Source organism: Rutidosis leptorrhynchoides, chromosome 2 (assembly GCF_046630445.1).
Source record: "Rutidosis leptorrhynchoides isolate AG116_Rl617_1_P2 chromosome 2, CSIRO_AGI_Rlap_v1, whole genome shotgun sequence".
NCBI classification, from domain to species: Eukaryota; Viridiplantae; Streptophyta; class Magnoliopsida; order Asterales; family Asteraceae; genus Rutidosis; species Rutidosis leptorrhynchoides.
Genome location: NC_092334.1, coordinates 59,581,682 through 59,653,770, shown reverse-complemented (window position 1 = coordinate 59,653,770; position 72,089 = coordinate 59,581,682). Strand labels below are relative to the sequence as shown.

The 72,089-nt window shown below is 36.8% G+C and overlaps 1 protein-coding gene across 1 annotated transcript; it reads left to right on the top strand.

Moving 5' to 3' along the window:
- Positions 1–30,393: 30,393 nt before the first annotated feature.
- LOC139887907 (uncharacterized) lies at positions 30,394–56,587 on the top strand. Its single transcript, XM_071870955.1, has 2 exons — positions 30,394–30,682; positions 56,040–56,587. Exons 1-2 carry the CDS (start codon positions 30,394–30,396, stop codon positions 56,585–56,587), a joined length of 837 nt encoding a protein of 278 aa, XP_071727056.1.
- Positions 56,588–72,089: the final 15,502 nt, after the last annotated feature.

Below are 72,089 nucleotides of genomic sequence, written 5' to 3'. Positions count from 1 at the left end.
ACACTTTTAATATATTTTGATGTTTTAAGTTTATTAAGTCAGCTGTCCTCGTTAGTAACCTACAACTAGTTGTCCACAGTTAGATGTACAGAAATAAATCGATAAATATTATCTTGAATCAATCCACGACCCAGTGTATACGTATCTCAGTATTGATCACAACTCAAACTATATATATTTTGGAATCAACCTCAACCCTGTATAGCTAACTCCAACATTCACATATAGAGTGTCTATGGTTGTTCCGAAATATATATAGATGTGTCGACATGATAGGTCGAAACATTGTATACGTGTATATGGTATCTCAAGATTACATAATATACAATACAAGTTGATTAAGTTATGGTTGGAATAGATTTGTTACCAATTTTCACGTAGCTAAAATGAGAAAAATTATCCAATCTTGTTTTACCCATAACTTCTTCATTTTAAATCCGTTTTGAGTGAATCAAATTGCTTTGGTTTCATATTGAACTATATTTTATGAATATAAATAGAAAAAGTATAGTTTTATAGTCAGAAAAATAAGTTACAAGTCGTTTTTGTAAAGGTAGTCATTTCAGTCGAAAGAACGACGTCTAGATGACCATTTTAGAAAATATACTTCCACTTTGAGTTTAACCATAATTTTTGGATATAGTTTCATGTTCATAATAAAAATTATTTTTCCAGAATAACAACTTTTAAATCAAAGTTTATCATAGTTTCTAATTAACTAACCCAAAACAGCCCGCGGTGTTACTACGACGGCGTAAATCCGATTTTACGGTGTTTTTCGTGTTTCCAGGTTTTAAATCATTAATTTAGCATATCATATAGATATAGAACATGTGTTTAGTTGATTTTAAAAGTCAAGTTAGAAGGATTAACTTTTATTTGCGAACAAGTTTAGAATTAACTAAACTATGTTCTACTGATTACAAGTTTAAACCTTCGAATAAGATAGCTTTATATGTATGAATCGAATGATGTTATGAACATCATTACTACCTCAATTTCCTTGGATAAACCTACTAGAAATGAGAAAAATAGATCTAGCTTCAAAGGATCCTTGGATGGCTTGAAAGTTCTTGAAGCAGAATCATGACACGAAAACAATTTCAAGTAAGATTTCCACTCGAAATAAGATTGTTATAGTTATAGAAATTGAATTAAAGTTTGAATATGATTATTACCTTGTATTAGAAAGATAACCTACTGTAAGTAACAAAGGTTTCTTAATCTTGGATGATTACTTGGAATGGATTTAGAAAACTTGGAAGTAAACTTGCAATCTTGGAAGTATTCTTGATTTTATGAAACTAGAACTTTTGGAATTTATGAAGAACACTTAGAACTTGAAGATAGAACTTGAGAGAGATCAATTAGATGAATAAAATTGAAGAATGAAAGTGTTTGTAGGTGTTTTTGGTCGTTGGTGTATGGATTAGATATAAAGGATATGTAATTTTGTTTTCATGTAAATAAGTCATGAATGATTACTCATATTTTTGTAATTTTTTGAGATATTTCATGCTAGTTGCCAAATGATGGTTCCCACATGTGTTAGGTGACTCACATGGGCTGCTAAGATCTGATTATTGGAGTGTATATACCAATAGTACATACATCTAAAAGCTGTGTATTGTACGAGTACGAATACGGGTGCATACGAGTAGAATTGTTGATGAAACTGAATGAGGATGTAATTGTAAGCATTTTTGTTAAGTAAAATTATTTTGATAAGTGTCTTGAAGTCTTTCAAAAGTGTATGAATACATATTAAAACACTACATGTATATACATTTTAACTGAGTCGTTAAGTCATCGTTAGTCGTTACATGTAAATGTTGTTTTGAAACCTTTAGGTTAACGATCTTGTTGAATGTTGTTAACCCATTGTTTATTATAACAAATGAGATGTTAAATTGTTATATTATCATGATATTATGATATATAATATATCTTAGTATGATATATATAAAGTTAAATGTCGTTACAACGATAATCGTTACATATATGTCTCGTTTCGAAATCATTAAGTTAGTAGTCTTATTTTTACATATGTATTTCATTGTTAATACACTTAATAATATATTTACTTATCATTTAACATAATTAACCAAGTGTATCAATATCTTAATATGATTCATATGTACCTAGTAAGACGTTGTTATAACGATAATCGTTATATATATCGTTTTCGAGTTTCTTAAATTAATAGTCTCATTTTTATGTATATAACTCATTGTTAAAATATCTAATGAGATACATACTTATAATAAAATCATGTTAACTATATATATAACCATATATATGTCATCGTATAGTTTTTACAAGTTTTAACGTTCGTGAATCACCGGTCAACTTGGGTGGTCAATTGTCTATATGAAACCTATTTCAATTAATTAAGTCTTAACAAGTTTCATTGCTTAACATGTTGGAAACACTTAATCATGTAAATAACAATTTCATTTAATATATATATAAACATGGAAAAGTTCGGGTCACTACAACATCCGCATAGGTTCGTACAATACATGAGTAAAACATGAAACTACAAATGAGATTACATAATGAAATCTACTACAATGCCCTATGGTGACGGTGGGTAAAGGATGTCCATTACGTGGGACATCTGGTCCTCGAGCTCATTTACCCGAGCACGGAGGATCTCCACTTCCCTCGTCAGTTCCTCGACGGAGGGAGATGGTGGTGCAGGCAGTGCAGTCGGTACAGGTGGTGTAGGTGGTGCAGACGGTCCAGCGCCAGAAGTAGATGGTGCATAACGGTAAGCCTTACGCACGAATAGATCGGCAGGATACTGCACAACCCGCTTGCGGGCGGTGACCCTAGTCCTCAGTCCATGTGCGTTAATGGACGACCTACCTCCGTTAACCCCTGGAATAACGGTACCATCCAAACGATACCGCTTCTTTGGCGGGGTAGAGGGTGGCTGCACGGACGCCTCCTCAGGGTCCTCGTCAGAATCCTCATCACTGGAGTCATCATAGGATGAGTCGTCGGATGATGAGTCATCGAAAACAGCTGGAGGTGGCTCTGCTCGGTCGGTAGTCATAATCCGATATCTGAAAGGTGGGATCGACACGACACGCCCATCAGGAAGGCGTCTAGCCCAATGGTTATGCTCATTGCGGAACGGAACGTCCCCGTCTAGCCCAATGGTGTTGTGGCTCTGAGGGTCCTGGGATGAGTGGAGCTGGAATCTCCGGTGGATCCTCGTGTCCGTCTGAGATGATCACTGGGTCGGGTGCATGGTCACTGGCTCCAGAGGACGAAGCGCCAGAGTCACTGGAGTGTGTCGACGACGGGATCTGTGAATCAGCAACAATGGCAGGCGAGGTGGAGGGTGAGTCTGGGTCGCTCTCCAAAATGATAACGGGCGGGACATCCGACATCTGAACAGGGAAAAATAACTTTTTCCATGTCAGTAGGTCATAAAGCAAGCACGTATTAGGCCAAATAACTACGACAGTCTAAAGCAGTAAATAGCATGGCAATAATAGCAAATTGTACAGAAGTATCATGCAATCGAAAGCAGATAATAGCATGCAGTAATGAAAATCAAGTAGCAGTATACGTCATATAGCAGTAAAAGTAAATAGCAGCATGCAGTAAGTTTCGCGGAAACAAGTAAACTAGCAAGTTGTAGATTAGTCCTATTAGTGAATCCTACTCGGTCCGGTCTAGACTCACTAATGCAGCCTAATTCCCTACAACCAATGCTCTGATACCAAATGTGATGCCCCATACAAAACCATCGTGTACGATTCGTCAACAACAGGATCTTTACACGGTCGAATACTACATGCTATTTGAAAACCAGTTTTGCATTCATAAAAGATAGCGTTTACAAAAGATAATGTGACACAAAGGTCGTTACAAAGTCATTATTTGAAAATAACATAAACTACGAATGCAAAAGAAAAGTTCCATGATTGAGACATCTCTAAGTAATGCAGCGGAATTTTAGCACAGCAGGTCCTTAACAGCAAGTTTAACACCAAGACAGCAAGTCTAAACAGCGGAAGCAACAAATCTCTAAGCACCTGAGAAAACATACTTAAAAACGTCAACAATAATGTTGGTGAGCTATAGTTTAAGTTGTAACAGTAATGTAAGGTAGGCCACGAGATTTCAGTATTCCAAAACAGCGTTTCAAACAGTATGAAAAGTATATGTTTAACCGTGGGCACTTGGTAACTAACTTAACGTTTGTAACCCCCTAAAAGTACACTTGGCGAGTGCCTATGATTACGAAGTATTAAACACCCGTTAAATGCTAGCGCAACTAGCCCGAGTGTGGATGTCAAACCCTATGGATCCATATCTAAGATTCGCGTTCACCGGTTCAAAAACCAATGACTAAACATTATCGAGCTAAGGGAAAAGTTTATACCGTTGTATAACCCACACATATATAAAGTTTAAGTACTCGTGTCTAGTATGTAAAACGTAAAAAGCGCATGTATTCTCAGTCCCAAAATAGTTAAAGTAAAAAGGGATGCTATAACTCACAGTGATAAGAGCGGTAAAGTCGATAATGAAAGTATGCAAGTAGTAAGTCGGTCCGAAAGGTCGTCAACCTAAGTCAAAGGTTACTAGGTCAGTATGTTATCCTCATAAGTTCTAATAGTGCATAAAATAAGTTTAAGTGTCATCATCATCATCATTCATCATCATAAAAACTAAGTAAGTATGACAAGAATAGAGATCGAAACAATAGGCTGACTTCAGTCAGCTGTTACGACCTCTACGTAAATCAAAAAGATACGTAATCAGTGGCTATGACTCCGTATATGAGTCCCTTAGTTTCTGACCAATTTCCAGAACCAAACTCGTCTTCATTTGACGGTGGTGACGGTTTAAGTGCGAGTAGGTCAGAAATTTTAGCACAACGTTAATAGGGTGTAGTGACTTTCAGAAGGCCATAAATCCTAAACCGTAACTCGGATTAAGACGAGGTCTAAACGGAAAATCATCTAATCGAACCGAACTAACTGAAAATTAACTTTCCAGTAGCCCAAGTGGTCTGATCAGATCCCGAAAACAGTAAGAAAGGTGCTCCGGTGGGGTTCTTAGTGCTTGATGCTCATCACGGTTCTCATCCTTGATGCTTGTAGCTTCAAGTGTACAACTCGTTGATGGGTTAGCATCACCTTGAACAAGATTCTACCGTCAACACACAATATATTAAGACCAAGTAAGAACACAACTCATTTAAGAGTCTCAGATGGATGATGAACCAATGTTACATCATATCCTTAGTCTTAACACAATTACAAGTTACATTTACAACTAAAGCTACAAAATTTACTTCAATCAAGCAAGTATGAACATAATCTAAGTCAAATAAAGTGATGAAACCCTAAGCTAGAGAGCTTGGATCCCTTTTACACAAGTTATAAGGTCACAAAGCTAGAAAGCTTGAACCTTTAGTGTTCTTGAAGAACTTGAAGCATAAAGCTTAGATCTTTAAGTTATATGAAGACCATAAACACAAGTTTTGATCTTTATAACAAAATAATGAGATCATAAGTTAGGAAACTTAGATCCAACAAAAGATATGAAGATTCAAGCTAGAAAGCTTGCATCTTGGTTATTCTTGAAGATCTTGAAGCATAAAGCTTGGATCTTTAAGTTACATGAAGATTACAAACATAAATTTGAATCTTTATAACAAAATAACAAGATTAAAGTTGAAAGATATAGATCTACAAAGTAGGTGAAGATTCAAAGCTAGAAAGCTTGAATCTTCCATGTTCTTGAAGGATTCAAATCCATGTTTGAATCTACAAGATGTAATCAAGACAAAGCTAAAAAACTTGACCCATGATGATGATGATGATGAATTCGTGAGAGAGAGAGAAAGAAGAAGAAGAAAAATCAATACTTACACTTTTTAGAGAGAGAAAGAACTAGAGAAAGAATTAGAGAGTGAGTGTGTGTGAATTATAAATGAAAAGCAAGTGTAAAATGGATGAAATAAGGCTTGTATTTATAGGTGAATGAGGTGAGGGGAGGGGGGTGGTGGCCGTGATTTTTGGAGGGGGGACAAGGGAGACCAACTTTTGCTTTTTGGTTAATGGTTGTCTAAAGTTGGTGCTTATGTTAGGATCCCATGCAACATTAAGGATAATACTTGACAAAAAAATGCTAGCATGTTCCCTCTAATAAATGGGCATTTGTCTTACATATTATTGGGCCACTAGCTATTAATAATTGGGCTAATTAAATAGTCCACTAACTAGTGTAGGGTGGGCTAAGGCCCAACAAGGTAGAAAGTCCAACAAGACTAACTAGTAAGCATAAGTAAATTACTACGCGTAATTAAGCATCCAAAAACCCAAGTAATTATTATTATAAAATAATAATTAAGATTTCGTAGTCATAATATTCCGATTACGACAAAAGTTAAACGTGTACGCAGTACGCGGTTTGTTCGTAACGTCAAGTGACACTAACGGTCATAAAGGCTTCCGGTAAGTCAAGTATCCTACGTACTTAAAGGCACGTTTTAACACATAAATGAAAGTAATCCATGTGTATAAAGATTCCAGAGTATAAAGTAGCACAGTACACACAAATACGCAGTTTCGCAGAAACACAAGGCACAAAAACAAGTCGAAAAAGTCGGGTCGTTACATGTTTGAAGTAAACTTGGTCGATATATCTCTTTGAATTTCTAGATTTTGGAAATGAGAAAGGAAAGAGGGTGGAAAGGGTAACGTATTTGATAGTGAATTTGGGGGTGAGTATTTTCTTATTCATCAACCCTTTGGCGTGAGTTGGTCAGTTTAAATGCGTGGAGTGGAAACGAAACGGATGATTTTTGTCTTCTCTATTCAGTATGATTTCGGAAGGAGTATCGCACCTACACCACGTATGGTGCTTACTAACCATTGGCTTCGAAATGTATGTCAAGGTCAAGTTCTAACTCTAAATGCTAACATCGGCACTCTCAACGGAAAAGATAGTGAAGCACTAAAAATGAATGCTTATTGGGCCATTTTTGGGTGCCTCACAACAATTATATTGGGTCGATAATGCCTAGTCATGCAATGCTCTTTTTAGAGAATTGGTTCATCCTTAAGAAGATTTATGTCCTCATTTGTCTTAATTTTAGAACAAACACGCTTGATTTTCGAAAGTACTTTTTCAGAAAGTATCATTTAGTCAAAATTTTTGAAAAATTTACGTTGAGGACAAAGAATCTAAATAGTAGGTATACTCGAAAAGCTTAGTAAAATTTCAAATTAAGAACAATTTCCGAGCATCCCATAGCTAATTATGGTGTACTACACCGCTATCTCACACTTAGAGGAACATTATCCCTAATGTTCATTCTTAGATTTTAGGGAGCTAAAATCCCACACTTAGAGTTTGAACATGTCGGAAAATGTATCTAAGCTCAATATTGGGTTGGAATCTCACACTTAGTGATAAGCTTAGGGTAGGGTATAGTTTAAGGATATAACGAAGCAAAATAAACAAACGAAGAGAAAGAAATGAATTACTCCCCTTGGGTGCAGTTGTGAGCTGAGGATCTGAAGGTAGACGGAGTCGGAACCATCTTCTGCTGGATTCGAATCGGTCTTCTTGAAGTGTACTCGAGCTCATTAGGGCGTTCTCATCCTCCATACAACATCCACCAATAATTGAAATGAAATAATCAACGAGTTTCCTTGTCGTTTCATCATTATTCAAAGAGTCTCCACCATATGCATCAATAAATGTCTATTACTTGTAAAATGAAAAAGATTAAACGGAGACAGGTGATTAAGCTTTAGGCCATAGACTCACTGATTTGCGTTTTGATGAAAAAGTTATTTAAAAACTCGAGTGTTTCAAAATTAGGTCTTTGAAAATACAACAAATCAGTGTATGACTTAAAATCTTAATCCCACACTTAAAGTGTTGACTGCCTTTAATTTTAAGACTTTTGAAATAATGTAGCAAACAATGCATTTAAGCTCAAGACAAGTAGGAGAAGTGGATTCGTCCTAAGAAACGTTGAAAAATTTATTTTAAGTTTCACTTTTCACTTTATTCAATTAACCTAATTATCCTAATCTAACTACTACTAAATTTATAGAAAATAAACACGCGGGTTGCCTCCCGAGAAGCGCTTGTTTTTGTTCGAGTCACGAGCCTGAATCTAGCCTTATTTCTCAGGAAATCTAGGCGGATCTGTTGCATCCATCAGTAGACACAAGAGGTAATATTGGAACATACCGATGAGATTGAAGCGGACGTAGAATAAGGTATGTCCAATGAGAGGAGAAGGTGTTTTGAAGTGAATGCTTTGTTTAACTTGAGATAACAAAGCTATCAACTTCTTTTATCTCCTGGATTGGTGCGGGTTGGTCAAAGGGGTCCTCATCACTCCATGATGTGTATGTCATTATGTATTTGAGTGATGGTTTATAGGGTAGCCCTAACGCAAAACTCGTCTTTCTTCTTTGTGACTTCATGTTGGTCGTAATGTTGTACTCTAGACATGGAGGTGGGACGATGTCCATTGACGTCTCCAATGTGGTAGCAACATTAACAACTACTTCAATGCTAGAATCCTCCATCTCCTTCTTCTCATCCGGGCTCTCCATTTCAATTTCTTCATCCACCTCCTCGTCACTCCGGTCGGGAGCTTCAAGTATAATTGATTCAGAGAGTTCTTCTAGAACGAAATCCTCTCCGGTCATTAAAAGATCAAAATAAGGTGGGAGTGAAGATTGGGTTGGTGTGGAGTGGTTATTCTTCTTATCTTCTACTTCTATCTTCTTCTCTTCATTCTCGGAATAGAAGGTGACTTTCCTAGTGGAGATGGTATTTACTTCGGCGTTCCCATCAGAAGGACATACATAATCGTCGATCGTGAAAGTGTCCTCTTCTCCACGGGCTCTCAAGGTGATAGTCCGTGAATAAACGTCAATGATCGCCGTGGTTGTATTCATGAAAGGCCTTCCCAAGATGATAGGGGTTTTCATGTCTTCTTTATAGTCCATAACCACAAAGTCAGTCGGAAAGAGGAATTTGTCGACCTTAACCATGACGTTCTCAGCTATTCTCTTAGGATATCTAGTGGATTGGTCAGCTAGCTGGATGCTCATTTTGGTGGGGTTAATGTTTCCAATTTTGAGTCTCTAGAACAATGAGTAGGGCATGAGATTGATGCTGGCACCAAGGTCAGTGAGAGAATAGATAGTACCAGATTGGTAGATAGAACAAGGAAGGGTAAATCTTTCGGTGTCTCCTAGTTTTTCAGGAAGAGTATTTAAGATAATGGCTGAACAATCCGCGTTCAGCGGGACATTGGGTACTTCGGGTACATTACCCTTGGTTGACAGGAGTTTCCTAAAATACTTCTTGCTATGAGGATTTTTAGACACAGTGTCCAAAAATTTACCGTCATGCTTGAGAGATTTCATCTTGTTATGTCTTTGCTTGAGACGGTGTCACGACCCGGAAATTTCCGACCAAATTTAAACCCTAATCTTTATATGTTTCCGACACGATAAGCAAAATCTGTAATGTTGAGTCTAGAAATTTTGAAATTTATATTAATGTAACCAATTAACCCTTTGACTATTCCTGATGATTCACGAACCTCTAATTGTAAACCGAAATGTGAATATAAATAATTACTTATGTTCATAATTTTTATTAAAAATTGTAATATATATATATATATATATATATATATATATATATATATATATATATATATATATATATATATATATATATATATATATATATATATAATAAATATAGGATACGATATATGTATTAATACATTTTGAATCTAAAAATCTGTTTATATTTCAATCTATGCTGTAGATGATTGGTTTTTGTCTATTATCTAGTACCAATCAGTGTTGGATTACTTGAACAAAGATCCAAATTCTGTTAGCATAGTTTTCAACTTTTTATCTTTTCTGTCTTTATGTAGCTGTAAACGAATCTGATTTTTTTATTTTATTTAAAGGCTAACTAAAAAGCGATCAAATACATTTTGTAACTCAGTCTTTCCCAATTTCTTTTCTCTTTCATATTCAATTTCCAAGTATAGGATGAATTAAAACAGAAAATGAAGAGCTGAGCCACCACCGGAGCACCACCCTCACCACCGTTGTCCAACAAACTACCACAACACCACTTCACCTCCCACGACCACCAAGAACCATCCCAAACGCCACCTCTTTCTATCCCTCTCTCACTATTCATAGTAAACCCAACCATAAATCACCACCATCACCTTCGTAACCCTTTTTGCTCGAAAACTATCATCACCACCTTACTTGATCAACCATCGACATCACACTACCTTCGGTTAACACCTAAACCACCAAACCCACTTGCATCATTTTATATCTCATTCTTTTTGATAGGATCCCGTCACCACCTTGAATATCATCATAAACTCACCATCACCTTGAAACCCACCTCCATATACACATATAGGTTACCATCGAGACCCAACTATATATAATCACCACTAAAACGCTCATCATCACCAACGGTGACTACTACCTACTGTGAACCGTCAACCACCACCGGCCATAACCAAAACACCGTGAACTTCTCTTTCATCTCTCTCGTCCATCTTTTTCTCTTAATCATCATAACTGCAGCCATTAAAACTAGCTGCTATAATGTTTCTGTTTCGTGAGCATGAGGGGTGGTGAACGATACTTTTTGTTGGTGTTTTATTTGCCTATTGATGATGTATCAAAACTGCACTTCAATCGATGTACTATGAATGTGAGCCGATGTTTTTGTTGAGGATGTGAGTAATTGATTAAAGATATAAAAGGATACTAGTGGTCGACATATTACCCTACTTATATTGTAAAGTATCTGATATATACACCATCCTAGTGGACCGTTATATTATATATTCAACAATGAGCTGTAAAGATTATACTTGTTGTGTATATCGAGTTAAAATCCATTAATCGTAACAGATACTTAAACCCATCTGTTTTAATGAAAGGAAAAGTAATTGTTGGGCTTCTATTGGTTTATTATTGGATTACCATTTTGAGCTGCGATTTTATTTTTGGCTGGGCCGTAATTTTATTTTTTTGCTGTGGGACGAGATTCATTGTGTGTTAGTGATTGGGCTGCCATGGTATTAAACAGACCGAGAATGTTTGCTAAAGATGGCTAATAGTCGATTTCATTAGCTGATTATAATAATAATTAAGATGATGCAATTAAGATGAACTTGATGAAAATGTGATTAATGATTACGTGAGGAGAAGATGAGATCATAGTTCTGAGATTTCAATTAAAGATGCACGATGATGATATTAGGGACGACGATGATGATGATGAAGCAATTAGTGATAATTCGTTAGGATTAGTTTAAAATTAATGGAGACTGTTATGATTACGATACCTGATAATCATATAGTGTTGATTATGGGTGATGAAAATGAAAACCCTAGTAATTAGATGATGAAGAAGAAAGAGGAAAACAGTTAACAAGATAAATAAATTTTCGTATGGGTTAAATCAGGAAAAATGTATCAGCTTAGACGGTTGTGGGTGTTTGTGGTTAAGCGAGGGGTCTCGGGTTCAAGTCCCGTGTTGGGCAATTCTTTTTACAAAACTATGTAAAAGGTATAACTTCTTAATTCTAATTCTATTATTATTATTATTATTATTATTATTATTATTATTATTATTATTATTATTATTATTATTATTACTATTATTATTAGTACTAACCTTATTATTAATTTTTATCATTATTATTATTAAAAACATCAATTATAGTAAAAATTATTATTATTATTAAAATTATTAATTATTAACTTTATTAAAAGTATCATTTTAAAAATTAACATTTTCTTAATACTATTATATTATTACTACTATTATTATTATTATTCTTAACCTAGTATTATTACAATTATTGATTTAACAAATAAATGATCTTTATATTAAAATATAATTTAAATTTACATAACTTAACTATATTAATAATTACATAATATATAAAATGAAATATATAAATAATTAATAATATTTATACATTATTAAATTACGTCACTAATATTATTATGTAAGTTATTCGATTACAATTATGTTTATTAATAAATATATAAATGATATAGGTTCGTGAATCCAAGGCCAACCTTATACGTGTTGACTGATGTTATGTGTATTTTTACTACAAAATACAGTATGGTGAGTATATAGATCCCTTTTAAACTTTAAATATTTTTGGGCTGAGAATTCATGCGCTGTTTTTATAAATGATTTACGTTATGGACACAAGTGACTAAAATTACGTTCTACATGGGTTTGAATCAAAAATCCCCTAGCTTGGTAACTTTAACTATTGGTTTATGAACTGGTAGGCGCGAATCCTAAAGATAGATCTATCGGGTTTTACACCCCCACCCAGATGTTGTTCTAGTAAACTAGAAGAACGGGTGTTTAGTACTTCGAGGTTAACGGAACGCACTTGATTCGGTGCACATATTATTATAACTCAGGGGTACACACTCTTGTTAAGGCTAGTTACCGGGTGCCCACTGCTTGGAATGCTTTTCATACACTTGCGAGTGTATTATGTTTATAAACTTTAAATCTTGTGGTCCATAGTTATAACGCTGCTAACATTAAACCTATATATCTCACCAACTTTATGTTGACATTTTAAAGCATGTTATTCTCAGGTACGAATTAGGTCTTCCGCTGTGCATTTGCTCGTGTTAAGAACATTACTTGGAGTCGATCATCGCAATGGAACCAGATGTTGTTGATTTCGTCCAGGGGGATAAGGACGGGTCACTACAGATGGTATCAGAGCGGTGGTCTTAGCGAACCAGGCATTGCATTAGTGTGTCTGACTAGTAGTTGTTAGGATACATTAGTGAGTCTGGACTTTGACCGTGTCTGCATGACAAAAAGTTTTGCTTATCATTCCTAGTCGGAAACTATCTGCTTATCATCTTTAGGAATTGCTTGCTTAAGTCTAGACACGTCTTATTGCATTTATGGCATTGATAGTGTATAGACAAATTCATATCCTAGCGTATCTATTACGGTAAACTTTGCCTAATATTCTCCGTAAATTTCTCCGTGATTTAAGGAATCCTGGTACTATATATATTTATGCATATTATGCATTGAGTATACCATCCAACTCTCATTGCTCTCACTAAGCTTTTCATACCAAAAATCTTTCTGTGATCGCGTACGATGGCCTCCACGAATCGACAAAGTTCCTCTGACTCTGAAGATAGTGTGACGGGAGCGCATCAACCGATCAACTACCGAGATTTCTTTAGAAAGTGGGGATGGGTTCGCGAAATACTTACTCTATGGAGAAATGAAGAAGGTACTCCATATCATGAGCCGAATCTACCGCCTAATGTCGGAGTACTCGACCCGCTCACCGGCGAACCTGTTCGCAATACTGTTTATACCCTCGTTGCAAGAATTTTTCGTCTTGAGGTTACTATTAACGGAACTAGAGAAGATATCCAACCTCCATCTCACACTAATAACCGGCCAGGGTTAGTAGAAGAAGTTAACGAACTTCGTGCTCGAGTAGTAGTTTTGGAGAATATGGTGCAAAACTTAACAGCTCCAGCAACATCACTGGCACCAACATCAACACCAGTACTACCAACAACCCAAGTTTCAACATCACCTGCCTCAACATCTCATTCTGTACCTCGAGCCTAATCATCGTTGTACGTATACGTTCATTCCAGAATAAACATTTTTATTCAAATTTCATATTTGGATTTTGACCTATCAGAATCCAACAAGTGGCATAACGAAGAAAACATTGGACAAAAATAAAAAGTGTTAGAAACAAACGAATTAATTGATTGAAATTGTGATAGGATTTCACGCTAACTGATCCGGCTAACTGTTCCCAGCTAACTGATTAACATTTACATTATCGCAATTTACATTCTCGCACTTTTATTTATCGTCATTTAATTTCTGTTATTTACTTTTACGCACTTTAAATAACGGGACGCGTATGCAAGGTTTCGACTTATCATATCGACCCATCTATATATATATTTCGGAACAACCATAGACACTCTATATGTGAAGGTGGGAGTTGGCTATACAGGGTTGGAGTTGATTCCAAAATATATATATACTTTGAGTTGTGATCGACACCGAGACCGGTACACGGGTCACGATACGTATTATTTAATTCGAATATTATATATTAAATTATATATGAATCATTGAACCATCGGACTATTGGACTGCTAACTTTGGACAATTAAAATGAATTAAATTAAAATATTGATTATAACATATGAAACTAAATAATTCTTCAAGCTTGCCACTTGATTTCATCTTAAACCTCATTTGTATCTCGACAATTACAATGCGTGTTCAAATCTTTCATGATTCCTGAAAACCCCTCAATCGAGAGGATGAACCAACCGCGTTTCATCTATGGAAGAAAAGACTTATGCTCCTGTAAGACTCTCGGAGACTGAGTCAACGTTTAACACTCAGTAGTGTTAATTTCTTTAGTGTTATTATTACTCAAAATAACTTTGCAATCCCTTTTCAAATTAGCCAATTTTGTCACAGCTCCAACAAGTTAACCTCGACTTCTCAGAAAGGTTAGTTTCGATATTTATACACGTTATTCTTTCGCTGTCGTTACCGGAGAATCTTTTATATCCCATCATCAGCGTTTAACCGTCTAAAAACACAATTCTCCTGAAACCACCTCAGTTTAATAACCGATGACCCAGATCCGTTAACTTTGAGGATGCTGACGAAGCAGCATGTTGCAGATGGTCTTAATAGCTAAAAGTTGATGATAAAGAACGGAGTATTGGAAACACTCAATAGAAAATTTAGTATCACAAAGCGGATTATGCGAAACTATGAAGTAAGCCGTGGACAAATCACAAAGAATAAGTTTGACTTCAAGGAATTTAAAAGAATCAGTGCCTGCTGAAATCCTTAGTACATACCCTACTCCTTACTCTAAAACCTTTGCTAACACTATTCTTCATCATCATCATCCTTCGACATTAGAAGTTCCAAGATATTATCATATCTTTCATTATAAATATCCTCAATGTTTCTGAAGATATTTTTATAACTATTCTTATCGGAAATCATCTATCTTCTCGCGCTATCTGTATCACATCATAAAAGAAACCGTGTTAGTTTCTAAATTCTGAAACCTCCAAATTTAAAATATGAATGTTTTGAAGTAGTGTTAGGAACTAATACATGAATTAGTATAATATAATGAAACTTGATCAACTTCATTATATTACAGTAAGTTATGTTAAGTTTCTAATAGAATGTGATGATTCACAGTACCATCATCATGTGCCATGTTACACGGCTCTTACATTCTATCCAATCTCCAAACATATCAAGAACATATCATCTTGATAGTTTTATCTTTCTGGATATTCTGGTAATTTGACAAATCAAAATCGTGCCATTTCCATTTCTTTCTTAGAGCATTATCTATGTTCATTCCAAATCTCATACCTACGAATTTCGGACCATTGCTCGCTTGACTCAAGGACGGGAAGAAGGAAAACGAAGGGGGTAGTTTTTATAAGTGAAATATCCGACAAAGAAATCACAACAGATTTGCCGCATTAAATCAAAGAAGATCCCGTTTCCTAAATTGTCGAATAACAAAATCTTATTATATAAGATTTCTTTAAATTCCTTAAATTCTGGAAATAAATCCTAATCGCGTCATTGGTTAAAACAATTCCATATTCACTCATTTCATTCTTTTGTGATAGCATCGCTCATACGCTTCACATGATCGAATCGTTTTATTCATATCTTTCAAAAATGATAAAACTCCATTATCGCCTCATATTCGTCATAAAAACATTCCTATTATTGTCCATGACAACCTCTATCAAATTTCGGGGACGAAATTTTTTTTAACGAGTGGGTACTGTCACGACCCGGAAATTTCCGACCAAATTTAAACCCTAATCTTTATATGTTTCCGACACGATAAGCAAAATCTGTAATGTTGAGTCTAGAAATTTTGAAATTTATATTAATGTAACCAATTAACCCTTTGACTATTCCTGATGATTCACGAACCTCTAATTGTAAACCGAAATGTGAATATAAATAATTACTTATGTTCATAATTTTTATTAAAAATTGTAATATATATATATATATATATATATATATATATATATATATATATATATATATATATATATATATATATATATATATATATATATATATATAATAAATATAGGATACGATATATGTATTAATACATTTTGAATCTAAAAATCTGTTTATATTTCAATCTATGCTGTAGATGATTGGTTTTTGTCTATTATCTAGTACCAATCAGTGTTGGATTACTTGAACAAAGATCCAAATTCTGTTAGCATAGTTTTCAACTTTTTATCTTTTCTGTCTTTATGTAGCTGTAAACGAATCTGATTTTTTTTTTATTTAAAGGCTAACTAAAAAGCGATCAAATACATTTTGTAACTCAGTCTTTCCCAATTTCTTTTCTCTTTCATATTCAATTTCCAAGTATAGGATGAATTAAAACAGAAAATGAAGAGCTGAGCCACCACCGGAGCACCACCCTCACCACCGTTGTCCAACAAACTACCACAACACCACTTCACCTCCCACGACCACCAAGAACCATCCCAAACACCACCTCTTTCTATCCCTCTCTCACTATTCATAGTAAACCCAACCATAAATCACCACCATCACCTTCGTAACCCTTTTTGCTCGAAAACTATCATCACCACCTTACTTGATCAACCATCGACATCACACTACCTTCGGTTAACACCTAAACCACCAAACCCACTTGCATCATTTTATATCTCATTCTTTTTGATAGGATCCCGTCACCACCTTGAATATCATCATAAACTCACCATCACCTTGAAACCCACCTCCATATACACATATAGGTTACCATCGAGACCCAACTATATATAATCACCACTAAAACGCTCATCATCACCAACGGTGACTACTACCTACTGTGAACCGTCAACCACCACCGGCCATAACCAAAACACCGTGAACTTCTCTTTCATCTCTCTCGTCCATCTTTTTCTCTTAATCATCATAACTGCAGCCATTAAAACTAGCTGCTATAATGTTTCTGTTTCGTGAGCATGAGGGGTGGTGAACGATACTTTTTGTTGGTGTTTTATTTGCCTATTGATGATGTATCAAAACTGCACTTCAATCGATGTACTATGAATGTGAGCCGATGTTTTTGTTGAGGATGTGAGTAATTGATTAAAGATATAAAAGGATACTAGTGGTCGACATATTACCCTACTTATATTGTAAAGTATCTGATATATACACCATCCTAGTGGACCGTTATATTATATATTCAACAATGAGCTGTAAAGATTATACTTGTTGTGTATATCGAGTTAAAATCCATTAATCGTAACAGATACTTAAACCCATCTGTTTTAATGAAAGGAAAAGTAATTGTTGGGCTTCTATTGGTTTATTATTGGATTACCATTTTGAGCTGCGATTTTATTTTTGGCTGGGCCGTAATTTTATTTTTTTGCTGTGGGACGAGATTCATTGTGTGTTAGTGATTGGGCTGCCATGGTATTAAACAGACCGAGAATGTTTGCTAAAGATGGCTAATAGTCGATTTCATTAGCTGATTATAATAATAATTAAGATGATGCAATTAAGATGAACTTGATGAAAATGTGATTAATGATTACGTGAGGAGAAGATGAGATCATAGTTCTGAGATTTCAATTAAAGATGCACGATGATGATATTAGGGACGACGATGATGATGATGAAGCAATTAGTGATAATTCGTTAGGATTAGTTTAAAATTAATGGAGACTGTTATGATTACGATACCTGATAATCATATAGTGTTGATTATGGGTGATGAAAATGAAAACCCTAGTAATTAGATGATGAAGAAGAAAGAGGAAAACAGTTAACAAGATAAATAAATTTTCGTATGGGTTAAATCAGGAAAAATGTATCAGCTTAGACGGTTGTGGGTGTTTGTGGTTAAGCGAGGGGTCTCGGGTTCAAGTCCCGTGTTGGGCAATTCTTTTTACAAAACTATGTAAAAGGTATAACTTCTTAATTCTAATTCTATTATTATTATTATTATTATTATTATTATTATTATTATTATTATTATTATTATTATTATTATTATTACTATTATTATTAGTACTAACCTTATTATTAATTTTTATCATTATTATTATTAAAAACATCAATTATAGTAAAAATTATTATTATTATTAAAATTATTAATTATTAACTTTATTAAAAGTATCATTTTAAAAATTAACATTTTCTTAATACTATTATATTATTACTACTATTATTATTATTATTATTCTTAACCTAGTATTATTACAATTATTGATTTAACAAATAAATGATCTTTATATTAAAATATAATTTAAATTTACATAACTTAACTATATTAATAATTACATAATATATAAAATGAAATATATAAATAATTAATAATATTTATACATTATTAAATTACGTCACTAATATTATTATGTAAGTTATTCGATTACAATTATGTTTATTAATAAATATATAAATGATATAGGTTCGTGAATCCAAGGCCAACCTTATACGTGTTGACTGATGTTATGTGTATTTTTACTACAAAATACAGTATGGTGAGTATATAGATCCCTTTTAAACTTTAAATATTTTTGGGCTGAGAATTCATGCGCTGTTTTTATAAATGATTTACGTTATGGACACAAGTGATTAAAATTACGTTCTACATGGGTTTGAATCAAAAATCCCCTAGCTTGGTAACTTTAACTATTGGTTTATGAACTGGTAGGCGCGAATCCTAAAGATAGATCTATCGGGTTTTACACCCCCACCCAGATGTTGTTCTAGTAAACTAGAAGAACGGGTGTTTAGTACTTCGAGGTTAACGGAACGCACTTGATTCGGTGCACATATTATTATAACTCAGGGGTACACACTCTTGTTAAGGCTAGTTACCGGGTGCCCACTGCTTGGAATGCTTTTCATACACTTGCGAGTGTATTATGTTTATAAACTTTAAATCTTGTGGTCCATAGTTATAACGCTGCTAACATTAAACCTATATATCTCACCAACTTTATGTTGACATTTTAAAGCATGTTATTCTCAGGTACGAATTAGGTCTTCCGCTGTGCATTTGCTCGTGTTAAGAACATTACTTGGAGTCGATCATCGCAATGGAACCAGATGTTGTTGATTTCGTCCAGGGGGATAAGGACGGGTCACTACAGACGGCTCGGGAATGGAATGGGTGTTTTTCCATCGGGTTTAGGTGATGATTCAATGACTACTACCGAACGGGTATTAGTTAGTTTCTTCTCCTTAGAAGAAACTGAAGGACGGCTATGTGCCTCCTTTTAGTCATTTTTAGGATAACCTATAGAATCGAGACGTTGATTTAGCTGGCTTATTCGATTTTCAAGACTACTCAAGTGATTAGTTAGGACTAAGTCAGCTGCGTCTTGTCTTGCTGTGATCATGTGGATGATTCGCAGTAGGATATCATCTAGACTTGTCTCTGGTGGGGTAGTGGGTTTAGTGGGTGGGTTGTGTGGATGAGCTAGGATCTTATCGGAGTAGACAACAGAGTCCTCACATTCAGCCTCGTATACCTTGGCCGGATGTGGGTTAGTACAATTCTGGCATAACTGCACTTGAGACACATGATGCGGGAGTTTCTTTAGCTCTTCGACTTCTTTGGTGAGGTTTTCTATTTGTTCCGAGAGAAATTTGATGGTTTTATTTTCGATAGGATCGGAGGCGGAAAGCGGTGTTGCTGATGAAATATGCTCTTCCTTGTTCCAATCGTGATGGTGCATAGTCATCTCCTCGATCAACCTCCAGGCCTCGTTTGCGGTGAATTTCATGAAGTTACCTTGAGAAACAGCATCAAGAGTAGACTTGTTGTTCTGATTCAGACCTTTGTAGAAGGTCAAAATCTGATCAGATCTCTCAAGACGGTAAGGTCAAAATCTGATCAGATCTCTCAAGATGGTGGTTCGGGCATCTTCGAAGCAAGTGTTTGAATCTTTCCCATGCAGTGTAGAGTGATTCATCGCATACTTGTTGAAAGTTTACGATATCATTCCTAAGTCTGATTTATTTTGATAGGGTAAAGTACTTGATTAAGAAAGTTATTGCCATTTCCTCCCATGAGGTGATAAAGTTGGATTCTAACCCCTCGAACCAGATTTTTGCATGAAGAGTTAAGGAATAGGGGAACATATACAGTCGAACTACATCTTCTTCAACCCCATTTTGCTTATATGAGTTGGATAAGGAGAGGAATCTATCTAAGTGAGAGTTGGGATCGTCAATTGGTAAGCCATGGAATAGACAGTGGTTGTGAATGAGTTGTATGATGTTATGCTTAAGCACAAAAGACGCCCCGTTAACCTCTGGATAGAGTATCGGTCCTCCTCGTCCTTCTAACGAGGGTATGGTGATGTCAGCGAGAGTGATGCGTGCGGCCATCGTCGAATATCGGCAGGTAAGTGTGGATCTCGTCGGATTGGTACAATGTATGATATCGGATAGAAGAATGGATGTGTCGGAAGAATTCTTAGCGGTCTAAGTAGCTTAAACCATCCTAAAGGTTCACTAATAAGGAAGTCCATTTTAAACTTTTTAGTTAAACTAAATTAAGCTAATATTATCTAACCTAACTACGGTAAACTAGTAACTTCTGACAAAGCTAGCCTCAGTCAAAAGAGTCTCTTAAAAACTAACTAATCTAAATAGGCTCCAAATCGTACTACCGCTCCCCGGCAACGGCGCCAAAAATTTAACTACTCATATGATATGCCCAAATCGGACAGTTTATTTTTGCGGTGTCGTGAGGTCGCAAAACGTCAATTCAGGATATCAACAGAAGAAGTTGGTTGTTTAATTTATATATTGCTGGACCTAAATCTATTATTCCTTCCTATGGGTTAGCAAGGGCAAATATGACATAGGGTCCTTCCTTGAGTGGTCGAATTTGAAACGGAGCTTATCTAGATAATTTAGTAATTAAGATGGGTTTGTACACAATTCAGTATCCAAGACTAGTGGCCAGGTACACCTTGTGTGGAGAGGCAGGATCCTTTTGGTCCCAATAAATTGGCGAATGTTCGGAAAATCCAACAACCAAGTCCAACCGGTTTATTCTAGACACCACTTTTATCCGGAATATCAAATAGTGTAAAGGCAATAGTTGGGTTGATTTGATTTATAATTGTATTTAAAATATTAAAGTAATATAATTAAAATAAGCTAGCTAGCATGCAACAGCTAAGGACAGAGAAGACGTGGTTCACCATGATTTAAGATAATGTAGTGTCGAGATGATTGCGAGACACTCATTGGATAGATATACCTTGGTGTGAACACTAGATTCCCTACTAAGCGGTTTACCGACTAGCATGTCACGAGGAACCAGGCTTTGAAGATTCTGATCGGATGGACTGTGCTCAACTCCCGACACTTTATCCGATTTAACGATATAAGTAGCCCATCTTGGATGCCGTGCATACCTTGGGCGCACGAATAAAGTAGCATAGCCATATATATAGAATATCCAACCTTTCTTAACACCTTAGTGTATCACCCAAGTGAGTGGCTATAATTGTGTTTCAAATCCCTTTCTGTCAATGGTTTGGTAAAATCTAAGGGTTTGTAGACAAATTAGAATCTCTAATAGTTCTCAGTCATCCTTAAAGATTTATAAGCTTAGTTTGTATTGTAGTGCGTTAAATTCCCATTTATGACTTAAACCAGCCCTTATTTAAATCTATCCAATAAATCCCTTAGTTATCCACCATGTACTAGACTTATAGTGGTTCCATAGCTTCTAACCTTGACCATGCCCAAGTGGTCCTATAGTACATCGACATGAGTCTTATACTCTTGACCAATGTCTTGATCTGGTCCTATGGTAATTCCCCATATACTTTATAGTATTTCCGATGGGTTCATACCTTGACCAATGTATAAACACAGATAATTAATTACCTTATAATTGTCGACTTTATAAAAAGTTTTAATCACGTTTATTGGTGGAAGGACGATAATAACGAGCTTTAATATCATAGACAGAAAGCGAGTACGAAACGATAATCATCCCTAACTAACATTATTAAATCATGGCAAACAATCAAGCAATTACTCACACATCATGGCAACAAGCATTTCTAATATTAATAAATCACAAACATCTAACAAGAATATTATAATAAATTAATAAAAGAAAGGATAGATGTTACCGAATAATGTCGGCAGAATAACACTTGTATTTCTTCATAATATCCATAGCGTTACAATGCTCGATAGCTTCTACTACTAACTACATACTAATATCCTATTAATCACTAGAGAGCGACAATAGAGAGATAATTACATTTTCTAATCTCTGTACTTTTCTCTCTCTAGAATCTAGAGAGAGAAATTAGAGAGAGAACTAATCTCCTATAGATCACTAGAGAGCGACTATAGAGAGATATTTGAGAGAGATGTGAAGAATTAGTGTGTGTTGAAATGGTGAGATGAAGCCCCCATTTATAGAAAATGCTTGGTGGCAATTGAAAAACCCCTGGCAAGTGGTTTGGCAAGGGGTTTGCATAGGGGGTATGTCTAAACCCTTGGTAAGTAGGATTTTTGTTAGAAAATGTCTGGCAAACGGTTGGCAGGCTGTTTGGCAGGCCCTTTGCCAGGGCCGTTTGCAAGGGCAAGCCGTTTTGTATACTGGCAGGCCGTTTGGCCTGCCTGTTCCCTGGATCGTAATTTGATTTCTTGTCTTTCACTGTTTTCGCTCTAGAATCTTCGTTTTAGCTCCAATTTTCTTTATTCTTTTTACACCATCTTCGTAATTACTTTATCTACAACTTTAACCGAAAAAGCGATTATTTTTCCGATAAAGTTTTGAACTTTATGCTTTTGGGACTCAATATCGGGGATAAAAACGTGACTTTTTAGCCGATATCACTTAACAATAGGGCTGAAAGTTTCATCGCAATCGATACCAATCTGCTGACTACGCCCATTAGCAACAAGTCGAGCTTTATAGCGACTCAAAGTACCATCTGCGTTATACTTATGTCGAAAGATCCACATATAACGAACAATGTTCGCGTCTAATGGTCGGGGCACAAGAGTCCAAGTATGATTTTTAATCAAAGCATTATATTCTTCACGCATAGCACTTTGCCAGTTAGGATTAGAAAGAGCTTGAGGGTAGGAGTTGGGAATTAGGGAAATGGTAGAAACATTAAGATTCAGACGTTGGATAGGTCGCGTAACACCAACTTGAGAGCGGGTGATCATGGGATGAGTAGGTGCAGGAGGTGGGTTTGACTCTGAAGGTTGAGAAGTAGGTTGAGGAACAGGGGATGGTGTAGATTGTGCGGAAGGTGTAGTGGGGGGGGGGGGGGTTATGGGACGAGGAGGTGGCATTGGTGTGGGTTGTTCTGCTGGTTGGCCAGTAGTGGAGGTGGTTGAAGGAGTGGGTATAGAATCTAGGAAAGAATATGACGATGACTGAGTATGGGTCATAGAGCCATATGGAAAGATAGTTTCATCAAATGTGACATGTCGAGATATGATTATTTTGTTTGTTGCAAGGTCAAGACAACGGTATCTACGATGATTAGATGGATAACTGAGAAAGATGCAATGTGTAGATCGAGGGGCTAGTTTGTGGGTGGTGTTGAGATGAGGGTAACATAGACAACTGAAAACGCGAATAAAGGTGTAGTTTAGTTGGGATTTATATAAACGAGTGTGAGGAATCTCATGGTTAATGGCAGATGAGGGAAGGATGTTGAGGATGTGAGCGGCCATGTGAAGTGCCTCTACCCAAACGGTTGGGGGTAAGTGTGCCTGGAAAAGAAGAGTACGAATGAGGTTGTTAATAGTTCGAATCATGCGCTCGGATTTCCCATTTTGTTGAGATGTTTGAGGACAAGAGAAGCGAATGTGAATGTCGTTAGACTGAAACAACTGGTGGATGGAGTGATTGTCGAATTCACCACCAAGGTCACATTGAAAAGCTTTTATTTCGTGATTAAACTGGGTTTTAACAAAGGAGCGAAAAAGAACAAATTTAGCGTACGCGTCAGACTTTTTATGGAGAGGAAATACACAAAAGTAGTGAGAAAAATGATCCAAGAAAATGACATAATATTTGATACCACTTAGACTCGAAATTGGAGAAGTCCACAAATCTGAGTGGATAATGTCAAAACAAGAAGTGACTGTCGACATAGAAGGATAGAATGGAAGCCGGACATGCTTGCCAAGTTGACAAGCATGGCAAAGCGTGTGAGATTTCGTCTTGTTACAGGAAATAGAGTTACTAGATATAAGACATTGCAACACGTCCTTGCTAGGGTGACCAAGACGCTGATGCCAGATGTTGTGTGAGGTAAGGAGAGCTTGGGGGAGAGGTTGCGTGACCTGATACAGATCACCCGAGCTATCACAGCAGAGAAGAAGCCGACGAGTCACGTAATCCTTTACAGAAAAGCCAGATTCGTCAAAATCAATAGACACTTTATTATCTCATGTAAACTGACGGAAAGATATAAGATTCTTAATAATATTGGGTGTGACAAGGACATTATGTAAGTGTAGACTGTAGAGGTCGATGTAAGGTTGGCAACGTACTATGGTCGGTGTTGGTTACGGGAATAGGTGCCCCGTCACCAACAATGACTGACGGATATACGTAATGATCAAAAACTTTACTTAGATTATGTGCAGATGATGTCAGATGAGTAGATGCACCTGTATGCATATGCCAATTACCATTTCCAAAATCTTGTTGAGGTCTAGGTCCATTAGTAAGAAAAGTCTGTCTATAAGGTCCACGGCCTAAAATGCCATCGCCATGTGATCCACAATTAATTAAACCTGAAGGTTTAGCCATAGCCTGAGAAGTTGGACCTAGCTAAGAAATAAATTGTTGTTGGGCCTGAAAAAACTGGGCTTGAGAAGAATTGTTGGACTGATTATTTCCAGCAGCATAATAACTTGTTCTCTAAAAATAAACGTGAATTTTGGGCCGTGCTATAATGGGCCAATACTAGTTGTTTTGCACGTATTATATCCATTAGTTGTTCCGAATTGAAGTAGGGTTCGATTTTGCTGTGTGACGCCATAATTTAATATAGTCCGCTGTGATGATGGTGATTTAACAAGCAGATTGATTACAATCGTTCACACCAATTCAATTTGAAGAACACGAATAAAATAAAAAAGATGATGAAATATGACTTAGCTTGGTGATGGAAGCACACATGCATCAAATGGAGATTATATATAATCTCAAAACAAACACACAATTTGAGTGGGTTACACGAGTCAGAGAAGAAAAGAATAGTTTGACCCTTTTTTTAAAAAAAAAAAAAAAAAAAAAAAACTTTAACAGCGATGATTAGAACTAGCTGTTTTTCGATGTTGGGGTTATCAGAATAGCTGCGGTGAATGGTGGTGATTTGATGAGGATAAGTGAAAGGTTAAAAGAAATTAAGAGGAAAAAGGTAAGACTTCTGATACCATGATGGAAAGATAAGTTCATATATCTGTGTTGTCCATAACCAGGGCCGGATCTGGGGTGGGGCTGGAGGTGCAACCGCACCTGGGTATCATGAAAGAGAGGGCATCATGTGTTCAATGGTTGTTCTTGAGTTTTTACAGATTTTAGATGTGTAAGTGTGTAAAAATCGAGTTTTGAACAATTTAATTATGTTATATGATACTTATACTTATATATATAGTATGTTTAGATGGTTAATTTTTGTTTCTTGGCGCAAACTTAAAAGCTTCATTTATGTTTTATCGGGGTAGGATGTTGCAGAGAACTTTGGGGAAAATTTGGGGAAGGTGATTCCCTGACACGATCAATTAACTTTTTTGTTACTTACCCCTTCACTATTATACTAACTTACATATTAACCCTTCTCTTTAGATTTTATTATTTAAAACTTTTTTATTAATACTCCATTATTGTAATTATATACGAGTAGTACTGTATGTGAGTATATTAAGGAATTAAAGAACACTTTTGTACTTGTAATACAAAATAAAATAGGACCATATAATATACTCATATGTTATTTAATTTGTGTCAATTTATATCTAGACTAAAAGATATAGTTTAAATTAATAAATTAATAAAAAAGCATTTTAATATTAAATGCATGTATTATAACACGAGGTTATAACATATATTCAGTTAAATAAAACATAAAATTTAACACAAGGTTATAACCATTTATTTATATTTATACTTATATTTATAAAGATAGTATAATAGTACTATTTGTTTACAAAAATTAAAGGGTTATATTTTTATATTTACGCACCGGGCATCAAAAATGACAGGACCGGCCCTGTCCATAACAATAATGGCTATGCCAAAAGACTACAATAAGTGAGGATAGTCCAACAGTCTCTAACATTAAGGGCCATGGCGAAGCTAGTAGGGATGCTTGGGGTGTCTAGCATCCCCTAACAATGGTGGTGTACACTGTATATGGTATTTGATCGTTCCCTAATGAAGAAAAGTTGGAGTTGTAGATTTATAAAATTAGAGTTAGAGACTTGTTGTAGTAGGAGAGATAGTGTATTTGGAATTTAATTGAGTTTTAGTGAAGAAAAATTGGAGCTATTGATTTTAGATTTGAGGGGCAGATGCCTCGAGACTAATATTTGGGGAAGAAGACGAACTTTTGAACAATTTTCATTTATAGTCCTTATACTTGTAATTTACAATTCATTTTCATCCCACAATTTAGCAATTACTGTATTATACATTACATCTTAACTTGGATACGGATTACGGAGTATATCATTTTATAGAAAAGTTTAACACACACTCCGTAAATAATTTTTTACAAACAACAATATTAAACTTTAAATGATAATTTAACAAACTTTAAATGATAATTTAACAAGTCGCTTGATTGTTTATTTATATTCTATTATATAAATTCTAGAGAAGTACAAGATACAATTAAGGCAAGTTAAATAAGAATAATAATATAAATACTCTGTTATATTAGAATGTCTTTAATTTTTATTTACACATTACTTTAAAAATTGATTTTAATTTTAATTGATAGACGCTACTTTCACATATAACTTTTGGATGCATTCAAAATAAATATTCACTTTTTGTTTCTCTTCTTTTACGATATAAAAAGTTTTTATATCTTTCGGCACAAGATGTGTTCATCAAAAGTTTTTATATCATTTCAGTTTCTATAAAATATTAAATTTATGCCACCCCCAATCTTAATTTCTAGCTCCGCCTCTGATTTAAGGGTATTGATGGTATACAACTAACAAAACTAAATTGTCGACTGAGATACAAATTCGGCCTTAAATTAAATAGTTATAAAACAATTCAATCTGAGATTTTAAAATTGTTTGTTAAAAAAAGTAATGTATAAACAAAGTTGATCAATGATAGTGGCCTAGTGGGTACCAATCCAGGTTGATCATGATATACGAAGACGAGTTTAACTAGACATAGCCCTGTTTGATATTTGGATTTTACATTTATGTTGTTCGTTTTGTAAGTGTTAGCTTTTACTGGCCCATTAATTAAACGGTTAAAATGATCCTAACCAGGGAAACTTAACTGGGCTACATGTATCCGCAAAACCCAACCAAAGTAATTTGCAAATATTAGTTGTTCACTTTCTATAGTACTAGCTAGATAGTAGATACGAAGCCCGGCACCTTCCGGCACCCGTCCGACCGGCAATATTTATTTCTATATGTGCGAAATTTATTTTATTAATTTTTTTTGAACGGCAAGCTTGCATCAGTCCGGACCGAAGCCTAGTCATCATTTGCACACACACGCGTTCGGGCAGGAAACCCGAACCACACTCAGGGGATCCGACCCTTAAACCATCCCATACGGGGCAGGCGGGCCGGACCTTAGTCCCGAAGCAGGTCGGTAAAACCTTCCCTTTGGGCCACCCTCAAGGAATTTCTTTCAAATAATATCCTTTGTAGGTGACGAGGCTCGAACCCGAGACCTCTAGCCCGGCGGGGGTGCTAGGCACCACCACTTGTCCACTGAGCCAAAGCTGCGGGAACATCCTCTGTTGATCAATTCAACAATAAAATAATTAGTAGTTACAACACGAGCTATAGATTTTTCAAATTATAGTTGTTACAATAGTATGACATAGTTAATATATGATCGATACATTTTTCTCAAATCTATTGTCCATTATTCTATTTTAGGATGTCTCAAATTAATTATTCAGATTCTTTTTCAACCAATCAAAAGAGGTTAATCTGGAGAGAGAATATATATTATTGATAGAGAATGAAGTTAGTGGAATTTCCTAAAACTGTGTATTTTTTGTCTGTAGACAATAGATTTGGAACGGATGGAGTATATACAACCGCCTCTCATACAGTCATACCCAATCATATGTGCTCAAAAATACACTACTTAATACTCCGTAGTATATACTCCGTATAATATTTTAGGTTCATTTAATCGTTCATACACACCGTCTTATTTTCTTTAAATATACTTTTTTGCTCAGTTGATCCCTCTATTATACCCCAAATCGCTAACAGCGTCCCTTGGTTTTTAATTTGACAATCAGAGTCCCTTAATTCGTCAAATTTCTGTTAAAAAGGTCCGTTAACCCTGGTCATGTGCAATGCATGTGAGGGTAAAATCGTCTTTTTACTCTTTTCTTCACTAAAAACAAGGACCACCGACGCAAAAATATCAAAAAAAATCTTATAAATTATATTTATTTATTAGTAATTTATAATTATTTCAAAAAATCAATTCACAACAACAAATCTGAGTTCATAAGCTTGAAAAATCACGAGTAGAATCACATTTCAACAAGTAAGCTTAAAACACAAAGTTTTTCCATGGCTCTCTTAAAAGGAAAAGACTGTTCAACATATACAAGGACTATTGATTGATGGGGTTTGGATTGATAATCCTATTGAGATCAAAAATTGTTTTTTCGAGCATTACAAGAAGAAGTTTGAAGCCATAGAAGCCGAGTTTGATTTCGGTAATATCAGGCCGAAATATATACTTAACGAAACTGATTGTTCTCTTCTCGAAGCTGATGTAGATGATGTTGAGATTAAGAATGCGGTTTGGAATTGTGGGAGCTCGAAAGCCCCCGGCCCTGATGGTATATCCTTTTGTTTTTTGAAACACTTTTGGGAGATTGTGAAATCAGATTTTTGTAGGGATGTCAAAGATTTTTTTCACTCGAGTATTATGCCTATTGGTGCTAATTCGGCTTTTTCACGTTAATCCCTAAAGTCAGTAATCTGGTGTATATCAATGACTTTCGCCCGATTTCTTTGGTGAGTTGTTTCTATAAAACCGTTACGAAAATCTTGACTAACAGATTACAAGGTGTGATTGATAAGATTATCAGTCCGGTTCAGTCAGCTTTCATAGCGGGCCGACAGATTTTAGATAGTCCTCTCATGCTTAGCGAGATAATATCGTGGTACTAGAACAACAATAAAAAAATGCTCCTCTTTAAGGTTGATTTCGAAAAGGCGTACGATTCGGTTAACTAGGAGTATCTGTTATTTATGTTGTCTTCGCTGGGTTTTGGTCCGAAATGGTGCTCTTGGATAAAAGGATGTCTTGTTTCAGCTAAAACTTCTGTACTTGTGAATGGGAGTCCAACTCAAGAATTCTGTTTAAAGAGAGGGTTGAGGCAAGGCGATCCTTTAAGTCCTTTCTTATTTATTATCGTTATGGAAGGTCTTCATCTTGCTTTTCATCACGCCATGGAGTCGAATCTCATTCGGGGCATCAAAGTTGGTAATGATAACATTCATTTATCTCATTTTATTTATGCAGATGATGTTATTATTTTTTCAGATTGGAACGATATTGAGATAAGAAGAATTGTTATGATTTTAGAGATTTTTTATAGAGTTTCCGGGCTGAGATTAAACGTTTCTAAGTCTCATGTTTTTGGTGTTGGGGTGGAGGACGTGGAGATTGTTTCGATGGCTAATATTGTTGGGGCGCGTGTTGGTACGTTTCCTACTACTTACTTAGGTGTTCCTATTGGTTCTAGTATGAAACGAGTTAATAATTGGGACATTTTAGTAGAGAAATTTAGATCTAAACTTTCGATTTGAAAAGCTAATCTCATTTCAGTGGGAGGTCGTTTAACTCTCGTGAAATCGGTTATGGGAAGCCTTGGCATTTATTTTATGTCTCTTTTTAGATGTCCCGAAACTGTTTTAAAGAAGCTCGAATCTATTCGAGCTAGATTTTTTTGGGGCGGTAACACCTTGGTTAAAAAGATGGCTTGGTTAAAATGGGACAAAGTTCTTGCTTCATTTGATAAAGGAGGTCTTAATATTGGAAGTCTTAAAGCCTTTAATTTAGCTCTCATTTATAAATGGAGATGGAGGTATTTAACGAAACCGAACGATATGTGGGTGTCTATCATTAAGTCTATTCATGGTAATTGTTTCGAGACCACTAGATGTTCTTCTTCGACTGTCTGGTCGAATATTGTTTCTTCTTGCTTGTCGTGTACCTCAGAAGGGTACATTCCTTCTGATTTATTCCGTATGTCTATTGGTGATGGTAGATGCATTCGTTTTTGGTTCGATTTATGGTACGGTAATACTGAAATGTCCCGTTCTTATTGATTAAAAACGTTCCATATTAATTGATTTCGTTGCGAGGTTTTGACCTCTATATGAGACGTTTTTCAAAGACTGCATTCATTTTTAAAACAAACCATAACCTTTATTTCATAAATAAAGGTTTAAAAAGCTTTACGTAGATTATCAAATAATGATAATCTAAAATATCCTGTTTACACACGACCATTACATAATGGTTTACAATACAAATATGTTACATCGAAATCAGTTTCTTGAATGCAGTTTTTACACAATATCATACAAACATGGACTCCAAATCTTGTCCTTATTTTAGTATGCAACAGCGGAAGCTCTTAATATTCACCTGAGAATAAACATGCTTTAAACGTCAACAAAAATGTTGGTGAGTTATAGGTTTAACCTATATATATCAAATCGTAACAATAGACCACAAGATTTCATATTTCAATACACATCCCATACATAGAGATAAAAATCATTCATATGGTGAACACCTGGTAACCGACATTAACAAGATGCATATATAAGAATATCCCCATCATTCCGGGACACCCTTCGGATATGATATAAATTTCGAAGTACTAAAGCATCCGGTACTTTGGATGGGGTTTGTTAGGCCCAATAGATCTATCTTTAGGATTCACGTCAATTAGGGTGTCTGTTCCCTAATTCTTAGATTACCAGACTTAATAAAAAGGGGCATATTCGATTTCGATAATTCAACCATAGAATGTAGTTTCACGTACTTGTGTCTATTTTGTAAATCATTTTATAAAACCTGCATGTATTCTCATCCCAAAAATATTAGATTTTAAAAGTGGGACTATAACTCACTTTCACAGATTTTTACTTCGTCGGGAAGTAAGACTTGGCCACTGGTTGATTCACGAACCTATAACAATATATACATATATATCAAAGTATGTTCAAAATATATTTACAACACTTTTAATATATTTCGATGTTTTAAGTTTATTAAGTCAGCTGTCCTCGTTAGTAACCTACAACTAGTTGTCCACAGTTAGATGTACAGAAATAAATCGATAAATATTATCTTGAATCAATCCACGACCCAGTGTATACGTATCTCAGTATTGATCACAACTCAAACTATATATATTTTGGAATCAACCTCAACCCTGTATAGCTAACTCCAACATTCACATATAGAGTGTCTATGGTTGTTCCGAAATATATATAGATGTGTCGACATGATAGGTCGAAACATTGTATACGTGTCTATGGTATCTCAAGATTACATAATATACAATACAAGTTGATTAAGTTATGGTTGGAATAGATTTGTTACCAATTTTCACGTAGCTAAAATGAGAAAAATTATCCAATCTTGTTTTACCCATAACTTCTTCATTTTAAATCCGTTTTGAGTGAATCAAATTGCTATGGTTTCATATTGAACTCTATTTTATGAATCTAAACAAAAAAGTATAGGTTTATAGTCGGAAAAATAAGTTACAAGTCGTTTTTGTAAAGGTAGTCATTTCAGTCGAAAGAACGACGTCTAGATGACCATTTTAGAAAACATACTTCCACTTTGAATTTAATCATAATTTTTGGATATAGTTTCATGTTCATAATAAAAATCATTTTCTCAGAATAACAACTTTAAAATCAAAGTTTATCATAGTTTTTAATTAACTAACCCAAAACAGCCCGCGGTGTTACTACGACGGCGTAAATCCGGTTTTACGGTGTTTTTCGTGTTTCCAGGTTTTAAATCATTAAGTTAGCATATCATATAGATATAGAACATGTGTTTAGTTGATTTTAAAAGTCAAGTTAGAAGGATTAACTTTTGTTTGCGAACAAGTTTAGAATTAACTAAACTATGTTCTAGTGATTACAAGTTTAAACCTTCGAATAAGATAGCTTTATATGTATGAATCGAATGATGTTATGAACATCATTACTACCTTAAGTTCCTTGGATAAACCTACTGGAAAAGAGAAAAATGGATCTAGCTTCAATGGATCCTTGGATGGCTCGAAGTTCTTGAAGCAGAATCATGACACGAAAACAAGTTCAAGTAAGATCATCACTTGAAATAAGATTGTTATAGTTATAGAAATTGAACCAAAGTTTGAATATGATTATTACCTTGTATTAGAATGATAACCTACTGTAAGAAACAAAGATTTCTTGAGGTTGGATGATCACCTTACAAGATTGGAAGTGAGCTAGCAAACTTGAAAGTATTCTTGATTTTATGAAACTAAAACTTTTGGAATTTATGAAGAACACTTAGAACTTGAAGATAGAACTTGAGAGAGATCAATTAGATGAAGAAAATTGAAGAATTAAAGTGTTTGTAGGTGTTTTTGGTCGTTGGTATATGGATTAGATATAAAGGATATGTAATTTTGTTTTCATGTAAATAAGTCATGAATGATTACTCATATTTTTGTAATTTTATGAGATATTTCATGCTAGTTGCCAAATGATGGTTCCCACATGTGTTAGGTGACTCACATGGGCTGCTAAGAGCTGATCATTGGAGTGTATATACCAATAGTACATACATCTAAAAGCTGTGTATTGTACGAGTACGAATACGGGTGCATACGAGTAGAATTGTTGATGAAACTGAACGAGGATGTAATTGTAAGCATTTTTGTTAAGTAGAAGTATTTTGATAAGTGTATTGAAGTCTTTCAAAAGTGTATAAATACATATTAAAACACTACATGTATATACATTTTAACTGAGTCGTTAAGTCATCGTTAGTCGTTACATGTAAGTGTTGTTTTGAAACCTTTAGGTTAACGATCTTGTTAAATGTTGTTAACCCAATGTTTATAATATCAAATGAGATTTTAAATTATTATATTATCATGATATTATCATGTATGAATATCTCTTAATATGATATATATACATTAAATGTCTTTACAACGATAATCGTTACATATATGTCTCGTTTAAAAATCATTAAGTTAGTAGTCTTGTTTTTACATATGTAGTTCATTGTTAATGTACTTAATGATATATTTACTTATCATAGTATCATGTTAACTATATATATATCCATATATATGTCATCATATAGTTTTTACAAGTTTTAACGTTCGTGAATCACCGGTCAACTTGGGTGGTCAATTGTCTATATGAAACATATTTCAATTAATCAAGTCTTAACAAGTTTGATTGCTTAACATGTTGGAAACATTTAATCATGTAAATATCAATCTCAATTAATATATATAAACATGGAAAAGTTCGGGTCACTACAGTACCTACCCGTTAAATAAATTTCGTCCCGAAATTTTAAGCTGTTGAAGGTGTTGACGAATCTTCTGGAAATAGATGCGGGTATTTCTTCTTCATCTGATCTTCACGCTCCCAGGTGAACTCGGGTCCTCTACGAGCATTCCATCGAACCTTAACAATTGGTATCTTGTTTTGCTTAAGTCTTTTAACCTCACGATCCATTATTTCGACGGGTTCTTCTATGAATTGAAGTTTTTCGTTGATTTGGATTTCATCTAACGGAATAGTGAGATCTTCTTTAGCAAAACATTTCTTCAAATTCGAGACGTGGAAAGTGTTATGTACAGCCGCGAGTTGTTGAGGTAACTCTAGTCGGTAAGCTACTGGTCCGACACGATCAATAATCTTGAATGGTCCAATATACCTTGGATTTAATTTCCCTCGTTTACCAAATCGAACAACGCCTTTCCAAGGTGCAACTTTAAGCATGACCATCTCTCCAATTTCAAATTCTATATCTTTTCTTTTAATGTCAGCGTAGCTCTTTTGTCGACTTTGGGCGGTTTTCAACCGTTGTTGAATTTGGATGATCTTCTCGGTAGTTTCTTGTATAATCTCCGGACCCGTAATCTGTCTATCCCCCACTTCACTCCAACAAATCGGAGACCTGCACTTTCTACCATAAAGTGCTTCAAACGGCGCCATCTCAATGCTTGAATGGTAGCTGTTGTTGTAGGAAAATTCTGCTAACGGTAGATGTCGATCCCAACTGTTTCCGAAATCAATAACACATGCTCGTAGCATGTCTTCAAGCGTTTGTATCGTCCTTTCGCTCTGCCCATCAGTTTGTGGATGATAGGCAGTACTCATGTCTAGACGAGTTCCTAATGCTTGCTGTAATGTCTGCCAGAATCTTGAAATAAATCTGCCATCCCTATCAGAGATAATAGAGATTGGTATTCCATGTCTGGAGACGACTTCCTTCAAATACAGTCGTGCTAACTTCTCCATCTTGTCATCTTCTCTTATTGGCAGGAAGTGTGCTGATTTGGTGAGACGGTCAACTATTACCCAAATAGTATCAAAACCACTTGCAGTCCTTGGCAATTTAGTGATGAAATCCATGGTAATGTTTTCCCATTTCCATTCCGGGATTTCGGGTTGTTGAAGTAGACCTGATAGTTTCTGATGCTCAGCTTTGACCTTAGAACACGTCAAACATTCTCCTACGTATTTAGCAACATCGGCTTTCATACCCGGCCACCAAAAATGTTTCTTGAGATCCTTGTACATCTTCCCCGTTCCAGGATGTATTGAGTATCTGGTTTTATGAGCTTCTCTAAGTACCATTTCTCTCATATCTCCAAATTTTGGCACCCAAATCCTTTCAGCCCTATACCGGGTTCCGTCTTCCCGAATATTAAGATGCTTCTCCGATCCTTTGGGTATTTCATCATTTAAATTTCCCTCTTTTAAAACTCCTTGTTGCGTGTGACGCCCCGTACTAAATCATCATGTACGGACCATCAACAACAGGATCATTACAAGGTTAAGTACTATATGCGTTTTCAAAACAGAGTTTACATTCATAAGTAAAAGTGACGTCATAACATACGTCAATTGTTTTACAAATCAAAGTATGCTTCACTCAGTAGAAGCATTAAATAAGTGTACGTGACCATAATGGTCGTTACATAACATAAGTTCATAAATAAAAAGTTTGAATGCAACATAAGTAGTCATGCGATAACAACTCTAGGCAGCGGGTTCTACAGCACGACTAGTAAGATAGCGGAAGCGACTTCAAGCACCTGAGAAAATACATGCTTAAAAAGGTCAACACAAAGGTTGGTGAGCTATAGTTTAAGTATAACAGTAACGTAAGTAGGCCACGAGATTTCAGTGCTACAACGAGCGTTTCAAAAGTATGTAAAAGTATATGCTTAACCATGGGCACCCGGTAACTAACTTAACGTTTAATGTACCCCCTTAAAGTGCACTTGGCAAGTGCGTATAACCTCGAAGTATTAAACACTCGTTAAATGCTAGCGCTACTAGCCCGAGTGGGGATGTCAAACCCTATGGATCCATATCTAAGATTCGCGTTCATGGTTCAAAAACCGATGATTAAACGTTACCGAGCTAAAGGGAATGTTTATGCCGTTGTATAACCCACACATATATAAGTTTAAGTACTCGTGCCTAGTATGTAAAACATAAAATCCGCATGTATTCTCAGTTCCCAAAATAAGTTAAAGTAAAAAGGGAATGCTATAACTCACAATGATTAGTAGTAATGGTAAGGTAGTAGTCGGAAAGTGGTGTGCAAGTAACGGTCCAAACGTCCTCAACCTAAGTCAAATAGCACTAAGTCAATAAGTCGTCTCAAAAGGTTTACAAGTACGTAATTAAGGTCATAAGGGTCATCATCAATCATCATTAAACAAAAGGTAACAAGTAAGACTCGTTTATGAAAGTCGTTTGAAACAAAGGCTGACTTCGGTCAGTCACCACGGCCTCTACCCTTACTGAATTAAGGTGAGACCAGTGGTCATGGCTCCGTCTATGAGTCCCTTAAGTGTGGTAAAATTTACAGAAGCAAACTCGTCTTGGTTTGACCGTGGTGACGGTCTAAGTGCGAGTAGGTCAGAAATTTCTGCACAACGTTAAAGGACATGGTAACGATCGGAGGGCCATAAATCCTAAACCGTAACTCGGATTAAGACGAGTCCTATATGAAAAGTTATCTACTCGAAAAGTTCTATCTAAAAATCAAGTTTAGAACAGCCCAGGTCTACTGGTCTGTTCCAGAAGCAGTAGGTCAGAAACATTTGGACAGAAACAGTAAGTTTTGAAGAGTTCCGGTTGTCTCGGTGCTTGATGTTCATCACGGTTCTCATCCTTGATGCGTATAGCTTCAAGTGTACAACTCGTTGATGTGTTAATCATCATCTTGACCAAGGTTTGTCCATCATAACTCAAGTGCAAGTGTTGTAAGTGTGTTGATGAACCAAGGTTACATCAAAGCTTAGTTTCAACACTTACATGGACTTTAGTAGTAAAAACAAGTTATAAACTTAAATCAACAACTAGTAAAGTGTATGTAAGCTTAATAGCTTTTGTTTATGACAAATTTAGAAGACCATAAGCTAGATAACTTAGATCCTTTATAAGTTTATGAAGTCATAACTAGTAAGTTATACTTCTTTGTTCTTGAAACTTAAATAGTGTTAACTTTTGTTCAAGAGAAATGAGATCAAGACTAACTTGTAGATCTTGACCAACAACCAACAAACAAGTAAACAAGGTGCATAATATGAAGTAGTAAACTTAAATAAACAAGAAAGGTTCATGGTTGTTCATACTTTAAAGATTCAAACCAAAGTTTGATCTTTAGAAAGTAAACTTGAAAGTTTACTCCATGAACTCCAAGTATGATTTTTTTTAATCAACACATGAACTTGTATTCTTTTGAAACAAAATATGTAGAACATAAACTAGTAAGTTTAGTTCTTGTGTTCTTGTTAAATACAAGATATAATGAAGAAAACAACTAGTAAGTTTGTTCCTTGAAACTTAGTAAAGAAAGACAAGTAAATAAGTAGATAATAACAAGTAACAAGACAAGTAATTAATCTTAAACTAGAATAAGTAATATCAATAAAGATTGATGATGATATATGTGGCTAAGGCCACGGTTTTAAAAGAAAAAGGAAGAAAGAAGAACTTGTTCTTGAAAGTTTGAAAGTAAGTAACAAGTAAGTAAATTATAACAAATCAATCTTTAGACAAGAGCAAGTATTAAACAACAAGTGATGATGATGATTCAAGTATCATTTGGGTTCAGTTTTCTCAAGGAAAAAGAAGAAGAAAACTTCAAGTAACTTACAAGAACTTAGAGAGAATTTGAGAGAGAAATGAATTGCAAGTATTGTGTGTTTTTGAGAAATGAGAGAATGAGAGTAGAAGTAATACAAAAGTGATCAAAAAAACCATCCCTTGCCTACAAAAACCGACGGTTTTGGGGTTCCTAGGGGGGGAGGGATTAGTCCACAAGGTAATGGCATGTTAAAGTTTAAAAAGATGGGTATTTGTTTGCCATGCATGGGGATTAGGTTGTAACAAGATTCTAAAAGCCTTTAACTAACTAGTTTCAACCTAAATGATACTTACACATGGAAGAAGTGGGCTAGTGAAACCATTTAGATGTAGGGTGGGCTTATAAGCCCATGTTCATGAGTCCATTAAACTAATTAAAGCCCAAGTTGCAAGTAATCCAATAAAAGTCCAAGTTAAGCCCAAGTAACTAACTAACCATCTTAGTTAATTAAAATGATTAATAAAATTAATCATGAATGTAAATAATACCTTAAAATATTATTCGTGCAAGTTCCGGGTGTCACAAAGACGTTTCGGGCATTTAAAGTTCAAGTACGGGCAATTAAAGCAACATGTAAATGTAATAACATACATTCGTTTAATCAAGCGTATTAATAATAATAATTATTAATAAATAACTTTGGAAAAACCAGGGTCGTTACATTACCCACCTGTTAAAGAAAATTTCGTCCCGAAATTTTAAGCTGAAATAGATGGAGGAGTCGGGAAAAGATGAGGATATTTCCGCATCATTTGATCCTCTCGTTCCCAAGTAAACTCAGGTCCTCGTTTGGCATTCCATCGTACTCGTACAATCGGAATCTTGTTGCGTTTCAAAGTTTTGATCTCACGATCCATAATCTCAACAGGTTCCTCCACAAAGTGGAGTTTGTCATCAATAGTAAGTTCTTCCAAAGGTATGATGAGTTCGGGTGCAGCAAGACACTTCTTCAAGTTTGAAACATGGAAGGTAGGATGAACTGAGCTCAATTGTGCTGGTAGATCCAAACGGTAAGCAACTGGTCCAACACGTTCCAAGATCTCGAAAGGACCAATGTATCGTGGGTTCAACTTTCCACGTTTTCCAAAACGGATCACACCTTTCCAAGGTGCAACCTTCAACATTACACGATCACCAACATTAAATTCAAAGTCTTTCCGTTTAAGATCGGCATAGCTCTTTTGGCGATCACGGGCAGTCTTAAGTCTAGCTTGGATCTGAGCAATCTTCTCCGTGGTTTCGTGAACTACCTCGGGTCCGGTGATTTGCTTTTCGCCTACTTCGGCCCAACAAATAGGAGATCGGCACTTACGACCATACAATGCTTCAAAAGGTGCAGCATTAATGCTAGAGTGATAACTGTTGTTGTACGAGAATTCGGCGAGTGGCAAATGCCTTTCCCAGGCCTTTCCAAAATCAATGACACATGCACGCAGCATGTCCTCCAAGGTCTGAATCGTTCGTTCACTTTGCCCGTCAGTCTGAGGATGATAAGCAGTACTCATGTCAAGACGAGTTCCCATGGCTTCTTGCAAAGAACGCCAAAATCTGGAAGCAAAACGGGGATCGCGATCGGAGATGATTGATAAAGGTACACCATGACGAGATACAACCTCTTTGATGTACAGCTGAGCAAGTCTTTCCATTGTATCAGTTTCCTTCATCGCTAGGAAGTGTGCAGATTTGGTAAGGCGGTCAACAATAACCCAAATAGTATCGCATCCGCCCACCGTCTTTGGCAGCTTAGTAATGAAATCCATTGTGATCCTTTCCCACTTCCATTGTGGGATTTCCGGCTGTTGAAGTAACCCAGAAGGTCTCTGATGCTCGGCTTTAACCTTCGAGCAAGTCAAACACTTACCAACATAAGTCGCAACGTCCTTCTTAAGATTCGGCCACCAATACTGTTCTTTAAGGTCGTGGTACATCTTACCTGCACCGGGGTGAATCGAATATCTCGATTTGTGTGCTTCATCAAGTATCAGGCTTCGTAGATCTCCATAGTAAGGTACCCAAATTCTTCCGGCATAACATCGGAGTCCAGACTCTCTAACCTCGAATCGAGAGACAAGTATGTTCAAATGCTCGTGAGATATGTTCTCCTCCTTGAGAGCCTCAACTTGGGCTACTCTGATCTGGTTGTTGAGGTTCGAATGGATGGTGATGTTCAGAGCCCTAACACGGAGAGGTGCCGTCCTCTCCTTTCGGCTTAAAGCGTCAGCTACAACATTGGCCTTGCCAGGGTGATAACGGAGTTCACAATCGTAGTCGTTGAGCGTCTCGATCCATCGACGCTGTCTCATATTTAGTTGCTTCTGATCAAAGATGTGCTGGAGACTCTTGTGGTCGGTGAAGATAGTGCTCTTAGTTCCATACAGATAATGTCTCCACAATTTGAGTGCAAAGACAACGGCTCCAAGTTCAAGATCATGTGTAGTGTAGTTCCGCTCGTGAATCTTCAATTGGCGGGAGGCATAGGCAATAACCTTTGATCGTTGCATCAGTACACAACCAAAACCACTCTTCGATGCATCGCAATAAACAACAAAGTCGTCACTGCCTTCAGGGAGTGATAGGATAGGTGCGGAGGTTAACTTCTTCTTCAAAGTTTGGAATGCTGATTCGTGTGTGGGTTCCCAAATGAACTTCTTGCCCTTGTGAGTCAGTGCGGTCAAAGGACGCGCAATCAGAGAAAATCCTTCGATAAACCTTCGATAATAACCGGCAAGACCTAGAAATTGGCGAATATGCGTTGGAGTAGTGGGGGTCTCCCACTTGCTGATGGCTTCAATCTTGGCGGGATCAACTTTGATACCCTGGTCGCTCACAACATGACCCAAAAACTGTACTTCCTTCAACCAAAATTCGCACTTGGAGAATTTGGCGTAAAGTTGCTCTTGTCTTAAGAGTTCAAGCACTAGCCGAAGGTGTTGCTCATGTTCTTCTTCGCTCTTAGAGTAGATGAGGATATCATCTATGAAGACGATAACAAACTTATCCAAGTAAGGCTTGCAGACACGATTCATGAGATCCATGAACACGGCAGGGGCATTTGTCAAACCGAATGGCATCACGAGGAACTCATAATGACCATAACGAGTCCTGAATGCAGTTTTCATCACGTCACTTTCCTTCACCCTCAGCTGGTGATATCCGGATCGTAAATCGATCTTTGAATAAACGCTCGATCCTTGTAGTTGATCAAAAAGATCATCAATTCGTGGAAGAGGATATCGATTCTTGATAGTCAATTTGTTGAGTTCACGGTAGTCGATACACATACGGAAGGATCCATCCTTCTTCTTTACAAACAACACAGGTGCGCCCCAAGGCGAGAAGCTTGGTTGGATAAACCCTCAATCTAATAGCTCTTGTAGTTGACTCTGTAATTCTTGCATCTCGGAAGGTGCGAGTCTATAAGGTGCGCGAGCTACAGGTGCAGCTCCTGGCACTAAGTCAATCTGAAACTCTACTGCCCTCGGTGGCGGTAATCCAGGCAGTTCTTCGGGGAAGACATCGGAAAACTCGTTCACAATACGCACATCGTTCACGTTCTCCACCTCAGTTTCTACTGCTTTCACATGTGCTAGGACAGCAAAGCGTCCCTTCTTCATAATCTTTTGCGCTTTCACGCAACTAATGAGGTTCAACTTCGAGGTACACCTCTCTCCATAGATAACCAGTGGTTCGCCATCTCCTTGAGGTATGCGAAGTGCTTTATCTCCACAGATAACATCGGCCTTTATCTTGCTCAACCAATCCATACCGACGATCGCGTCAAAACTTCCCAGTTTGATAGGTATCAAATCAATTTCGAAATCTGCACCAGCTATGTTGATAATAGCTCCACGACTAATATGGTCAACCTTTTCAAGTTTTCCATTGGCTACCTCGACAAGCATACTTTCCTTCAAAGGAACTAACGACCAATCTAACTTATCACAAAAATGTCTACACACATAGCTCCTATCGGCACCAGTATCAAATAGGACAGAAGCTAAAAGATTGTTGATCTTGAATATACCTGTCACCAAGTCGGGGTTGTCGCGAGCGTCCCTTGCATTAACGTTGAAGGCTCTAGCACGTGGTGGTCCGCCATCCTTACGCTTGTTAGGACACTCGTTTCTGAAATGGCCCGTCTTTCCACATTCATAACACTTCTTAGGCCCATTGTTGTTGTGGTTTGGCTTCACATTCAAAGTGGTAACCTTGCAATCCTTGCCAACATGTCCAGATCGTTGGCACTTCTCACAGATAACATTGCAATACCCAGTGTGGTGCTTGTAGCACCTATTGCATTGTGGTAGGGTTCCTTTGTAGTTCGGCTTGGTGCGGTTGTTGTTGTTGGGGTTGGTGTTATTGTTGTGCATGTTGTTGTTTTGCCTGAACCCTTCATGTCGCTTTGCCGGGTTTTGATCATAGTTCCTACCCCTGTTGTTGTTGTGGTTGTTGTCCCATTTCCTCTTTTCACCACTAACAGTTTCAAACTTAGCCTTCTCCGGCTCGTCAAGGATGATTTGATTCAAGAGAGTATGCGCCATGCGCATTGCTTCGGGAACACTTGGTGGCTTGGATGAGGTAACATTACCCTTGTTGGACTTAGGAAGTCCCGAGAAGTACTTCTCCAAACGCTTAAATTCGGGGGTGACCATGGTTGGACACATAAGAGCCAATTCCAAAAACCTACGGTTGTAGTTGTTAAGGTCGTTCCCTACGGTTTTCAATTGCATAAATTCGATTTCCATCTTTTGAATCTCGGTTCTCGGACAGTATTCCTCGATCATAGCACATTTAAATTCTTCCCAAGGCGTAGCATACGCCTCATCAATTCCTTTCGCTTGGGCCATGGTATTCCACCATGTGAGCGCGCCATCAGACAGCGTGCAAGATGCAAATTTCGTTTTGTTAGCCTCAGAACAGTTGCTAACCCTGAATACCGATTCCAACTTTTCGAACCATCTGGTGAGACCGACGGGTCCCTCAGTGCCACTGAAGTAGTGTGGCTTGCAGTTTTGGAATTCCTTGTAAGTACACCCATCTCGGACGACAGGTGGATTGACAGGTGGTGGTGGTGGAACTTGGGGTTGCCTTTCAGCTAGTGCAGCAGCGACTCGCTCGTTAATCATTTCTTCAATTTGTGCCGCGGTGGGGATAGATCTCCCGTTGGCCATGATGTTCTATACAAACATTTTGACTCAAGTCAAAATCCATTATGCAAATAATAATAATATAGTATATAACAACCAACATGAAAACAGCACAACACATGTTGATTAAGTAATGCAAGCATATATAAGTACCACAAAACCATGATATGATAACGTAAATAGAACACTTGCGCAAGAAGTAAGCAACACAAATTCCATTCATTAATGATAATAAGTTCATACATTACAATAAGTTCGTACATTACATAAGTGAAATATGAAATTACAAAAAGAGATTACAATACAGAATCTAGTACAAAGTCCTACGGCGATGGTGGGTACAAGATGTCCAAAACATGAGCCAACTGCTCCTCGAGCTCAGTAACTCGAGTCTGGAGAATCTCAATCTCCCGCCTCATTTCCTCATAAGAGGAAGATGGTGGGGCAGGTGGTGCTGGCGGTGCAGGTGGAGCCGGTGGTGCTGAAGTGGATGGTCTGGCTCTGGGTGGAGACGGTAATATCAGTGGGTCGGCGGGGTACGGCACCAGCCGTTTACGAGCAGTGATCCTACGACGCCGACCATAAGCGTCAGTGACAGTACGACCAGGAATTATGCCAGCGAAGCGATACCGCTTCTTCGGCGGGGTAGAAGGTGCCTGAATCGGTCGGTCAGCGGGATCCTCCTCATCACTGGAGTCGTCAGATGAGGTGTCGTCTGAAGAAGCATCGGTGGAAGAACCGTCGTCTGAATCATGCGGTGGTGGCGCGGGTGGCTCAACATATCCGAAAGCGGCCAACATCTGTCGGTGTCGGCCTGGCGTAATCACGGCTAAGCGGCCGTCGGCAGTGCGTCGGCAAGGTGTGCGCCAGTGGTTACGGAAGGGACCTTCCCCGAACTCCGCGGGGATCTCCATGCCACCAATGCGAGCCAGTTGCCTCAGGGGTCTGGAAGAAGACGCCGGGATAGGCACACTAGAGCTAGCTCCAGAACTAGAGGCGCCGGGGTCGCCAGTGGGTGTCGGGGCCGGAATGTCAGCAGCAGCAGCAGCAGCAACAGGTGCAGCAGTGGGTGGAACAACGGGGCCTGAGCCGCTCGGGATATCAGTAGGTGGAACGTCCGACATCTGAACAAGGAAAAATAAATTTTCCATGTCAGTATGTCATAAAGCAAGCAAATAATAGGCCAACAGTTTAAATCATGTATAACAATAAGTAGCATGGCAATATCAGTAATCGTACGAAACTAGCATGCAATCGAAAGCAAGTAATAGCATGCAGTAGTGAAATCACGTAGTAGCATACGGCATATAGCAGTAACAGTAAGCAGCAGCATGCAGTAAGTTCAGCGGAAACAAGTAAACTAACAAGTTGTAGATTAGCCCTATTAGTGAATCCTACTAGGGTCGGTCTTAGACTCACTAATGCATCCTAATTCCCTACAACCAATGCTCTGATACCAAATGTGACGCCCCGTACTAAATCATCATGTACGGACCATCAACAACAGGATCATTACAAGGTTAAGTACTATATGCGTTTTCAAAACAGAGTTTACATTCATAAGTAAAAGTGACGTCATAACATACGTCAATTGTTTTACAAATCAAAGTATGCTTCACTCAGTAGAAGCATTAAATAAGTGTACGTGACCATAATGGTCGTTACATAACATAAGTTCATAAATAAAAAGTTTGAATGCAACATAAGTAGTCATGCGATAACAACTCTAGGCAGCGGGTTCTACAGCACGACTAGTAAGATAGCGGAAGCGACTTCAAGCACCTGAGAAAATACATGCTTAAAAAGGTCAACACAAAGGTTGGTGAGCTATAGTTTAAGTATAACAGTAACGTAAGTAGGCCACGAGATTTCAGTGCTACAACGAGCGTTTCAAAAGTATGTAAAAGTATATGCTTAACCATGGGCACCCGGTAACTAACTTAACGTTTAATGTACCCCCTTAAAGTGCACTTGGCAAGTGCGTATAACCTCGAAGTATTAAACACTCGTTAAATGCTAGCGCTACTAGCCCGAGTGGGGATGTCAAACCCTATGGATCCATATCTAAGATTCGCGTTCATGGTTCAAAAACCGATGATTAAACGTTACCGAGCTAAAGGGAATGTTTATGCCGTTGTATAACCCACACATATATAAGTTTAAGTACTCGTGCCTAGTATGTAAAACATAAAATCCGCATGTATTCTCAGTTCCCAAAATAAGTTAAAGTAAAAAGGGAATGCTATAACTCACAATGATTAGTAGTAATGGTAAGGTAGTAGTCGGAAAGTGGTGTGCAAGTAACGGTCCAAACGTCCTCAACCTAAGTCAAATAGCACTAAGTCAATAAGTCGTCTCAAAAGGTTTACAAGTACGTAATTAAGGTCATAAGGGTCATCATCAATCATCATTAAACAAAAGGTAACAAGTAAGACTCGTTTATGAAAGTCGTTTGAAACAAAGGCTGACTTCGGTCAGTCACCACGGCCTCTACCCTTACTGAATTAAGGTGAGACCAGTGGTCATGGCTCCGTCTATGAGTCCCTTAAGTGTGGTAAAATTTACAGAAGCAAACTCGTCTTGGTTTGACCGTGGTGACGGTCTAAGTGCGAGTAGGTCAGAAATTTCTGCACAACGTTAAAGGACATGGTAACGATCGGAGGGCCATAAATCCTAAACCGTAACTCGGATTAAGACGAGTCCTATATGAAAAGTTATCTACTCGAAAAGTTCTATCTAAAAATCAAGGTTAGAACAGCCCAGGTCTACTGGTCTGTTCCAGAAGCAGTAGGTCAGAAACATTTGGACAGAAACAGTAAGTTTTGAAGAGTTCCGGTTGTCTCGGTGCTTGATGTTCATCACGGTTCTCATCCTTGATGCGTATAGCTTCAAGTGTACAACTCGTTGATGTGTTAATCATCATCTTGACCAAGGTTTGTCCATCATAACTCAAGTGCAAGTGTTGTAAGTGTGTTGATGAACCAAGGTTACATCAAAGCTTAGTTTCAACACTTACATGGACTTTAGTAGTAAAAACAAGTTATAAACTTAAATCAACAACTAGTAAAGTGTATGTAAGCTTAATAGCTTTTGTTTATGACAAATTTAGAAGACCATAAGCTAGATAACTTAGATCCTTTATAAGTTTATGAAGTCATAACTAGTAAGTTATACTTCTTTGTTCTTGAAACTTAAATAGTGTTAACTTTTGTTCAAGAGAAATGAGATCAAGACTAACTTGTAGATCTTGACCAACAACCAACAAACAAGTAAACAAGGTGCATAATATGAAGTAGTAAACTTAAATAAACAAGAAAGGTTCATGGTTGTTCATACTTTAAAGATTCAAACCAAAGTTTGATCTTTAGAAAGTAAACTTGAAAGTTTACTCCATGAACTCCAAGTATGATTTTTTTTAATCAACACATGAACTTGTATTCTTTTGAAACAAAATATGTAGAACATAAACTAGTAAGTTTAGTTCTTGTGTTCTTGTTAAATACAAGATATAATGAAGAAAACAACTAGTAAGTTTGTTCCTTGAAACTTAGTAAAGAAAGACAAGTAAATAAGTAGATAATAACAAGTAACAAGACAAGTAATTAATCTTAAACTAGAATAAGTAATATCAATAAAGATTGATGATGATATATGTGGCTAAGGCCACGGTTTTAAAAGAAAAAGGAAGAAAGAAGAACTTGTTCTTGAAAGTTTGAAAGTAAGTAACAAGTAAGTAAATTATAACAAATCAATCTTTAGACAAGAGCAAGTATTAAACAACAAGTGATGATGATGATTCAAGTATCATTTGGGTTCGGTTTTCTCAAGGAAAAAGAAGAAGAAAACTTCAAGTAACTTACAAGAACTTAGAGAGAATTTGAGAGAGAAATGAATTGCAAGTATTGTGTGTTTTTGAGAAATGAGAGAATGAGAGTAGAAGTAATACAAAAGTGATCAAAAAAACCATCCCTTGCCTACAAAAACCGACGGTTTTGGGGTTCCTAGGGGGGGAGGGATTAGTCCACAAGGTAATGGCATGTTAAAGTTTAAAAAGATGGGTATTTGTTTGCCATGCATGGGGATTAGGTTGTAACAAGATTCTAAAAGCCTTTAACTAACTAGTTTCAACCTAAATGATACTTACACATGGAAGAAGTGGGCTAGTGAAACCATTTAGATGTAGGGTGGGCTTATAAGCCCATGTTCATGAGTCCATTAAACTAATTAAAGCCCAAGTTGCAAGTAATCCAATAAAAGTCCAAGTTAAGCCCAAGTAACTAACTAACCATCTTAGTTAATTAAAATGATTAATAAAATTAATCATGAATGTAAATAATACCTTAAAATATTATTCGTGCAAGTTCCGGGTGTCACAAAGACGTTTCGGGCATTTAAAGTTCAAGTACGGGCAATTAAAGCAACATGTAAATGTAATAACATACATTCGTTTAATCAAGCGTATTAATAATAATAATTATTAATAAATAACTTTGGAAAAACCAGGGTCGTTACATTGCGCCTCCTTTATTTGAGTAGTAATGTTATTATGAATCATTATATTCATAGATTTTACTCGAATGGGTTCTCTGTCCTTCCTGCTCAAGGCATCGGCTACCACATTTGCCTTCCCCGGGTGGTAACGAATCTCAAAGTCATAATCATTCAACAATTCAATCCACCTACGCTGCCTCATATTCAGTTGTTTCTGATTAAATATGTGTTGAAGACTTTTATGGTCGGTATATATAATACTTTTGACCCCATATAAGTAGTGCCTCCAAGTCTTTAATGCAAAAACAACCGCGCCTAATTCCAAATCATGCGTCGTATAATTTTGCTCGTGAATCTTCAATTGTCTAGAGGCATAAGCAATCACCTTCGTTCGTTGCATTAATACACAACCGAGACCTTGCTTTGATGCGTCACAATAAATCACAAAATCATCATTCCCTTCAGGCAATGACAATATAGGTGCCGTAGTTAGCTTTTTCTTCAATAACTGAAACGCTTTCTCTTGTTCATCCTTCCATTCAAATTTCTTCCCTTTATGCGTTAATGCAGTCAAGGGTTTTGCTATTCTGGAAAAGTCTTGGATGAACCTTCTGTAGTAACCAGCTAGTCCTAAAAACTGGCGTATGTGTTTCGGAGTTTTCGGGGTTTCCCACTTTTCAACAGTTTCTATCTTTGCCGGATCCACCTTAATACCTTCTTTGTTCACTATGTGACCGAGGAATTGAACTTCTTCCAACCAAAATGCACACTTTGAAAACTTAGCGTACAATTCTTCCTTCCTCAATACTTCTAACACCTTTCTCAAATGTTCACCGTGTTCTTGGTCATTCTTTGAGTAAATAAGTATGTCATCAATGAAAACAATGACAAACTTGTCAAGGTATGGTCCACACACTCGGTTCATAAGGTCCATGAACACAGCTGGTGCATTAGTTAAACCAAACGGCATGACCATAAACTCGTAATGACCGTAACGTGTTCTGAAAGCAGTCTTTGGAATATCATCTTCTTTCACCCGCATTTGATGATACCCGGAACGTAAGTCAATCTTTGAATAAACAGACGAGCCTTGTAGTTGATCAAATAAGTCGTCGATTCTCGGTAGTGGGTAGCGGTTCTTGATGGTAAGTTTGTTCAACTCTCGGTAGTCGATACACAACCTGAATGTACCATCTTTCTTCTTGACAAACAAAACAGGAGCTCCCCACGGTGATGTGCTTGGTCGAATGAAACCACGCTCTAAAAGTTCTTGTAATTGGCTTTGCAGTTCTTTCATCTCGCTGGGTGCGAGTCTGTAAGGAGCACGAGCTATTGGTGCAGCTCCTGGTACAAGATCTATTTGAAATTCAACGGATCGATGTGGGGGTAATCCCGGTAATTCCTTCGGAAATACATCGGGAAATTCTTTTGCAATGGGAACATCATTGATGCTCTTTTCTTCAGTTTGTACTTTCTCGACGTCTGCTAGAACAGCATAGCAACCTTTTCTTATTAGTTTTTGTGCCTTCAAATTACTAATAAGATGTAGCTTCATGTTGCCCTTTTCTCCGTACACCATTAAGGGTTTTCCTTTTTCTCGTATAATGCGAATTGCATTTTTGTAACAAACGATCTCCGCTTTCACTTCTTTCAACCAGTCCATACCGATTATCACATCAAAACTCCCTAACTCTACTGGTATCAAATCAATCTTAAATGTTTCGCTAACCAGTTTAATTTCTCGATTCCGACATATATTATCTGCTGAAATTAATTTACCATTTGCTAATTCGAGTAAAAATTTACTATCCAAAGGCGTCAATGGACAACTTAATTTAGCACAAAAATCTCTACTCATATAGCTTCTATCCGCACCTGAATCAAATAAAACGTAAGCAGATTTATTGTCAATAAGAAACGTACCCGTAACAAGCTCCGGGTCTTCCTGTGCCTCTACCGCATTAATATTGAAAACTCTTCCACGGCCTTGTCCATTCGTGTTCTCCTGGTTCGGGCAATTTCTAATAATGTGGCCTGGTTTTCCACATTTATAACAAACTACATTGGCATAACTTGCTCCGACACTACTTGCTCCGCCATTACTCATTCCGACACCATTTGTTCCTTTCGTTCTATTAACCCCTGGTCCGTAGACCTCACACTTTGCCGCGCTATGACCATTTCTTTTACACTTGTTGCAAAATTTGGTGCAGAACCCCGAGTGATTCTTTTCACACCTTTGGCATAGCTGCTTCTGATTGTTGTTGCGGTTATTATTATTGTTGGGATGATTGTTGTAGTTGCTGTTGTTGTTGTTGTTGTTGTTGTTGTTGGGCCGTTTGTTGTAGTTGCAATTGATGTTGCGATTGTTGGGATAATTGTTGCGATTATTGTTGTAATTGCTGTTGTTGTTGTATTGGTGATTCTTATCACCGTTTTCCTCCCACTTTCTTTTGACTTGCTTCACATTGGCCTCTTCAGCAGTCTGTTCTTTAATTCTTTCTTCAATCTGGTTCACTAGTTTGTGAGCCATTCTACATGCCTGTTGTATGGAGGCGGGCTCGTGTGAACTTATATCTTCTTGGATTCTTTCCGGTAATCCTTTCACAAACGCGTCGATCTTCTCTTCCTCATCTTCGAATGCTCCCGGACACAATAGGCACAATTCTGTGAATCGTCTTTCGTACGTGGTAATATCAAATCCTTGGGTTCGTAACCCTCTAAGTTCTGTCTTGAGCTTATTGACCTCGGTTCTAGGACGGTACTTCTCGTTCATCAAGTGCTTGAATGCTGACCACGGTAGTGCGTACGCATCGTCTTGTCCCACTTGCTCTAGATAGGTATTCCACCATGTTAACGCAGAACCTGTGAAGGTATGCGTAGCGTACTTTACTTTGTCCTCTTCAGTACACTTACTTATGGCAAACACCGATTCGACCTTCTCGGTCCACCGTTTCAATCCGATCGGTCCTTTGGTTCCATCAAATTCCAAAGGTTTGCAGGCAGTGAATTCTTTGTAGGTGCATCCTACACGATTTCCTGTACTGCTAGATCCAAGGTTATTGTTGGTATGTAGCGCAGCCTGTACTGCGGCTATGTTTGAAGCTAGAAAAGTACGGAATTCCTCTTCATTCATATTCACGGTGTGTCGAGTAGTCGGTGCCATTTCCTTCAAAATAGTTAAATGGAACAAGTTAATCATACAGAATATTAAGAGTAGTTAATAGTATTTCGTAGCATAATATGAACTCATTTATAAAAGCTTTTTCTTCATATTAGCGTTTTATAAGTTTAAATTCGGGTAGTACCTACCCGTTAAGTTCATACTTAGTAGCTAATATACAATTCAACTACTACAATTCTATATGAAAAACTGATTATAATAATATTTCGCGTTCAAACTTTTATACAATATTTTACAAACTTACAATACCGCTTATTTTACATAAAGCATGAAATATAGCACACAATAACTTTGATACAAGATAGTTGTGAAGATAATTCTAGCTAGTACACAAGTCGTTCAGCAAAGGCAATAAAGACACGTAATTCATACGTCCAGAAACAAGTCATGCATTCTGGTTTTACTAGGACTACTTCCCATCCTTGGTCTTGTGCAACATAACCGTTATGGCCGTTGATAAGACAGCGTGTTGTAACGTCGTCAAAGGGACGAGGGTTAGGTAATGTCCAACAGTCCCGTAATAATCTAAAAACCTCATTTCTTACCCCAATTACCGACTCCGTCACTTGTGGAAACGTTTTGTTTAATAGTTGTAGCCCGATGTTCTTGTTCTCACTTTGGTGAGAAGCGAACATTACTAATCCGTAAGCATAACATGCTTCTTTATGTTGCATGTTAGCCGCTTTTTCTAAATCACGAAGTCCAATATTCGGATATATTGAGTCAAAATAATTTCTTAACCCGTTGCGTAAAATAGCATTTGGGTTCCCCGCAATATATGCGTCAAAGTAAACACATCGTAACTTATGGGTTTCCCAATGTGATATCCCCCATCTTTCAAACGAAAGTCTCTTATAAACCAAGACATTCTTGGAACGTTCTTCGAATGTCTTACAAACTGATCTCGCCTTAAATAGTTGTGCCGAAGAATTCTGACCGACTCTAGACAAGATTTCATCAATCATGTCTCCGGGTAGGTCTCTTAAAATATTGGGTTGTCTATCCATTTTGTGTTTTTAAACTGTAAAATAGACAAGAGTTAGATTCATAAAAAAATACTTATTAATACAAGCAATTTTTACATATATCATAAAGCATAAGAACACTATATTACATATATTACACCACACGAATACAACTATCTTATTCTGACTCGCTCGTTTCTTCTTCTTCGGTTTTGGTTCGTTTTGCCAAGTTTCTAGGGATATATGATGTTCCCCTAATACGAGCCGTCGTTGTCCACATTGGTTTAGAAAAACCTGGTGGTTTAGAGGTTCCCGGGTCATTGTTACAACTTAAGGACTTCGGGGGTTGACGATACATATAAAGTTCATCGGGGTTGGAATTAGATTTCTCTATTTTTATGCCCTTTCCCTTATTATTTTCTTTTGCCTTTTTAAATTCAGTTGGGGTAATTTCTATAACATCATCGGAATTCTCGTCGGAATCCGATTCATCGGAGAATTGGTAATCCTCCCAATATTTTGCTTCCTTGGCGGAAACACCATTGACCATAATTAACCTTGGTCGGTTGGTTGAGGATTTTCTTTTACTTAACCGTTTTATTATTTCCCCCACCGGTTCTATTTCTTCATCCGGTTCTGATTCTTCTTCCGGTTCCGATTCTTCTTCCGGTTCCGACTCTTCTTCTGGTTCCTCTTCGGGAACTTGTGAATCAGTCCACGAATCATTCCAATTTACATTTGACTCTTCATTATTATTAGGTGAGTCAATGGGACTTGTTCTAGAGGTAGACATCTATCACATAGTATCAAACACGTTAAGAGATTAATATATCACATAATATTCATATGTTAAAAATATATAGTTTCCAACAAAAATGTTAAGCAATCATTTTTAAAGAAAACACGGTCGAAGTCCAGACTCACTAATGCATCCTAACAAACTCGATAAGACACACTAATGCAAATTTTCTGGTTCTCTAAGACCAACGCTCGGATACCAACTGAAATGTCCCGTTCTTATTGATTAAAAACGTTCCATATTAATTGATTTCGTTGCGAGGTTTTGACCTCTATATGAGATGTTTTTCAAAGACTGCATTCATTTTTAAAACAAACCATAACCTTTATTTCATAAATAAAGGTTTAAAAAGCTTTACGTAGATTATCAAATAATGATAATCTAAAATATCCTGTTTACACACGACCATTACATAATGGTTTACAATACAAATATGTTACATCGAAATCAGTTTCTTGAATGCAGTTTTTACACAATATCATACAAACATGGACTCCAAATCTTGTCCTTATTTTAGTATGCAACAGCGGAAGCTCTTAATATTCACCTGAGAATAAACATGCTTTAAACGTCAACAAAAATGTTGGTGAGTTATAGGTTTAACCTATATATATCAAATCGTAACAATAGACCACAAGATTTCATATTTCAATACACATCCCATACATAGAGATAAAAATCATTCATATGGTGAACACCTGGTAACCGACATTAACAAGATGCATATATAAGAATATCCCCATCATTCCGGGACACCCTTCGGATATGATATAAATTTCGAAGTACTAAAGCATCCGGTACTTTGGATGGGGTTTGTTAGGCCCAATAGATCTATCTTTAGGATTCACGTCAATTAGGGTGTCTGTTCCCTAATTCTTAGATTACCAGACTTAATAAAAAGGGGCATATTCGATTTCGATAATTCAACCATAGAATGTAGTTTCACGTACTTGTGTCTATTTTGTAAATCATTTTATAAAACCTGCATGTATTCTCATCCCAAAAATATTAGATTTTAAAAGTGGGACTATAACTCACTTTCACAGATTTTTACTTCGTCGGGAAGTAAGACTTGGCCACTGGTTGATTCACGAACCTATAACAATATATACATATATATCAAAGTATGTTCAAAATATATTTACAACACTTTTAATATATTTCGATGTTTTAAGTTTATTAAGTCAGCTGTCCTCGTTAGTAACCTACAACTAGTTGTCCACAGTTAGATGTACAGAAATAAATCGATAAATATTATCTTGAATCAATCCACGACCCAGTGTATACGTATCTCAGTATTGATCACAACTCAAACTATATATATTTTGGAATCAACCTCAACCCTGTATAGCTAACTCCAACATTCACATATAGAGTGTCTATGGTTGTTCCGAAATATATATAGATGTGTCGACATGATAGGTCGAAACATTGTATACGTGTCTATGGTATCTCAAGATTACATAATATACAATACAAGTTGATTAAGTTATGGTTGGAATAGATTTGTTACCAATTTTCACGTAGCTAAAATGAGAAAAATTATCCAATCTTGTTTTACCCATAACTTCTTCATTTTAAATCCGTTTTGAGTGAATCAAATTGCTATGGTTTCATATTGAACTCTATTTTATGAATCTAAACAAAAAAGTATAGGTTTATAGTCGGAAAAATAAGTTACAAGTCGTTTTTGTAAAGGTAGTCATTTCAGTCGAAAGAACGACGTCTAGATGACCATTTTAGAAAACATACTTCCACTTTGAATTTAATCATAATTTTTGGATATAGTTTCATGTTCATAATAAAAATCATTTTCTCAGAATAACAACTTTAAAATCAAAGTTTATCATAGTTTTTAATTAACTAACCCAAAACAGCCCGCGGTGTTACTACGACGGCGTAAATCCGGTTTTACGGTGTTTTTCGTGTTTCCAGGTTTTAAATCATTAAGTTAGCATATCATATAGATATAGAACATGTGTTTAGTTGATTTTAAAAGTCAAGTTAGAAGGATTAACTTTTGTTTGCGAACAAGTTTAGAATTAACTAAACTATGTTCTAGTGATTACAAGTTTAAACCTTCGAATAAGATAGCTTTATATGTATGAATCGAATGATGTTATGAACATCATTACTACCTTAAGTTCCTTGGATAAACCTACTGGAAAAGAGAAAAATGGATCTAGCTTCAATGGATCCTTGGATGGCTCGAAGTTCTTGAAGCAGAATCATGACACGAAAACAAGTTCAAGTAAGATCATCACTTGAAATAAGATTGTTATAGTTATAGAAATTGAACCAAAGTTTGAATATGATTATTACCTTGTATTAGAATGATAACCTACTGTAAGAAACAAAGATTTCTTGAGGTTGGATGATCACCTTACAAGATTGGAAGTGAGCTAGCAAACTTGAAAGTATTCTTGATTTTATGAAACTAAAACTTTTGGAATTTATGAAGAACACTTAGAACTTGAAGATAGAACTTGAGAGAGATCAATTAGATGAAGAAAATTGAAGAATTAAAGTGTTTGTAGGTGTTTTTGGTCGTTGGTATATGGATTAGATATAAAGGATATGTAATTTTGTTTTCATGTAAATAAGTCATGAATGATTACTCATATTTTTGTAATTTTATGAGATATTTCATGCTAGTTGCCAAATGATGGTTCCCACATGTGTTAGGTGACTCACATGGGCTGCTAAGAGCTGATCATTGGAGTGTATATACCAATAGTACATACATCTAAAAGCTGTGTATTGTACGAGTACGAATACGGGTGCATACGAGTAGAATTGTTGATGAAACTGAACGAGGATGTAATTGTAAGCATTTTTGTTAAGTAGAAGTATTTTGATAAGTGTATTGAAGTCTTTCAAAAGTGTATAAATACATATTAAAACACTACATGTATATACATTTTAACTGAGTCGTTAAGTCATCGTTAGTCGTTACATGTAAGTGTTGTTTTGAAACCTTTAGGTTAACGATCTTGTTAAATGTTGTTAACCCAATGTTTATAATATCAAATGAGATTTTAAATTATTATATTATCATGATATTATCATGTATGAATATCTCTTAATATGATATATATACATTAAATGTCTTTACAACGATAATCGTTACATATATGTCTCGTTTAAAAATCATTAAGTTAGTAGTCTTGTTTTTACATATGTAGTTCATTGTTAATGTACTTAATGATATATTTACTTATCATAGTATCATGTTAACTATATATATATCCATATATATGTCATCATATAGTTTTTACAAGTTTTAACGTTCGTGAATCACCGGTCAACTTGGGTGGTCAATTGTCTATATGAAACATATTTCAATTAATCAAGTCTTAACAAGTTTGATTGCTTAACATGTTGGAAACATTTAATCATGTAAATATCAATCTCAATTAATATATATAAACATGGAAAAGTTCGGGTCACTACAAATACTCCATTAAAAGATAGATATAACAGGTTGTTTCACATGGATTCTTCTCCCATGGATACGTTGTCTGAGAAATGTAGTAATGGTGTTTGGAGCTTCGTTTAGAACAGGAACAATTTGCGAGGTAGAACTGAGAATATGTTGCGTGATTTGTTGTGGAAGTAGACTGCCCGGTTCTCCATGATAAGCCAGATTCATGGCTATGTTCGATATCTAATGATGGGGCATATACTGTGAAAGAGTCCCGGGTTTATATGGATCGGCACATTCTTCATGGTTCGGATATTGGTACTTCTTGGTTTAAGTTCGTGCCTCATAAAGTCAACGTGTTTATTTGGCGTCTTCGTCTCGAGTGTCTTCCCGTTCGTTGGAATCTTTCCGCTAAAGGGTTAGATATTGTTTCCATCGTTTGTCCGTCTTGCAACAATGGAGTAGAGACATGCAAACACGTGTTTTTCGATTGTAATCTTGCTCGTGAGGTATGGCTTAAGGTTCGCATTTGGCTTAATTGTGGTTTGCCTTTTTTTGACTCGTGGGATTCTTTTTTATCATGGTTGGAAGGCGTTCGATTACAAGTGACTTCAAAGAATAAGATTATTGCGGTGGTGGTTACGTGCTTATGGGTTATGTGGCGTTTTCGTAACGGTCTTGTGTTTAATGATTCTTTTTGTAGTAGAAGTAACTTATTTGATGTTACTCCCTCCATCCCATAATTATTGTCCTATTTGACTTTTTCTAGTCTTTGTTATTCAACTTTGACTTCAAATATTTTAATTTGTGTTATATAATATTTGATGAAATTTATGAGAATGGATTGAGTTTTTAAACGTGTTTTCATTGATATAACTTTCATCGAGTGTTATATAACATAACGAAAGAAAATTATAGTCAAAGTTGTTATCAAAAGACTTGAAAAAGTCAAACAGGACAATAATTATGGGACAGAGGGAGTATTAGATTAGTTGCTTTTCGTTGGTTGAAAAATAGGGGTCAATGTGTTTCTAATTGGAACACTTGGCTTGCTACTCATTTGTAATTATCCCTTAGCGTCTTGCTAGGGATCGGTTTTCTAATATAATCATTTTTTGGCCGTTAAAAAAAAAAAACTTAAAGAAGAAATCCATACATGGTTAATAAAATTAGTTGTAAAAATACCCGACAACCCAAGACTTTAAGCATATGATTATCCAATTTTGATGCTTCGATTCAAAATATCCGCTACAAAACTGAACATAAATAATTATGGATTGAACAACAGAATCCAGTTAATGTAGCATCACGATTATAGTCAGCAACGATGCATCTTAATAGGTTATCACCTGTCGATTAAATTAAAGAATCAAGTGCTTAATTTTGAGACGTTAAATCTTAAATTGATGCAATCATAAGATATATGAACTGCAATTGTGGAAATTGGATTTCAATTTGATTTACAGTAATTTTGAAGCATAGAAGGTACAAATTTCAATTAAATGGTTGTCTCATGAACTGATGTAATCAAAACTCCAATTCGATGAAATTAGGACGTTAAACTTATTGAAATATGATCCTTGAACTGCGATTAAGAAGCTTTATGAATGAGTTTTGGATCAAAAACATCACAAGTAAAGAATCATCGATGAACAAGTCTGTTTTCATGAAGATGAAGATGAACACTACATGAAAATCGGACACACTCGAGACTCGATTTCTTCATGAAATATACTCAATATCAACACCTTAACACTCGTGAATGATCAATTCAACCATAAACATCACAAATCATTTGAATCAAAATGTTGACCACGAAGAACACCAGTTTGACTTTGCGAATATGAGCTTTATTCTTCGTGTTTGGATCTAAAACTTTGCAGAAAGCCTCACTAGATGATTATTAATCACTTTACATTTATACTTTTGTTTAACTGATTACGAATTATTTCGGAGGCCAAATCGTCCCCGTTCTTCGCATAATGATGAACTCGAGATCGAGCACTATGCCACTATGAATATGTAGATGTTATTTGATTGTAATGAATCACGAAGGCTAGGTGATAGTTGTAGATCCTGTTTCTAAGCTCATATTGTTGTTGGGATCATCAAATGAAAATATGTATTTTGAACTTGAATATGAAAATCCATGTTGTACTAATTTTTCAGATATAATATGATGATAATGAGAAGATGAGGTAATCAGAGAAATGATTTGTTGTTGTTGTGAATTGATTTTTTTAATTAATTATAATTATAAATTACTAATAAATATAAGTTCAAAATAATTATAATGTTGTAATTTAATAATTTATATCTACTTATAATGGCATATATCCTATTAATATAAAAGAAGAAAGGAGAGTAGATTCTTATTAAAGAATGATGTACATAGTGATTACAATCGATAACATATTTATAGTACAATAATTCACTGTGCAGTTAGGTGGAACAGTAATATCCGTGATCCACCAAATATGTTGATTCACCAAATTTTACTTTATCAAAAGTAAAATTGTCGGCCACCACACTATGATTTATAACACTCCCCCTTGGACGACAATTTTGTTTCATGAAAAATCAACTACATGTTACTGCCTCGTTAAAAACCTTGCTAAAGAAAAATCCAGTGGGATAAAAACTTTAGTCAAGGGAAAAAGAGTGCAGCATATAGTTGACTCCCCCTCAAGTATACATCATTGAGATTTAACATCTTTTGAACATGTTTCATGTCGATATTGTGAACGTGTGTTCTGAAAACAGCAGTTGAAAGTGCTTTGGTTAAAAGATCGACAGAGTTTTTGCTGGATTGAACATATCTCACTTCAATCTGGTTGTCCTTGATGAGATCTTGAGTGTATGAGAAGAATCTATGAGGTATGTGTTTTGTTCGGTCACTTTTGATGTGATGCCCCGTACAAAACCATCGTGTACGAATCATTAACAACAGGATCATTACAAGGTTAAGTACTATATGCGTTTTCAAAAAGAGTTTGCATTCATTAATAAAGTGATGTCTAAACCAACATCGAATGTTTTACAATCCAAAAGCATGCTTCACTGAGTAGAAGCAAATAATAAGTGTATGTGACCACAATGGTCGTTACAAGTCATAATTCAAAAGTACTAAAGTTTGAATGCAAGGTAAAGTAGTTCATGCGATGACAACTCTAAGCAGCGGGTGTCTACAGCACGACTAGTACACAGCGGAAGCTAACCTCAAGCACTTGAGAAAAACATGCTTAAAAACGTCAACACAAAGGTTGGTGAGCTATAGTTTAAGTATAACAGTAAGTAAGGTAGGCCACGAGATTTCAGTGCTACAAAGAGCGTTTCAAAACAGTATGATAAAGTATATGTTAACCGTGGGCACTTGGTAACTAACTTAACGTTTATACCCCCTGAAAGTACACTTGGCAAGTGCGTATGTCTACGAAGTATTAAACACTCGTTAAATGCTAGCGCTACTAGCCCGAGTGGGGATGTCAAACCCTATGGATCCATATCTAAGATTCGCGTTCACGGTTCAAAAACCAATGATTAAATGTTACCGAGCTAAAGGGAATGTTTATGCCGTTGTATAACCCACACATATATAAGTTTAAGTACTCGTGCCTAGTATGTAAAACATAAAATCCGCATGTATTCTCAGTTCCCAAAATAAGTTAAAGTAAAAAGGGAATGCTATAACTCACAATGATAAAGTAGCGGTAAAAGTCGAGTCGGGAAAAGTGTGCAAGTAATCGGTCCGAAAAGTCCAACGAGTCCTCAACCTAAGTCAAATAGTACTAAGTCGGTAAATCGGCCGAATAGGTTTAAAAGTATGTAAATAAGGTCTTAAAGGTCATCATCACTCATCATCAAACAAAAGGCGTAAAGTAAGTTTCGTTTATGAAAGTAATTTAAAACAAAGGCTGACTTTGATCAGTCACCACGGCCTCTAACCTTACTGAATTAAGGTGAGACCAGTGGCCATGGCTCCGTATATGAGTCCTTTAAGTGTGGTAAAATTTACAGAAGCAAACTCGTCTTCGTTTGACCGTGGCGACGGTCTAAGTGCGAGTAGGTCAGAAATTTCTGCACAACGTTAAAAGGACATAGTGACGATCGGAGGGCCATAAATCCTAAAACGTAACTCGGATTAAGACGAGTCTTATATGAAAAATTATCTACTAGAAAAGATCTATTTGAAAATTAAGGTATCAGTAGCCCAGGTCTAATGGTCTGTTACATAAACAGTAGGATAGAGGGCTGTAAACAGAAAACAGGAAGTTAAAAGTGAGTTCCGGTGGTCTTGGTGCTTGATGTTCATCAGGGTTCTCATCCTTGATTCATATAGCTTCAAGTGTACAACTCATTGATGCGTTTACATTATCTTCACCAAGGTTTGACCATCATAACCCAAGTGTAAGTCTAAGACATGAAGCACAACTCACTTAAGTGTTGCAAGTGTTTTGATGAACCAAAGTTACATCAAAGTCTTAGATCTAACACATACATGAACTTTAAAGGTAATATTGAACTATAAACTTGAAAGTAAGCTAACTAATCAAGATCTTAAGGTGTAGAACATGGTTCTTAGTTAGATCTTGAAGATCCAAGACTCAAAAGTCTAGATCAAGCATAAGTATACAAAGTTATATTTAAAGAAAACTTATTTGTGTGTTCTTGAACTTTCAAAGTTAACTTTTAGTTCAAGATTAATGAGATCAAGACTAACTTGTAGTACTTGACCATTTAAACTAATTATGAAGAAGTAAACTAAGTAAACATGTAATTTGTTCATGGTTGTTCATACTTTAAAGATTCAAACCAAAGTTTGATCTTTAAGAAAGTAAACTTTAAAGTTTACTTCATGAATCACAAGTATGATTTTAATCAACACATGGACTTGCAATCTATTAAAAAAGTATATGTAGAACATAACTAGTAAGTTATGTTCTTGAGTGTTCTTGTAATTACAAGATAAAAGAAGAAAGAAACTAGCAAGTTTGATTCTTGAAACCAAGTAAGTAAGTAACTAACAACTACTAGAAATCAACACAAGTAAACAAAGATTAAAACAAACAAAGTATGATGATGATTATGGGTGTTCTTGCAACGGTTTTAGAAAGAAAAGAAGGAAGAAATGATTCAAGTTTACTTACAAGAACTAGAGAGAAAAGTGAGAGAGAAAGAGTTGCAAGTATGAGAGTGTTTTGGAAAATGAGAGAATGAGTGAACTAGTAATGAAAAAAAAAATTTGAATCTCTCCCATGGCCAAAGGCCTACGGTTTCTGCAGCAAAAAAGAAGGGGAGGCCAATGCACACTAGTCTCTTGCATGTTGTTGTCCTTAAAGGTGGTTAATGGAGGTATGTGCATGGGGATTAAGAGTTAACAAGATTCCAAGTATTCTAACTAACTAGTTCACATTTAATTTGGTACTTACATATGAAAGAGTGGGCTAACTAAGTCCATTTAAAAGGTAGGGTGGGCTTGGAAGTCCAATATCATGAGTCCATTTACTTTAAACAAGGCCAAGTTCCATTAATTAACAATTAAATCCAATTAAAGCCCAAGTAACTAACTAATCACCATAGTTAATTAAAATGATTAATAAAATTAATCATGAATGTAAATAATACTTGAAAATATTATTCGTGTAAGTTCCGGGTGTCACAAAGACGTTTCGGGCAATTAAAGTCAAGTTCGGGCAATCATGGCAACATGTAAATGTAATAACATACATTCATTTTATCACACGTATTAATAATAACAATTATTAATAAATAAACATTGGAAAATCCAGGGTCGTTACATTACCCACCTGTTAAAGAAAATTTCATCCCGAAATTTAAGCCGAGGTAGATGGAGGAGTCGGGAAAAGGTGAGGATACTTCCGCATCATTTGATCCTCTCGCTCCCAAGTAAACTCAGGTCCTCGTTTGGCATTCCATCGTACTCGTACAATCGGAATCTTGTTGCGTTTTAAAGTTTTGATCTCACGATCCATTATTTCAACAGGTTCTTCCACAAAGTGGAGTTTGTCGTCAATCGTAAGTTCCTCAAGTGGTATGATAAGTTCAGGTGCGGCAAGACACTTCTTCAAGTTTGACAAGTGGAAGGTAGGATGAACTGAGCTAAACTGTGCTGGTAGATCTAAACGGTAAGCAACGGGTCCAACACGTTCCAAGATTTCAAAAGGACCAATGTATCGTGGGTTTAACTTTCCACATTTTCCAAAACGGATCACACCTTTCCAAGGTGCAACCTTTAACATTACATGATCACCAACGTTGAATTCAAAGTCTTTACGTTTAAGATCGGCATAACTCTTTTGACGGTCACGAGCAGTTTTAAGTCAAGCTTGAATCTGAGCAATCTTCTCCGTCGTTTCATGGACTACCTCGGGTCCGGTGATTTGCTTTTCACCTACTTCGGCCCAACAAATAGGAGATCGGCACTTACGGCCATACAATGCTTCAAAAGGTACAGCATTAATGTTAGAGTGATAACTGGTGTTGTACGAGAATTCGGCTAGTGGCAAATGCCTTTCCCAGGTCTTTCCAAAATCAATGACACATGCACGCAACATGTCTTCCAAGGTCTGAATCGTACGTTCACTTTGCCAGTCAGTCTGAGGGTGATAAGCAGTACTCATGTCAAGACGAGTTCCCATGGCTTCTTGCAAAGAACGCCAAAATCTAGAAGCAAAACGGGGATCGCGATCAGAGATGATCGATAAAGGTACACCGTGATGAGATACAACCTCCTTAATGTATAGTTGAGCAAGTCTCTCCATTGTATCCGTTTCTTTCATTGCTAGAAAGTGTGCAGATTTGGTAAGGCGGTCAACAATAACCCAAATAGTGTCGTATCCGCCCACCGTCTTCGGCAGCTTAGTAATGAAATCCATTGTGATCCTTTCCCACTTCCATTGCGGGATTTCTGGCTGTTGAAGTAACCCAGAAGGTCTCTGATGCTTGGCTTTAACCTTCGAGCAAGTCAAACACTTACCAACATAAGTCGCAACGTCCTTTTTAAGATTCGGCCACCAATACTGTTCCTTAAGATCATGGTACATCTTGCCCGCTCCAGGGTGAATCGAATATCTCAATTTATGTGCTTCATCAAGTATAAGGTTCCGTAGATCTCCATAACAAGGTACCCAAATTCTTCCGGCATAACATCGGAGTCCAGACTCCCTAACCTCGAATCGAGAAACAAGTATGTTCAAATGTTCGTGAGATATATTATCCTCCTTGAGAGCCTCATCTTGGGCTACTCTGATATGGCTGTTGAGGTTCGAATGGATGGTGATGTTCAGAGCCCTAACACGAAGAGGTACCGTCCTCTCCTTTCGGCTTAAAGCATCAGCTACAACATTGGCCTTGCCAGGGTGATAACGAAGTTCACAATCGTAGTCGTTGAGTGTCTCGATCCATCGACGCTGTCTCATATTCAATTGCTTCTGATCGAAGATGTGCTGGAGTCTCTTGTGATCGGTGAAGATAGTGCTCTTAGTTCCATACAAATAATGTCTCCACAATTTAAGTGCAAAGACAACGGCTCCAAGTTCAAGATCGTGAGTAGTGTAGTTCCGCTCGTGAATCTTCAATTGGCGGGAGGCATAGGCAATAACTTTTGATCGTTGCATCAGTACACAACCAAAACCACTCTTCGATGCATCACAATAAACAACAAAGTCGTCACTGCCCTCAGGAAGTGATAGGATAGGTGCGGATGTTAACTTCTTCTTCAAAGTTTGGAATGCTGATTCGTGTGCGGGTTCCCAAATGAACTTCTTGCCCTTGTGAGTCAGCGCGGTCAAAGGACGCGCAATCAGAGAAAATCCTTCAATGAACCTTCGGTAGTAACCGGCGAGACCTAGGAATTGGCGAATGTGAGTTGGAGTGGTGGGGGTCTCCCACTTGCTGATGGCTTCAATCTTGGCGGGATCAACTTTGATACCCTGGTCGCTCACAACATGACCCAGAAATTGTACTTCCTTCAACCAAAATTCACACTTGGAGAATTTGGCGTAAAGTTGCTCTTGTCTCAAGAGTTCAAGTACTAATCGGAGGTGTTGCTCATGCTCTTCTTCGCTCTTAGAGTAGATGAAGATATCATCTATGAAGACGATAACAAACTTGTCCAAGTAAGGCTTGCAGACACGATTCATGAGATCCATGAATACGGCAGGTGCATTTGTCAAATTGAATGGCATCACTAGAAACTCATAATGACCATAACGAGTTCTAAATGCAGTCTTCATTACATCGCTTTCTTTCACCCTCAACTGGTGATAACCGGATCGCAAATCGATCTTTGAGTAGACGCTCGATCCTTGTAGTTGGTCAAAAAGATCATCAATTCGTGGAAAAGGATACCGATTCTTGATAGTCAATTTGTTGAGTTCACGGTAGTCGATACACATACGGAAGGATCCATCCTTCTTCTTCACAAACATCATGGGTGCGCCCCAAGGCGAGAAACTTGGTTGGATAAATCCATGGTCTAACAGCTCTTGTTGTTGACTTTGTAATTCTTGCATCTCGGAAGGTGCGAGTCTATAAGGTACGCGAGCTACAGGTGCAGCTCCCGGTACCAAATCAATTTGAAATTCTACTCCTCTTGGCGGCGGTAATCCAGGCAATTCCTCTGGGAAGACATCGGAAAATTCGTTCACAATTCGAACGTCGTTCACGCTCTTCACCTCAGTTTCTACCGCTTTCACATGTGCTAGGACAGCAAAACGTCCCTTCTTCATAATCTTTTTCGCTTTCACGCAACTAATGAGGTTCAACTTTGAGGTACATCTCTCTCCATAGATAACCAGTGTTTCGCCATCTCCTTGTGGTATGCGAAGTGCTTTATCTCCACAGATAATATCGGCCCTTATCTTACTCAACCAATCCATACCAACGATCACGTCAAAACTTCCCAGTTTGATAGGTATCAAATCAATTTCGAAATCTGCACCAGCTATGTTGATAATAGCTCCTCGACTAATGTGGTCAACCTTTTCAAGTTTTCCATTGGCGACCTCGACAAGCATACTCTCTTTTAACGGGACTAACGACCAATTAATCTTATCGCAAAAATGTCTACATACATAACTTCTATCCGCACCAGTATCAAACAAGACAGAAGCTAAAAGATTGTTGATTTTGAATATACCTGTCACCAAGTCGGGGTTATTGCGTGCATCCCTTGCATTAACATTAAAAGCTCTACCATGGGGTGGTCCGCCGTCTTTTTGCTTGTTTGGGCACGCATTTCTGAAATGGCCCGTCTGCCCGCATTCGTAGCACTTTTTAGGTCCATTGGTATTCGGCTTCCCATTCAAAGTGGTGACCTTGCAGTCTTTCTCGATATGCCCATCCCGTTGACACTTCTCACAGACAACATTGCAATATCCAGTATGGTGCTTGTAGCACCGCTTGCATTGTGGTAAGGTTCCTTTGTAGTTAGGGTTGGAGTTGGTGTTGTTGTTATGGTTGGGGTTTCCACCGTTGTTGTGCCTCTTGGCGGGGGTCTGGTCATAGGTTCTCCCCCTGTTGTTGTGGTGGTTGTTGTTGTTGTTATTATCCCACTTTAACGTTTCGCTACTACCAGCTTCAAACTTAGCCTTCTCCGGCTCATCAATAATGATTTGGTTCATGAGAGTATGCGCCATGCGCATTGCTTCGAGAACATTCGGTGGTTTGGACGATGTGACATTTCCTTTGATGGACTTAGGGAGTCCCCAGAAGTATCTCTCCATTCGCTTGAATTCTGGGGTGACCATTGTCGGACACATCAGGGCTAGTTCCAAAAATCTCCTGTTGTAACCATCGAGGTCGTTCCCAACGGCCTTTAACTGCATGAATTCCTTCTCCATCTTTTGTATTTCGGTTCTCGAACAATACTCATCAATCATTGCCGCTTTAAATTCCTTCCATGGCGTAGCATACGCCTCATCGATACCTTTCGCTTGAGCTAACGTGTTCCACCATGTTAGTGCGCCGTCAGATAGCGTGCAAGATGCAAACTTGGTTTTGTTATCCTCCGAACAGTTGCTAACTCGGAATACTGATTCAAGTTTCTCGAACCATCTGGTGAGACCAACCGGTCCCTCAGTGCCGCTGAAGTTATGTGGTTTACAGCTATGGAATTCCTTGTAAGTACACCCATTTCGAACGGGTTGAATAACCGGTGGTGGTGGCGGTGGCGTTGGAGCTTGGGATTGCATTTCCGCAATGGCTGCGGCTACACGTTCTTGGATCATCTCTTCAATTTGAGCAGCAGTATGTGTGGATCGACCGTTAGCCATGGTGTTCTATACAAACATTTTGACTCAAGTCAAAATCCAGCATTCAATATATAATAATATAGTATATAACAACCAACATGTAAACAGCACAACACATGTTAATTAAGTAACGCAAGTTGATACAAGTACCACAAAACACCATACAGTAACGTAAATAGAACACTTGTGCAAAAAGTAACATCACAAAGTTTCCATTCATTAATAATAAGTTTCATACATCATGATAGATTCGTACAATACATAAGTGAAATATGAAACTACAACTAGATTACATCATGAAATCTAATACAAAAGGTCCTACGGTGAAGGTGGGTGTAGGATGTCTAAAACCTGAGCCAACTGCTCCTCGAGCTCAGTAACCCGAGCTCGGAGGATTCCTAACTCCCTTGTCAATTCCTCGACTGTGGGAGATGGTGGGGCAGGCAGTGCCGGTGGTGCCGGCAGTGCAGGTGGTGCCGGTGATGCAGGTGGTGCTGGTGGTGCGGGTGGTGCTGACCTCACGAAACGAGGTGCAGACGTTCCGGCTCCAGAAATAGTCAGTACGTAACGGGGAACCTTACGGATCTATGGGTAGGCAGGGTACGGCACAAGCCGCTTACGAGCTGTAACCCTACGACGCCGACCAAATGCGTCAGTGAAAGCACGGCCTCCGTTGATCCCCAGAATGATGGTACCATCGAAGCGATACCGCTTCTTCGGCGGGGTGAAGGGTGGCTGAATAGGTATATCGGCAGGGTCCTCATCATCACTGGAGTCGTCTGAGGAAGAGTCATCTGATGAAGAATCGGCGGATGATGAGTCATCCGAATCATGTGGTGGTGGCACGGGTGGCTGACCTGGCAGTCCGAAGGCGGCCAACATCTCTCTGTGTCTGAATGGCGGAATCAGCACTAAACGTCCATTAGGAGCGCGTCGGCACGGCATGCGCATATGGTTACGGAATGGCCCTTCCCCGAACTCCGCGAGAATCACAACACCACCGATGCGGGGCTGTGGCTCCGAGGATCCGGGAGCAGATGGAGCTGGAATCTCCGTAGGGTCCACGTGTCCGTTAATAGTAGCCACTGGTACAGGCGGCTGGCTGCTAGTCCCGGAAGATGAAGCGTCGGGGTCACTCGTGCGTATCGGGATCGGTGGATCGGCAACGATGGTAGGTGGGGTAGCTGAAGAGTCTAAACTACCCAAAATGATAGCAGGTGGAACATCCGACATCTGAACAAGGAAAAATAAATTTTCCATGTCAGTAAGTCATAAAGCAAGCACGTATTAGGCCAACAGTTTAAATCATGTATAACGGTAAATAGCATGGCAATAACAACAAGTATCGTGCAATTGAAAGCGGATAATAGCATGCAGTAGTGAAATCATGTAATAGCATACGGCATATAGCAGTAACAGTAAGCAGCAGCATGCAGTAAGTTCAGCGGAAACAAGTAAACTAGCAAGTTGTAGATTAGTCCTATCAGTGAATCCTACTCGGGTCGGTCTTAGACTCACTAATGCAACCTAATTCCCTACAACCAATGCTCTGATACCAAATGTGATGCCTCGTACAAAACCATCGTGTACGAATCATCAACAACAGGATCATTACAAGGTTAAGTACTATATGCGTTTTCAAAAAGAGTTTGCATTCATTAATAAAGTGATGTCTAAACCAACATCGAATGTTTTACAATCCAAAAGCATGCTTCACTGAGTAGAAGCAAATAATAAGTGTATGTGACCACAATATTCGTTACAAGTCATAATTCAAAAGTACTAAAGTTTGAATGCAAGGTAAAGTAGTTCATGCGATGACAACTCTAAGCAGCGGGTGTCTACCGCACGACTAGTACACAGCGGAAGCTAACCTCAAGCACCTGAGAAAAACATGCTTAAAAACGTCAACACAAAGGTTGGTGAGCTATAGTTTAAGTATAACAGTAAGTAAGGTAGGCCACGAGATTTCAGTGCTACAAAGAGCGTTTCAAAATAGTATGATAAAGTATATGTTAACCGTGGGCACTTGGTAACTAACTTAACGTTTATACCCCCTAAAAGTACACTTGGCAAGTGCGTATGTCTACGAAGTATTAAACACTCGTTAAATGCTAGCGCTACTAGCCCGAGTGGGGATGTCAAACCCTATGGATCCATATCTAAGATTCGCGTTCACAGTTCAAAAACTAATGATTAAACGTTACTGAGCTAAAGGGAATGTTTATGCCATTGTATAACCCACATATATATAAGTTTAAGTACTCGTGCCTAGTATGTAAAACATAAAATCCGCATGTATTCTCAGTTCCCAAAATAAGTTAAAGTAAAAAGTGAATGCTATAACTCACAATGATAAAGTATCGGTAAAAGTCGAGTCGGGAAAAGTGTGCAAGTAATCGGTCCGAAAAGTCCAACGAGTCCTCAACCTAAGTCAAATAGTACTAAGTCAGTAAATCAGACGAATAGGTTTAAAAGTATGTAAATAAGGTCTTAAAGGTCATCATCACTCATCATCAAACAAAAGGCGTAAAGTAAGTTTCGTTTATGAAAGTAGTTTAAAACAAAGGCTGATTTTGATCAGTCACCACGGCCTCTAACCTTACTGAATTAAGGTGAGACCAGTGGCCATGGATCCGTATATGAGTCCTTTAAGTGTGGTAAAATTTACAGAAGCAAACTCGTCTTCGTTTGACCGTGGCGATGGTCTAAGTGCGAGTAGGTCAGAAATTTCTGCACAACGTTAAAAGGACATAGTGACGATCGGAGGGCCATAAATCCTAAACCGTAACTCGGATTAAGACGAGTCTTATATGAAAAATTATCTACTCGAAAATATATATTTGAAAATCAAGGTCTCAGTAGCCCAGGTCTACTGGTATGTTACAGAAACAGTAGGACAGAGGGCTGTAAACAGAAAACAGGAAGTTAAAAGTGAGTTCCGGTGGTCTTGGTGCTTGATGTTCATCATGGTTCTCATCCTTGATGCATATAGCTTCAAGTGTACAACTCATTGATGCGTTTACATCATCTTCACCCAGGTTTAACCATCATAACCCAAGTGCAAGTCTAAGACATGAAGCACAACTCACTTAAGTGTTGCAAGTGTTTTGATGAACCAAAGTTACATCAAAGTCTTAGATCTAACACATACATGAACTTTAAAGGTAATATTGAACTATAAACTTGAAAGTAAGCTAACTAATCAAGATCTTAAGGTGTAGAACATGGTTCTTAGTTAGATCTTGAAGATTCAAGACTCAAAAGTCTAGATCAAGCATAAGTATACAAAGTTATATTTAAAGAAAACTTATTTGTGTGTTCTTGAACTTTCAAAGTTAACTTTTAGTTCAAGATTAATGAGATCAAGACTAACTTGTAGTACTTGACCATTTAAACTAATTACATGAAATTAAAGTGCAAGAATGAAGAAGTAAACTAAGTAAACATGTAATTTGCTCATGGTTGTTCATACTTTAAAGATTCAAACCAAAGTTTGATCTTTAAGAAAGTAAACTTTAAAGTTTACTTCATGAATCACAAGTATGATTTTGATCAACACATGGACTTGCAATCTATTAAGAAAGTATATGTAGAACATAACTAGTAAGTTATGTTCTTGAGTGTTCTTGTAATTACAAGATAAAAGAAGAAAGAAACTAGCAAGTTTGATTCTTGAAACCAAGTAAGTAAGTAACTAACAACTACAAGAAATCAACACAAGTAAATAAAGATTAAAACAAACAAAGTATGATGATGATTATGCGTGTTCTTGCTACGGTTTTAGAAAGAAAAGAAGGAAGAAATGATTCAAGTTTACTTACAAGAACTAGAGAGAAAAGTGAGAGAGAAAGAGTTGCAAGTATGAGAGTGTTTTGGAAAATGAGAGAATGAGTGAACTATTAATGAAAAAAAAAAATTTGAATCTCTCCCATGGCCAAAGGCCTACGGTTTCTGCAGCAAAAAGAAGGGGAGGCCAATGCACACTAGTCTCTTGCATGTTGTTGTCCTTAAAGGTGGTTAATGGAGGTATGTGCATGGGGATTAAGAGTTAACAAGATTCCAAGTATTCTAACTAACTAGTTCACATTTAATTTGGTACTTACATATGAAAGAGTGGGCTAACTAAGTCTATTTAAAAGGTAGAGTGGGCTTGGAAGTCCAATATCATGAGTCCATTTACTTTAAACAAGCACAAGTTCTATTAATTAACAATTAAATCCAATTAAAGCCCAAGTAACTAACTAATCACCATAGTTAATTAAAATGATTAATAAAATTAATCATGAATGTAAATAATACTTGAAAATATTATTCGTGTAAGTTCCGGGTGTCACAAAGACGTTTCGGGCAATTAAAGTCAAGTTCGGGCAATCATGGCAACATGTAAATGTAATAACATACATTCGTTTTATCGCACGTATTAATAATAATAATTATTAATAAATAAACGTTGGAAAATCCAGGGTCGTTACATTTGATATACCCTTCTTTCATCTGTGCTATGCAAGCTGCATTATCTTTATAGATAGTTATTGAACTTTTATCGCGTTCTAGTCCACAAGAATCAATAATGAGTTGTGTCATTAATCTTAACCAAAAACATTCCCGAGTGACTTCATGTAATGTAATCACTTTGGTATAATTTGATGATGTTGCAACAAGTGTTTGTTTTTTAGAACGCCATGATATTGCGGTGCCTCCATTTAGGAATATCTAGTTTGAGATTTAGCTTTATGTGGATCAAATAAATAATCTGCATCTGTATAACCAAACAAATCTTGTTTCTAGTTGTTAGAATAAAATAATTATAAATTAGTAGTTCCCCTAAGGTATCAAAATATGTGTTTGATCCCATTCCAATATCTTTTGGTAGGGGTTGAGCTGAACCTTGTCAACAATTTAACTGCAAAAGAAATGTCAGGTCTTGTATAATTTGTAAGATATATAAGAGCCCCAATTGCACTAAAATATGGAACTTCTGAACCAAGAAGATCTTCATGATCTTCTAGAGGATGAACTGGATCAGTATCAATATTGAGATCTAACAACCATAGGAGTACTTAATGGTTTTTGTCTTGTCCATATTAAAATGTTTTAAAAATCTTTTCGGTATAAGTTGTTTGATGTATAAGTAAGTCATTAGTCACATGCTCAATATGTAAATCAACGTAATACTTGAATTTTTTTTTTATTTCAAAATATGGCTTCAAAGATTTCTTTATTTAAGATAATTGATATAAACAACTACGATCACATATCCGAACATTGTTTTTATAAAACACACGTGCAAGTAAGTTTATATGTATACCCTTTTCTTATCAAGTAGTTATTTAATGGGTTATACCACATACGTCCCGACTGTATAAACCCATTTAAAAATCTGTGTGTTTTAATGAAATACATTCCCTTGGGTTTTGCATTAGATGCTTATGATACCTTAAACCCTTCAGTATATTCATATATATCACTATCAAGTGAACCATACAGATAAGTAGTAACAACATCTATGAGATGCATTTAAGTAACTACCAGGTTGATTAAGTATCTAATAAGTAATTGTATCCATTACAGGAGGATAAGTTTTCCTCAAAATTCATTTCTGGTCTTTGTGGGAAATCTTGAGTTACAAGCCTAGTTTTGCCTTGTAACTTAATTTGCACATTTCTTTTTCGGATAAAAATTCATTTGTATCCCGTACATTTCACATCTTTAAAAGTGATAACGATTAATCCGAAAACTTTTCTTTTATTGAGCGATTCTAATTCAGCTCGTATTGCTCCTTTCCATTGAGCTCAATCATGTCTATTTTGATATTCAATGATAGATTTTGGTTCCAGATCATCATCTTTATTCATGATGTCATTGTAACATTATATGAAAATATCTCATCGAGATTTTTCATTTCATTTCGGTTCCATAATATTGCATAATTTATCGCAATATTAGTATTTACATTTATCAATATCCT

What these genes read in the sequence shown, in the direction of transcription:
- LOC139887907 (XM_071870955.1), top strand. Translation starts at nt 30,394, where the DNA reads ATGGCTTGGTTAAAATGGGACAAAGTTCTTGCTTCATTTGATAAAGGA. An exon ending in CCGTATGTCTATTGGTGATG is followed by an intron (nt 30,683 to 56,039) that starts GTAGATGCATTC and finishes TTGTGGAAGTAG; the next exon opens with ACTGCCCGGTTCTCCATGAT.